The sequence below is a fragment of the Calypte anna genome, chromosome 7 (assembly GCF_003957555.1).
Source record: "Calypte anna isolate BGI_N300 chromosome 7, bCalAnn1_v1.p, whole genome shotgun sequence".
Classification (NCBI taxonomy): Eukaryota; Metazoa; Chordata; class Aves; order Apodiformes; family Trochilidae; genus Calypte; species Calypte anna.
The window spans coordinates 22707342-22779430 of NC_044253.1; the positions used below are offsets into that span (position 1 = coordinate 22707342).

At 37.3% G+C, this 72089-nt stretch overlaps 1 protein-coding gene across 2 annotated transcripts; it reads right to left on the reverse strand.

Annotated features, from left to right (window-relative positions):
* Positions 1–7941: 7941 nt before the first annotated feature.
* Positions 7942–46667, reverse strand: LNPK (lunapark, ER junction formation factor). 2 transcript variants are annotated; one of them, XM_030454600.1, is made up of 13 exons: positions 46582–46667; positions 42741–42816; positions 41460–41501; positions 40292–40479; positions 37024–37082; positions 33836–33876; positions 27887–27967; positions 27747–27798; positions 22370–22585; positions 17392–17497; positions 16673–16743; positions 15260–15430; positions 7942–8893 (listed from the first exon to the last, which is right to left on the reverse strand). In XM_030454600.1, the coding sequence occupies exons 2-13, from the start codon at positions 42765–42767 to the stop codon at positions 8697–8699; spliced, it is 1251 nt and encodes a 416-aa protein (XP_030310460.1). In that variant the 5' UTR covers positions 42768–42816; positions 46582–46667; the 3' UTR covers positions 7942–8696. The 2 variants fall into 2 exon arrangements, with proteins under 2 accessions (XP_030310460.1, XP_030310459.1); XM_030454599.1 differs by having other exon boundaries at positions 41460–41504.
* Positions 46668–72089: the final 25422 nt, after the last annotated feature.

The window sequence follows — 72089 nt, forward strand, 5'->3', positions numbered from 1 at the left end:
TTTGTCATGAAAGTCTTTACTTCATACATTTTTACATAGAGCAGTGTGTATGTGCAGCAAATGAGCAATCTCCACAGCCAGGAGTTTGAAAGAGAAAGCTCCTCTAGAGAGAACACTCACTCCTCTGCTCAAGGCAGATTTGGGAGAGGCTGGCTCCATTCAGTCCCCATCCCACACCAGTAACCTGGGTCATCTGCCTCCCAGTCCAGCCAAACACTGTGGGGAACCAGGTCTTCAGATTTTCAACAGCTTAAAGAAAACTGTAACAAAAAATGTTTTCATCCCAATACAAAACAAAATAAGCATTTTCCCAGCTCCTGAATTAAAGTTCAGTGCCAGCTCCAGCACAACAACACTGCTCAGTGCCCAGCTGCTGAGGAAGCATATATTTTAGAAGAACAAGAAGTTCTCCAAGTTATTCCTTCGAGTTTTGGTTGTGACAGACAGCACTGATAGAAAGTCACCACTCAACGGTTACTCAATTGCTTGCTCAGAATGACATAGTAATTTTATTCTGATTTTAAGTCCACAGAACAGAAGCTGCAACTGCTGTCAGTCCTCCTGGGGCTTTATGCTCTTTGGCAAGGAGTATTGATTTGTATTTTTATTGCACCTACCAGGTAGTGGTTGTGCACTATCATTACCCAAATAATTTAGAACAACAGGTGAGAAAGAAGGCATGGAAACTAAACCAGGTTTTTCTCTGTCTGCTCAGATGAAATATTGTTGGAGCAGCTGAAACAGCCTTTTAACTCAATTCATGGGGCAGGTCCAAGATGTTCTCATATGTTCTGCAAGGCACTTAAAAACATGTAAATTTGCACTACCAGCATGCATGTAGCCAGTTCTTAGAAGCATTATCAAAGGAGCACCACGAAAACAGTGACACATTAACTGTTTGCAGAATTCGGCCTCAGCCATAAATCAGAATATGAAACTTTACATCACAACAAAAAGGGTTCAAAAAACTCAGAAAAAAATCTTGTAAAAGAAGCCAATGGCACAAGACTCCTTTCTACCACTGAACCAACGTTAATTTAAAAGCCAAAGTTCACTTGAAAACATTCACCTGTAATTCAGAAAACTCCCCAAAGATTAATTTGTACATTTATCCTATCTGCAAAATATATTTAACTTAGAGGCATCCTTTTTTTCCTGAAATAATTGCTTACAAGATGAGAACTAAAACACAATCTCAAGTGTAGTAAAGGTAATTGCTGCACTTACTGCTCATGTCATGTTGATGTATTACTATGTATCAAAGGTCACAGTTCTGTACTCATACATTATCAAATTTGAAAGAGCAATATTCGATTCCGACCAACCTTTAAACTGCCCAGAATGTGTGTGAAAATGGATGTTGGGCCAACCTGAGTTTTTAAAAAAATGAACCCAAGTTTCGGAAGCTGAGGGGTCAATCAAGCCAGACTGACAGGGTTAGGTGTCACTTCTGTGTCTAATACTCCCTTAGATTATCAATGAGGGGCAGTACACTGATCACAAGCTAAAGCAGCTGTACTAATGAAAATGAAGCAGTCTGAAAAAATTAGGTAATGCAGGGCTGTGACACAGGGCAGTACCGTATGGACAATAATGCAGGAATAAAGACATAAATCACCATTTAGATACAATAAAACCTGTTAATACCCACACTGAAACGTGTGTGCCCGCAGAATTGCAAGCCAAAATCAGAAACCTCAAAACACCACAGACCCCTCTGAAGTTGCCACACCATTTTCCATACCAAGCTTGGCAGGTTTTCCACGCCTCCACTTGAGTGTGCACAGCGAATGTGGCAGCCATATGCCAGCCTGACCCCTGAGGGTGGGGAGCTGCCCGCTCACACGGGGAGCCAGGACTTCTCACGATTGTTTGCAGCACAGATAAATGGGTCTTATCAGAATCTACTCAACCTTGAACAACTTTCTATTCCTACATATGCCAGCCCAGCTCAGGGGCGGGGGCTGCACTGAAGAAGCTGGAGCACCTTCATCCTTGTTTTAGTAACATATGAGGTCCTTTACAAAAAATAAAAATCTATGAAATCCAAATTGATTGAGTGCAGCCAGTAGAGAGGGAACAGAATTATGACCTTAAAATGATACATCACCACTACGCAAAGAGCAACCCAAATCATATCACAGTCATCATGATAATCCAGATCAGATGAGTATTCAATAGCTTTTTTTTAGAATCAGGTTTTCCTCAAGAAGTTAGTTACACATCAAAGCCAGCATGCATTTCATACTCTAAAATTTGCTTCAATTGGTAAAATGCTAAATATCAAAAGGGGAGCACAGGTTTAAATATTTTCTCAATTACAAGCAGAAAAGCTAAGACAGACATTTCATGTAGTCTACCAGATCCTAAGAATTCACACTAATTAATGTCTTTCCCATTGATTTTAATGGAACTTCAACAGCAGGTGATGTAACTACTGGTCAAGGCCACATCTAGGATTTAAATGATACTTCTGATTAAAGATACTATTTATAGTACATAAGCACACATGCCCTTTACTAATGCAACAACAAGAATTTACAACAATAAGAATTTAAACTGTAAATATACATATATCCTGTTTAAATACAAGTTCAAATATACAAAAAATACAAGTTGAAACATTCCTTAAGTAGCACCAACTTTCACATTTCTTCTAAAACATTATATAAAACAATTTTTTTTAAATGAATTTTCCTGGTGAAATGTTTTTCTCTGTGTGCTGAACAAGTAAAAATTAAGTCTCATCAACTGAGTAGAACTCCTTGAAGCGATGCAAGGTATTAGAGGGCAGACCATTTCAGGAGAGTTGGAAGGTCTTTGTTGCTTGAGTTTTCTACAAATTCAGCATCTCTATTTTCATTTAGGCAGCAAAATGGAGAGAGAAAGAGAGAAAAAATTATTATTGCAATATGTTACAAATTTAGAGGTTAATTTGAAATTACAAACTGCACACCCAAAACTGCCAGATCTTCAGTATCTGCACCCCTTGTTTTCTCCTATATCTGATTATTTCAGGATTTTGCTACATGTATTTATTTCTCTCTGGCAGTTGCAATCTCCCTTTTGTAAATTATTTTTGTCACACAAGGAAAGGAGAATAGATGATCCCACAGTGGTAGAGGCTTATGAAGCCCTCCAGAAAAACATTGCTTATTGTTTACTGAGAACTGTAGCAGCACGGTCCTAGCTAGGTATAGAGGCAGTCATGAAGTAGGTTTATTCCCCCAGTGACTACAGTGAGAAATAAGTAGTATTACAAGAATCAGTCAGGACCCTCCTTTCCATGCAAAAATGAAGTAATGATCAAATTGATTTTATGCAACCTTGAAAGGGTTATATTATGATTCAGTGCTTTACATTTTTCACTGTTGCCAAGTTAGCTAATCTTTCAAGAATCTTAGAAAAATGTTTGCTTTAATCTCAAAACCCCACGGTTTGGGAGCAAATTATTGTATAATCAATACATTTCATTTTAAAACCCTTCTCTCTATTCTGCCCATCATACACCTCTCTAGGTCTTATTCTTGCAGAGAAAAGATTGAATGTGACCTGACAGGACCCGAGAGGTTCACAAATCAAAAGCAATCGTGAAGACAAGTCAAATTCCTTGAGACTCTCAATCTTAAGGGACAACTCAATTTTTTTTTTTAATGCTGGAGAGTAGCCATTCCTATTCTTAACTCCTATTATAACGTATTCTATTTGTTGTGTACACAAACCCATGGTAAAGACCAAATGCTAAGAAATTGCCACCTACTCAGGGTGTCTCTTCCAAAAAGCCAGAATCCAGAGCATAAAGGACACTCCATTTCAAACTATCAGTTCCCATCTCAAAACTTTTTGCAGGTTTACAGATTGTCCTCTGACAAAAGCTTTGGAGCCTTATTAGTCACCAAAACCTTGAATGGAAAAGCCTTATGCCAATCAGCCCCCTAGGAATACTAGCATTAGAAAAGTCAGCTGCATCTCCTCACCCTTCACAAATTTGAGATCCATGACCTCTGCCTAAAGACCACAGAGAGGACAGGAGCACTGCCACAGCTCAGGAATTCACAGTTTCACTAACATTTGCTTTTCACTGGATAAAAACTTTCTGACAAAAGCCAAAAATCTCACCTGTGAATTCTCACACAGATCCTGTTAGTTAGAACATTCTTAGGCAGAAACAGGAAAGGTGAACACCATTACAAATAACCCACTGGCCCTGGAGCAAACTCCTAATGTCCTCTTATTCTCAAAATCTATTTTAAACTTAGTCCCTCCTACAAGGCTATTTGTCCAAACTTCTAGGCTGAGCTTACTCATGGAAAACTTACTTTCCTACTACTACTTATCAATTTGATGTATTTTTAGCCTTTTTTGAAATTATTTTGGATTAGGGATATATCCTCTATACCATCTCCTATACAGTACAAACATGTATGTGAAACTTCAGAGGCTGACTAAAACCAGAAATCTGGACAGGTTTGCATTTATCAATTCAAGAAAATAATTGACAAATGAGATCTGAGGCACTAACTTTCAACTATGTGACTGGACATGAAAGAACATCTTTGCAATATACAGTAAAAAAACAATCCATAAGACATGTAAGGAAATGAGGGCTCACAGAAATGGTCAAACTATTATTTACCAAAGATGCAAAATGAATATTCAAGGTTGTTCTAGTGAAATATTCAGGAGAGACCATTCCTTACCCCATGGACAGTCTTTCTCATTGTGGAAAACACAGCACAATCTCACTCCAGACACAACTTATTTAGAACTTTCTTTACATCCCGTACTCTTACACTGTATCTGTTCAGCCTTTATAAAGATTAAGACTTTTAAAATTTTTTAAAGCAGACTTAACTACTGATTAATGAACAGTTTTCCTGCTTATTCATCATCCTCACAGATACATAGTGCACAATTATTGCTAAATTCAGAACCATGCACCAGTTAAGAGTTTCTGCTCTTCCTGTGTGAAGACCTAACAGCGTTCTTGAGACAAACCCTTTCATGTCACACTTCCACTACAGGATCTGTTTTTGTGAAAATGTCCAAGGGTACTCTAGTGCATTCTCCTCTAAATTATTGGAATTTTAAGTAATATTCCCTCATTGCTGTTTTGCAGGCTTATTAAAAATTAAATTTGACCGACTGATCTAGATCACTGTCATCTTTCATGGTGGATTTCACTGAACCCAGCTAAGTCCTTCCTAATATACAAACTATACTTGAATAAAAGATATCTGCAATTGCTCACATTTCAGAATCAATAAAAACATGGCAACAAGCTTGTCAAGTATTACTTTACTTTACCCCCTCAATTTTGCTTTTCATCCAGGCCACAGGAAGAAAGGGAGCTTACAACTAAGAACCGAGATTTTTCACAGGATTAGGTATTTAAGTACTTTTGAAAAACTAATGATCAAGTACATACTAGGAAAAGAGAAGAACACAAAACATGGAACCACAGCATTTCTTATATTTTTCACTTTTTCCGTCCCGTCTTTTGAGAGTCAATCTGCAACAAGATTAAATATCCCTGACAACTGATGAATGGTTTTGCTCAACACAGTCGTACTTCCAAGTTTTTTGCTGTTACAAAGACATGACCAAGCGTGGCTATTACTGCTCACTGGCAGGTATTTTTGGATTTGGATTCAATTCCTTTTGGACAGGTGTCTTTTACTACTGCCACACTTGCAGTATACAGAAGCCAGGAAGAAACTGCTGCAGAAACAGAATCCTCTTCTTATGTTCGTGTCAGGATTGGGGCACACATACTTGGCAAGAGCAACACTTGAATGCTCGCTGTCAACTGAGGAAAGTGCAGAATCTATTACACTCACATGTAACTCCTTGAGTCTGAATTTACTTACAGATTATCTAATGCTCTACTACCATTTACTACAACTGCTTTAAAACCCTGAAAAATTAGAAAGTTACAACTAAATCTCTCTACCAAAATACCAGGCCATCCTTAACACCTTTTTCAGGCCTTCTGAAGCAATTAATGGGAACAACTACTTGGACACTTTTTTTTTTTTTTAGTATGAAAGGCTTTCAGAAAAACTCCTGTACTGAAAACTCACTTATTCTTCCCCTCCTCAGAAATTCTGTGTAGTTTTAGGTCCCACAAAGCTGTTTTCACATTTCAACAAGTATTTGTTTTCACATCAGGTTGGTTGTCTCTACTTCATCCTTCAGGGACATATTAAACAAAGTATCAATCATTCCTGTGGCAAGTTGCTAATGTCACATTTAAGAAACCTGGGATAAATAAAGCTTTCCCATCCTCCCACCCCACAGCAGATACTGAATTTCCTTTTTCAAAAAAATCAGTTTGCCAACTTGAGACATCAATTTCCTTCACAAAAGCAAGACATCTGAAAATAGAAATCTTCCAGGCTAATGAAAATTTTCAGCATATAGCTCCAACATCAACAGATTATTTTCTCAGTCACATTCAATACATATTACGTGCATTACAGCTCATTGATGCTTCTCATGGGAAGGAGCTAAAATTGCTCTACCAAAAGCCTTATGCTTAAGGTAAAAAATTTTAAAAGGAAATACTTACATGGGCTTAGGGTAATCTTAACTTTTGAAGTTACAGTAATTCATGCACTGATACCCCATATGAGGGATCATAATGTTAAATTTCACTAGGTTTTAGTGCATTTTAAGTACATTCAGCTGCTCTGCTGAATTACTGAAGTATTCTGTGATATATTTTCCCTCCAAAGAAATCAGCCTTCAAACAGATAAATTAGTGAGGTACAAAATACAATGTATACAATTTAAAGATTAACATCAGAAAGTCTTACAAAGCAATGTGTAAGCTTTGTCATCTTCCACATAAAATTATTTCCATTTTAATGAAGTTCTGCGATATGAAATACTTTACTTAAAGAATGCTTTCCTCTATCACTTTGTACCCTGTACTTTGCTCATACCATAGAAGGGATTGTTTTCTTTGTATTCCCAACTTCAAGATGTTTACCTGGTTGTACTAATTGTTTACATAATAATAGCCAAACATCTACAAGTACTCCTTTAATCACATGCTTATATCCTGTCTATTGAGATTACTAATTAAAATATGAATTCCAGTTTAGCCAGTGAACCAGACAAAAACTTCCTCATTTATCTAAGTACAGACCAAACTGGATTCTGACTGATGTTAAGGGCTGAGCTTCTAAATTAACCCCAAAGAATCAGAAAACAAAGCAAGTATTTGGAAAATAAAATTAGTCATTGCTGTTCACAGAATAATTATGTCTTATATAAAGACAAGAATGCTAAGGTCACGTTTAGAGGCATGTTTTTCTTGTAGTGGGCTTTTGAGCTACTGAAATTTAGCTTTTTGTTGCCTTTACACTGTAAAACCTGTTCACTCTGGGACCAACACAATGGATAAAAATGTTTTTTTAATTTTCTCCTTTACATAGAGAGCTACACAGAACATCACCCATGAGAAACTTTTATCTGAACTGTTACTACATTAACCAAGTGATAAAGGGTCAGCATTTGTTTTTAAAATCTAGTTGATTTAGGTACCTCAATTTCATGTACCAAAACAATTCTAGTCCATGGTCACAAATGTTAAATTCAACAGGAAATGTGTAAGTGTCCTTAGTTTGAAAAGCAACACAACAGAAAAGTAGTTTCAGTAAACCAGCTGCAAATATACATTGTAACTTTAACACTAAAGAATATCAACAGACTTTAGGAACCCTTATGAAAGTTTTCTGGCAAATGCACCTGCACCTCCCCTATTGATCAGGGATCTATTTCTATGCTATCACAGCAGCCCTTGCTACACAGACAATCTCCTTTCAAGATGTCATATTCCCTTTGAACTTCCACAAAGAAGCTGTAGAATAGCTGCATGCAGCAGAACAGAAATTACCTTGAGTTTTAGGAATCACAAAGCAAGTATTGCTGCTAGAGGTCTTTATTTTCCTTTAACAAAATACACAAAGGCACAAAATTCACTTATACGTTGTCATTATTGTACAGGTATAAATAGTGCTTTGTATTCAAGTACAATCAAGTGCAGAGACTTTCTATATTTTATGTAAACACAAAACAGTTCCATATGTACGTGCCTCTGGTTCATCTGCAATGCAAATACCAAAGGAGATGCCATTTATCTGAGTGCCATTTAACTGAATTCTGTCAAAAAGTTAGACAATGAATACCACTACAACCACTATAATGACACTCCCATATGCTTAAGCCAAATGTCAGATGACACTTCAGCTTGTAAACATCTGCGTATCTAAAGTGTACTCAATTTAACAGGGAAGCATTAAAAAGTATCTAAGTTCAGTAGAGTAGGTTAACTGAACTTACTAGGTTCAGCTGCTGCCAGTAATTGCTCTTTATATCTACATGACAGCTAAAGAGATGTCAAACTATAGGTCACCCTTGGTGAAGCTTAGAATTTTACATTTTTAAATATGCAAACTGAACGATGGATACAACTGTTAAATTTCAACTAACTACACATTCCGTGTGTTAACTTAAACATGCTTAATTTAATAGCCATTTCTATACATAGCTTTGACATACTGTGGCAGTTGAGGCAGTTTAAGCTCAAGTGACATTTTTAAGGTGTACCATTAAAAAAAGCTCACCTGAATAGTAACAACAGGCATGAACAAAGCTAAAAACTAGCTACAGAAGGCACTTGAAGTACTTTATTCTGCTTTCCTTAAAGATTCTTCACTTTGTTCAGCTGAAACAGACCCTGAAATAGAGTCTTCAGCTGTTGAAATCTTCTCTGCTTCTTCTTTCTCAGCTTCTTCAGACAACTTATCATGTAGCTGCTCAGAACTTGGTGCTTTATCATCTGTCTCATTTGCATCAGGGATCTGGGCTGTGTCTTCTTCAGGTTCTGTGAAAAGAAAAAATTTAAAATAACTTCCAGAAATTAAGAGATAGCTAATAGTCGTAAAAAGCAAAGAAAGCAACAGTTTGCAATCACATAGGTTTTTGACTACTCATAGCATGAAGTTGTCAATTACTAAAAACTATTTTTCTATGAGGAGAGTCACAAGTAAAACCTGCAAAAAGAAAAGATAAAACTCCCCACAAAATACTATGGAAAAGAGTTCAGATCCATATGAAAATATGTACTATTTATATATGTCCACCCTCAACAGAATATTTCTAAGCTTGTTTATTAATGTGAGACAGTGTCAGAAAAAAGATACGAAGGTAAGTCAGCTTCCTTGTGTTTGGTAATGGAAGTTTTACCAAATGCACAGCTTTTTTTCTAGGAGTTCAGTTTGTATAGAGAACTTAGACATTCGATTTGGTGGAAACTATTTTAAACATAAGGAGACAGATAGTTAGAAAAAAAAAGTATTCTAATCTAGTTCTCAGCATCTGAGAACAGCAATTGAAAACTACTGCACATTCTCAATCTTTCCACAGGAACTGCAGGGAAGGTATACAGGAGTATTTCACTCTCAGTCTGAGATGATAGTTGCTTGATAACAGGCATATTCTGAAGATCAGTCAAAAATATTTATTGTAAGTGCTACCTCTAAAGAAGTAAATTCTAACTTCACAACAGGATTTCAGTAGCGTATGAGAAATAAGACAGTCACATGTTGACGTAAGCATAAGCACTGAAAAAAAGAACACTAAATGACACAAAAGTACTGTAGAATGATACTACTGATGGTGGTATATTTATTGACTAATATTAGTCAATACTATACAGCATATTATAATGCACACAGTTGTCTCAGGTTAGTGCAGTGGTGTTTTGGAAGACATGGTCCACTGGGGTGGCTCCTGTGAGAAGCTGCTGGAAGCTCCCCTGGTTCTGATTCTGCAGTCAGCTTTGTTAACAGTCATCTCCTCTGGCACAGGGTCCTCCACAGCTGCAGATCCACATCTGCCCCTCTCTGCAATCCTGCACAGGCTACTTCTACAGATCTGCCCATCAGTGACACTTCAGGGCCTAACAAATTGACATTTACCCCACTGTGGTCCTTCAGGGACTGCTCCACTGTGCTCCTCCACAGACTGCAGGGGAACAGCTGCCATCTCGCTACAGGCTGCAGGGAAAATCTCTGCTCTGCAGGTCCTTTTCTTTTAGTTTCATTTCCCTTTTCTTGAATATGTTACTTTCAGAGGCACATCCAGTTTCCTATACCTGCTCTGCCTTGGGCAGAAAACTTTAGAACCACAAATCTGGCTTCTTGGGTCAATACTGACAAGAGTAGCTGCCTGGTAAAACTCATCTAGTCACCAGGAACTTGAGAACCCTCTTCCCACACACAGCTCCATCTAGCTAATTCCAGGCTCCACTTCAGACTGCTCAGTCCAGCCCAGTTTCTCCATTTCTTCTCTGACTTGACTTTCCATCTTAGCAAGTCTGCTGACAACTTACCTCCTGCTTCAGCTTCCTTCCCTTGTTTCTCCATCACAGGCTGCTCGATGCTTGCCTCGGTTGTTGTTCCAAAATTTCTCTGGAGCCATCTGTCAGATGGTCAATCATCCTATTTTTGCCCAAGCAAATTTATGCTCCCACTTTCTTTCCAGACCATCCTACTCTCCCTTCCTGCTCTTCAATTTCCATCTTGATCCCACCCCAGCTTGTGCTCAATCTTTATCTCCCAACTGTCAGTTTTCTTTGTTTCATCTCTGCATTTCTTCTTCAGCCTCAAATTCTATGAATAAGTTTGTGCCTTTGCCTGCTACAGTCCCTCCACACTTGAGTGACATTCCTTCTTTACTGCTGCTGTTAAGGGTTGAGTCAAATAAAGGATGTGAGGAAGAGACAGCTCCATGCTCTCTCAACTCATTTGCAGCAGCATAGCCCAACCACTACTTATTTACCTGCAGTCCACAACTGAGTGATGCTTAGCACTCTGCAGAAATGACATGTTCTTATTCTGATCAAGGTGGAAAGACTACTCATTCAATCTGATCAGGAGGATGCCAAACACCTACATGTCTGAGGACAGCCCTAAGGACAATCAGCCACTAGAGAGAAGCAAGCAAAAGTCTCTAATGAAAAGAAGAAAATCTTATTGAGTGCATGGTCTAGCTATCTATATTCAAAAGAACAGAAGAATGCTGCTGCATTTTTTATATTCTACTAACAGGTATGGAGACACTGCTTTTCTAAGAAAAAATTCTCAGGTATTATACGACTTTTCCCTTCACCTTGTTCTTAATTAGACTCGGTGAAACTCTTGAAAGTCTCCAGAATATGCAGTTAAAACAAACTTATATGGGAAAATTCAGTGTAATAATTAACACTGCCAAAGTTACAAGAACTTAAGAGAAGCTCCTTTAAACGAGTGATCACACTCTGTAAGTGGTAGCACTAACTCCAACTATAAAACATGACCAACCTTCATTAAATATATACACTGATTCCATTTTAAATATACTGATTAATGGAAAGCTTACCTAAAGTCAACTTGATCTCAATATGACATAAGTTATTCTAAGAACAGTAGCTAACAAAAGAAAGTTCTGACCATAAACTTTAAAAGCTGACAAAAGAAAATGAGTGTCCTTGATGATTAATACTTGACCCAGTTAAACTCCATGATTTAACTGGAGAATGCAGCTACACACACATGACCTCAACAGCAAACAGTCCTATGCTGGCCTGAGGCAAATTTAAGATCTTTATCAATACAACTTTAAAAAACTTGCTCCTGGATACAGCAGTTCCATCCCGCCCCCCTAAGACTCCCATTTAGTGCTTAGAAAGCCTATGTACTTGACCTTTTAAATAGTCAGCCACCTCTCCTCTTGTTGCAGAGAATATTTCAGTGTGGAACCAGAGAACTCACAATAATGAATCACTATTAAATTAAGTAGATGTATGTTTGTTAATCAGGTAATTACAAAAATAATTGCACTAAATATATAGATATACAAAATATTTTAATATATATAATAATATATATAATAATATTTTAATATATATAATATACAATTATATAACACAGCAAACTAATTTATCTACTTTACTTGTATATTCAAAGCCCTTGGGACAAGTTTTCTTTCCTACTGCAGCTCCCCATTAGAACAAACTTCTACACAGTGACGTGTGTCTGCAACACGTGTAAGGAACATGTGCTTTAGAGTAGTAATGAAGACCTCTGAACATGAGCACCAGATACACACCACAGAACACTGAAGCAGTCAATTTCTGTTTCAGCAGTCAAAACAGTGCTAAATGCTAAACCTCTTTGTTTCAACATTCAAAGCATTGCTAAATGGCAAACCTGACTCAAGAAGGCAGCATAACAGCACCAAATATTGGCAAGGTAAAATTAAGCAAGAGAATAAAAGTCATTCCTACTGGCTTTTTTTATATGATTCAAGCATTACTACATTTAAGAGGAGTACACAGAAGAACCAACTAGCTTTTTACAAAAACAAATTAAAGACTGAGCCATTTGAGAAAAAGGTAAGAAAACCAAATGAACTACTTTTGCTTTATTCTGGTCCTAAAATTTACCAGCTTGCTCTGCTGAAGAGGAAAAGCCTGACATTTGTGCCAGTAAAACATCAGATTAACAGCTGATGATTCCACATTTCCAGAGGATTAAAAAATCCAAGGTTCAGAGCCAACAACAATCCCAATAACCATTCTTCAGTTCTCTTATTCACAGGAGCTGCATGTAACCTGCTTGTCACCCCATGAGCAGACAACTGACAAGATGCAGCTCCACACTCTACGCATTAGTAAAAGCAGCTGAATGCTAAAAATAAGTATTTATTGCACTTCCATATGACATTAGCTTGCAACAGCTACGGCTTGAAAAGAGTTGCAGACAAGAGTTGAATCTCCCTGTGATGTCAGCATTATGGTGAAGTCAATTTTCTGATGCTAATGTTTGTCTACATCTGTAAGTGAAGACATTCTCTATTCTTCCTATGACAGCAGTTATATTACTGTAGTGAAAAAAAGCCTTCCCCAGAGCTATACCTCAATGATAGCTTCATGCCTTAAACTTATAATAAAGGTACATGTTAATTAATAAACCTCAACTGCCTGTAAGCAATTATGTTTCAAATTAGAGTTCTGATGGAAAAAGTGATTTACTGAAAATGTTTTTTTCTGATTCATAAGAGATTACTTTGTAGCAAGTCACAGGCAGTTAATACACAGTGACAAACAGGGTAGTACTGGCATCTTCTACATCAACAAGATATTTCTCAGATATTAGTTATATAAAATATTAACACAATATATTTCTGAGTGCTCACTAGTTATCAAAACAGATTGGTTTATATCACCTTGGAAATGAGTTATTCATAAAAGATCAAATATCTAAGCCTGATAAAAACAGAAGTCAGTTCTCATGCCTCTTCTGAAAAATTTCACCATATACTTCCTAGGAGGAAAAGAACTGGGGAATGAACTCCACAGAAGCTTCTTTTGCTATTGTTTTTAAAGAAAGCAGCACATTAATTCAAGACTACACACACACAAAAAAAAACAAACAAGAAAAGAAAAATAAATAAATAAAAAATAATGCACTGGTAATTTTTAGTGTGAAAGGGAAATTTCTAAAATCATATTTACAGCAATAAAACCATCCTATTTTTTATCCAGTAGTACTTAATAAAACTCTACTTTGAAAAAACCAACATTTTGCAGGATTTTCACTCCTACATCTCAAGTGCTTAGCAAAAACTTCACGCTAATTCTTAGGGTTTTACCTTTTTTACAACATCTATAAACTGAAAGAGCAGCTCAGACCCTTTAAAGACATAGTTTAATGACCGTTTTCTTCAATGATAATACCATCTTAATTAGCATCCCCCCCATCCTAAAACTTCCAAGAATCTACAATTAGGGATAATGCTGAGAACCCCTGTAGGCACACACATCCTAGAGCTGTGTATCCATCTTTTAAGGCTCCCCCATTTTACTCACTCAGAGGTAAATAAGCAGAATAACCTCAGCAACAGATTGTGTCTTTTCTATAAGAAAACTTTAAGGAAAACTTTTATTTTTAAAAGTAGCCAAGAAGCTACTAATCTGCTCTCCACTCCCTGAAAAGATGATTGTTTGAGGGTGAAGATGACACCTGCAATGTCTATGCTTCATGCATCTGATTTCAGTCTTACTTTCATTGTAGTAATAGCACTTCTACAGAAGTAAGAGAACACTTTGGCACAGCAAAAGAAATGTTTCCCTATAATGCACTCTCATCAGACCACACCCAGATAGGTCTGCAGTTAGCTACTACTTCCCTACTGGTCTCATGCAGACTTCTCATGACAGAAAGTAAAGACCAATGCTGCTTTGTACTCCCTGTTAAATATAATCAAGCAGAAACATTCTTCCTGTTACACTGGACAGTTTCGCACAGTTGGTGTGTTTCTAGAGTGAATGCTGGGGCTGCACAGTATCTGATAAGCTTTCCCCCATGATCCCTGTTTTAAACTAATGTAAAATCCCATTGAGTACAGAACAGCACATCTAACTGGATATTCTCTGGTTTTAAAGTATAATTTCTGGAGTCTTTAAACACTGCATCTTCCTGTTGGCTGTACACCAGACGCCTACTGTATCTGCAGACTATAAAATGTCTAAAAAGGAACAACGTTAAATTAAAATTGACAATTTGTCTTTGAACTCCCTGATTTTATACAAGGCTGTTTTACTAGATTTTCCTGCCCTGAGGAAAACAGCAAAAGGAACAAAGGCAGAAATTCCAACACACCTCAGTCAAATGACCTGCTGAACATAGTGTGTGTTAACCACTTCAGGACATACATCCTTCTTAAATATTTCTGTAACTTACAGTGCTATTTTCTATCTGTTTATCAGCAACATTAGAGTGAAATAATTTGTTATGTCATCATTTGCATGAGTATTGCCTACTACAAAGAAATTTTAGGGTCCAGGAAAGAAGACAATAATATCAACAAGCTAAGCTAGAAGTCGAAACAAGAACTGAAAAACAATTTAAACTGCACTTCCTGTGAAGTTAGAACAGACTAAGTTAGAAGGGACCAACAGTGACCATCTTGTCTCCAACCAATTCAGGGCTGATAAAAAGTTAAAGCACACTATCAGCAGCATCATCAAAATGCCTCTAACACTGACAGACTTGGGGCATCAACCACCTCTCTAGGAAAGCCGTTGCAGTGTTCGAGTTCTTCAGCTGCTCTTATTCTTATAAAAAACTCATCTAGACAGAGTACTACATCAGAGGGGAGGGATTTCACCTTAAAAAAGAACAGACTTCATGAGATTAACACATACCTTCTGTCTGCTGAGTCTCCTGAGGCTTTGTCTCTCCAGGTTCTAGAGGCTCAATTTCAGACTGCAACTCTGTAGATGGCTTTTTTTCAAAACTGAAGTCTGGAAGTCGTGGAGCTTGAGGTCTAGTTTTTCTTGCAGGATTCAGGAAAAAGCAGTAGGCACACCTAAATGCTACACAAAAGCATAACCATTAAGTAGACTCACTAATTAATTTCATATTTCATCTTTATCCTTACACTATATTCTGGCTATCCAAAGTACTAAAACCAGATAATAAGCAATTGCCAGCACCTCCACCATATTTACACAAGCTATTCCATACAGCTCCATTTTTAATTTCAGCATACATACACTTCTTAAAAAAACTGTCTGCTGTGCTTATGAGTACTGCTTACCACTGTGAAAGACTTGACAACAGTGAACAAAATAATGGAATTCAGCATCACAAGATGCTGCCATGTAGTGGTGTTCTACTCTTTCCAACAAAGGAATTCAGTTGGCAAGTAATTTTTTTTTCTTGATGCCAATTTCCTCACACTTTGATTAAGGGGATGCTAGGGATTCTGCAAGGTATGTCTTGTTCTGCTTTTTGAGGAGCATTCTGCTCCAGGAATGCTTAATTAAGAAAAGGCAGTTTTGTTCTGGAGAAGTACTGGATACCACTTAATAGCTAAATGAGTATTTACGCCCCAAGACAAGGGGGAAGTAGCAATTTCCTGCAGCTGAATTGTGAAGTCACTTGAACTGACACACAGACTAAATATCTTTGGTTCCAGAGGAAACATTCAGCTTATTCTTACAATGCTGTATATTTACTCATAAAATTAAGCAAAACAAAATTCAACAGAAGATTTATCTAAGATTCACTTATTTCTGAAGCATCAGGCTTATACTGGTAGCAGAAAAGAGGCAAAATAAAACATCTGTGTTCAATAAAGAGCTGTGTCTGTCTGAAGTTACTGTCAGCCATAAATTCACATATAGCCCCCTAGGGCTTGTTCCCACTCCTTTTCCGATACCTCCCCAGGATCTTCTTGCCAAAGCAAAATGTTGTTTAAGTTCTGGTAAAAGAGGCACAATTTCATGTCAGATAGTTTCTCCATATAAAAACCTTCTAAGAAGCATTCATAGCCAGTAGCAATTCTCAGGGATGTATTGGAAGAGGATTATTTCTACCAAATAGTTTTGTACATATAAAATCTTTGGCCCAGAGGTTGCTATAAAGTACTTTTTTAAGTCTTAAAATGAATCTTAAGGTACAGAGTAGTAAGTTACCATAAAACTGATCCTGCGTGACGTGGCATTTCAGTGTCAGTTAAGTACTTTAATGCAACTAAAATGAAGTATGATGGGCATTATCTATGAAACATAAGCTAGCTACTAGAGAACCTGTCACAGATTAGCAGCTCTTACCTATGTATTCAAACTCTTCCTTCAAAGCCATACCATTGTGAGAAAAACATTGCTGACATATAAGGGCATACCTAGAAAAGAAGAATATATAAATACATACCTTTAAGTTACAACACACTGAAGAGAGATGCATTTTACCTCGGATACTAATAGGTATTTACTTTTCAAAGGTAATCTCCACAGTTAAAGTTTTATGCATTAAAGCAAATTAAATCTGTGTGCTATTTTTTTTAAGTTGTTTTAAAAACAGCAAAATATTCTTTGCTACAATTTAAAACTGGTAATCCAACATATTCTTCATACCTCCATTACCAGAAAAGAACATCCAAGTTAATTTTATATTACATTATAATATAGTCAATATGAAAAATTACCATGGTTAAGATGAAAGTCCTGATATGTACGATTCTGAAGAAAATCTGAAAGCATTTATAATGGTAATAAAGCTGAAGTAATTTTTTGTTTGTTTTAGTTCATTCACCCATTTGAGTACAGATTTTTTTTTCTCTTTGTATCACATGGCTAATACCATCAAAAGTGGATGTTACTTTTGTCAAAATGTTACCATTTTGCCTTCAAAGAGATTCTAGGCAAAGCACTGAGAAAGGGCCATTAAATTACAGAAAATATGGACAAATTAATTTGCAATTTTTGACTTATCTGACTTTAGGAAGAAGCTTTCTGTCTCTTATGTGTTTAGGTACTTTCTAACATTTTACCTATTCTGAGGACCATCGCCAACCAAGTATTCAATAACTCTGTCCACAACTCCTCTTTCTCTAGGAAGAATAGGTCTTGCTAAAGGAGGACCTGGTGGATGAAGACCTAGAAAGACACAAACCTTGTCAAAACTGTTTTCAAAAACATAATTATATATAATCTGATATTTCATTGTGCATGCTAATGTAATAAAATAATTGCACCTACTTAATACACATGGCCATATCTCTTAGTCTGCTAGGAAAGCTCTGAGATTTTAAAAACTGCAAGTTGAAAGTTCCTTTTCTGCTCCTTTGGCTTATAAGCTTACTAAATCACTCTCCTTTTATATCTCAGATAAAGAATTAAATTTATAGTTTCTAAAGTACTTCAGGCATCAATAGTATTTAATGATTACTCAGAAATACAGTGTTTTTAAGCCAAGAAAAGTTTTTGGGTTTTCTTCATTCACTCTGAACTTCGCATATTCAACACTCAAAGTTTACACCAAATAAATGTGGTAAAATCAATTACAACAGTAGAACCAAAGATACTACCAAAGAAGTACTCCCTGGCTTCTGTGTAATTGCTATACCACATGAGCCTGCCCTCCATGTGCATTCAGTCTATACATTAAACTTGTTGTTTGGCATTTTGGAAGTCCAACATTAATGGAAAGTTGAATACTTTCATATTTGTGCTTAGTTAAAAGCCAGAAGACCACTATTTAGGTATCATTTTTCACATCCCATGTGTTTAACAAACTGCCACCAGTACAAACCTCCACTAAGAACAGGTAACAGTAATAGTTGGTACCACCTTTTTCACCTCTGTTTACATGTGGCAGTTAAAGCAGACCAGTGGTACAAATCTGTCTTGCCATTAAGTTTTAAAACATCAGGCCAATTGCACAAGATCACCACGAGCTGCCAGTTTTCCTTTATGTAGCTTTGGCTTCTTATGTCTACCTTTCTTTTCTGCCTTCAAACAGAAGATGCTAGGCATAATGAGGAAAACACAATTTGGTAAGAAGCTGTGCCTGAAGGATCTGGATATTACCATTCAAATAATTAGGTACTGAAGCTTCTTCCCACAGCCACAGTCCTGGACAAGAGATATTTTACACAAGCACAAGAGGTATTAAGTTACAGCACTTTCAGCAAGTGGGTATCAGCCAGATCTTTAATGCTAGATAATTAAGTGAACACTTGGGAGAAGGGGGCAGCGAGGGGCAAAACCTAAAATGTATCTCTGTAGGACCTTTATGAATAACCTTGACAGGCTACCAAGAAAAGATGTTTGAGTGAGAAAACAAGCCAGTCCTTTCAGAACCCAAATTAGGACAGACGTCAGCTTCAAGCCACTTCAAACCAAAATTATGAAACCTAACATAAAAATCAGTTCACCCAATGAAAAAATCACTGGTAACAATGCAGAAGTCCTATCCAAGGTCAAGATAGTAAAGAAGGTCAGACAGAAAAAACTCAGCTACTATCAGGTTTCACACTAAGATGAACATATTATAATCTGAAGACATGCAAAAACTAAATAGATTCTTAGAAGTAAATTCTTAGAAGTAAAACTCTGAAGGCACAAAATGTGACCAGTGTTTTCTCAGAGAAAACTTCTGGCTCATAGCTATTCTTGCTATATCCAGTAAAGCAAATACAGAAAAGGTATGGCTTAAAAGAAAGGTTTCTAGCAACCACAGACTCAGCCTTCAATTTGCTATGTTTCCAGTATTTTTCTTGGGAATATCTATTTCACAGAATCCCCCATAATGTGCGACAAACAAAGCAGCAGAAAGCTAAAGGGTAAGAAGCACTAAACCTATTTTCTGAAGATGCAAAAAGGATTTTTAAAAATCCAAATAATGTTCTAACAAGATAGTAAAGTTTGTGAGCAAGCCGAACTAATTCAGAAGAATATTTAACTGAAAGCTACCATGGAAAAAAGAGCAGTGGACTTCAAGCTTCTCAGAAGACAGCTTAGCTGGGGACAGCACCAGAACATGGAAAAAGGCAGAGCTTCCAACACAAATTACAATCTTTCATAACCTTATCAACAGAAGAGTAACATGCATCTCTTAAACAGAGTATACACAGGCAAAGATAATACAGCAAATCTTACTCCACCCACTATTACAAACACCAGACACGTTGTATGAATCAAGTATTTTCAGCAATACCCTTCTTGAAGTGCTACAGATAGAATGAAACTAATCTTGACATTAAGGTTGCAATAGTTCTAACAGCACAGCCTTTCAAAACAGCTCATCAATACTGGATAATTGACTGTCCTAATCTTTACAAGCACAATAAAATTTCATCAGAAAATACTGTAATTTACAACCCTTCAATAAGCACAATAAAACGTTTCATGATCAAGATGAATGTTTTTTAAATAACCCTCATTCCCAGATAACTGAATTCAAGGGATATCAGTCAGTGAATATATTCCTGAGTTATTCCTGTATTCTATCAATAAGCAGAAACCTAGACTAAGAAAACCCTCCTAACATTAAGGCAGAGCAGATTCATTGCAACATAATCTGGACCTAATGCTTCATTTTATAGATTCTGAAATAGCTGTCTTTCCTAAGGCTTCACAAAAATCTGAAAGGCCCAGTAATTCCATTAAGAGCAGTGAATGTACATTGACATAGAAGTGAAGATCTGGAGCACTGATACAAGCTGCAGTAATATTAGAACTCTAAGGTAATTTTATGAATATCTGGCTAACACTCAACATGTGTTTAGCCTGCATTCAAAGGACAAATTTTCCATATGATCTGTATATCGTAAATATACGAAATTTTTCTAGAAGTTAATAAATGAGGTAAAAATTAAATAGAGTTATGTAAAATGAAATATCACAACATGCTCCCAGAACAACTTCAAATACTCGCCTCCTAATAACTCAAACTACCCATCTCAGTTCTCATGCTGTTATGGACACCAGTAATTAATACATACATCAAAAGCGATCATTGTACAAAGACCGACCAGTCATTTCTGCAAAGCTTGGCAAACTCTCAACTACCTGCTGGTTATTAATTTTCAAACATATGGGAGCTCTGTGGAATACATGTTAAATTTATTCTTCTCTACAAAATATAGCATAACAAAAATTAATTATTAATCTTTGCTAAAGCAAGGCTATACATTTTTGCTACAAGCCATGCATGAACTCGGATGCAATGCTACTACTCTGATAAATACAGAATTTGCATACTTTTCACTACAGCTACATGACTGAGATTTTATGTGCCTGGAAGGTCTGGGGACATTGAGGAGAAAACAGGTCTTACACATTAACTGATAACTGCAGTGGCTTTCATTGCTATATGTTAAAATACTACATTTGGTCAAAATACCAATTATTAGTGGAAAAAATGTGTGTCTATGAACCATTATCACAACAACTACATTGAATATTTCAATGAACTATCTTGGCAACTGTCTTTTCAAACAAGTCCTTTTTTTTTTTCTTCTTCCTCTAAGCCATTTCTGTAGTAAATGCTGAATTTCATGCAGCTTATTCAACGTGCCTGAATCTTCCCCTACGTAAAAGAGTATTATATAACTGATATTAATATAGCCAGTTCCTTGAACAAGAAGAACACAATTTTAAACTCATAAAGGAGTTTTCAGTAAGCACATTTTAGTAAATGTGCTCTGTAACCAAGAAACAATTTTCTGGTGCAAGATGATGATTTCTGGTACTTAAAAATAATCCAGACTTACTAATAATTTGCCTTTACAGCTCATTTCAGGAATAAATAAATTCACTTGTTTCATAATACAAATAAACAATTACTACCAAAAAAATAAGGCTTAATGGACTCCGCAGAGAAGCAAGAGATCACAGCTTTCTTGTAGCTGATTCCACCACACTAAAACCAATACAGATTTTTAACATTCATCTGCCCAAGGTCTTCCATTAAAAGACTGGGTATCAATATATTATGTATAGTTCTACTTTTAGATTGTAACCCGGAAGTCAGTAAGCAAGGACATACGTTTATAAAATATTGGTAATAAGGTGAAAATCAGGAACACAAAGCAAAGAAAAATATTCTTCATCACTGAATAAAGAGGGAAGAACTACTCCACATTAAAGTGACGTTCAGAGGATCCTTGGCAAGTTGCACCCCTTCTATTTTCAAGACAGCATTTCACCTCATTTCTTGCCTTGTGATTCAACGTGCCAGAAAAAGCCTGGCACTAACCCATACACAGCTTCACCATCCATGAAGAGAATGAGAACAACTCTTCCCCCTACAAACCCTCAAGTTTTGCTCAGTCCCCTACGGAATTCAGTTCATATTCTGTTTAATAAAGTTCATCTCATCTGAACACCAAAGCAGAAATCAAGAGAAAACCATTTTCAGGATACCAAACCAAATTTTAAGGAGCACTCATTTCTACCAGATTGCAACCTGTTGCTAAACTTTTGACTCTTGTATCCAAATAACAATGCTATTTACAAGAATTCAGCTACAATATAGGCTACTCTTCTGGAGTATTTTACACTTTAATCTATGAGTATGGATTGCATGACTACACCTCCTAGAGTAAAAATTTAAATAAAGTGTCAAGATGCATGTTAAAAAATATGTGCAGGGTTTAGTGAGCAACATGAATGTATTCTGAAAGTGTTCTCCTCTGTATCTGATTTATATAAATGTAGAGCTCTTCTAAACTAAGAACATAAAAGGTATGCTATATTGTTGACTACAGAATGCTGCAAAGTTTTATTGCCATTTAAACAAAGAAGCCATAACAGTTAAATGAGCTTAGGCAATAGGTTTCAGCATCAAAAGGTGCCAGCTGTAAAGAGTTATGGCTAATTGAATATGGAACTCCTGCTTAATCAGATAACTGCTCTGCTATTTCCAAATGAAATGCCATTTCCATACTGTCTGAAAATGGCCTGTTTTATTGGTAACCAGAGAAAACAATATAAACTGTAAATAACATTAAGTGCTCTGTTTACCCATTCCAGGCACTGAAGTAGCAGGGGATGCAGGGCGTCTTGGTAACACATTTGACTGCAAGGGTGGCACAACAGCTTTTTCTGGAGGTCCACTCAGAGGTGATGCATCTCTCAGATTAGGAGATGCTGGAACCAGGGATTTTGGAGAGCCTTGTTTAGGAGTTGCAGGAGGCGGCGTAGAAGCGTTTCTTTGGGCTGTGGTCCTCTGCCGTATTTCTGACAAGAACATGCGCATACTGCATTTAGCATCCAGCATTATAAGCAAGAGATTAGTAAAAGTACATTAATATCGTTGATCTAATCAGCAAACTACAGAGTCAAACAGAACCAGAAAGGTCTACAAAGATCGCCTGCTGTCTGGCTGAGTATGTCATAGAAATAAACTCCACACAAGGGCAAGATTTTTCTAGAAGGAAATTAGCAGATACTTACCTTACAGTTCTACTCTCTAAGGCAGAATATTGGAGATATGAACAGAGAGATTCAAACTAGTTTACAGAGGGAACTGTTTTTACTCTATGGTTAAAACGTATTTCCAAGTGCTTAACTTTCCATGGGACTAAAAAACTTAGATAACTAAGAGTTATTTTTAAAAATTCAGACTGAATAAACTGTCACAAAGCAAGAACATTCTGCTGGAATGTGTCCTTACCTGTACTTCTTCACAATCCACTAGAAGAGTTAAATAGTAACTTAAATAGTAAGTGCTATTATGAGAAACACCGGGTTTCCTCACCTCTTACCAGAAGCCAGAGTACTTAATAACACCAATGGGAATATCATTCTGGTAATACATTAAGATTTGGATGCTCTATATTTAATGCAAACCTGAAGTTCCATTATAATCACACAAGTTCGTTCCAAACAAACCCACAAAAGTCCCCATGAACATCAGACACTACCATCTATTTCTCATGCCATCTATACCTAATCACCTCTAGGGAGCCTCTGAAATGCACTATTGCAACAGACCAAATTGAAACATAAACCTCTCTTTAGAGCTGCAGACATTAATACAGCTAACAAGTGACTTTAGTCTCTAAAAGGTACATTCCCAAGAATGCCCACACCTAAGGCTATACTAGTGCCCAGGACTAACATTAGTTCCAAACACTTGAATTTAGTGGAATTTAACATCAGACTTGTATTTTAAATTCATCTCCTAAGTTTCAAGATTAGAGGTGTTTTAACTGGTGGCTTTGTCCAAGGCAGTTTACAGGTCCACTGGAAACTGTCCACAGAAGGATGGGTGTGCTCAAGTCTGTCCCCAGAAGCACAATACTGCCCTGTCACACTTCTGTCAGTGCTGGAGGAGGCAGGGAGCATCAGCTTACAAGAGCTAAGAAAGAGTTGCTGTCACCAGAGTATGAGGTCAAACATTAAAGTTCTGTTGAAAATTTGCCAACATCTGGTACCACGAAATTGCAACACACACAGGTTAAGTTCTTGCCTACTTATCTGCACATATAAATAGGAGTAATATATATCAGAGTAAAGAATAAAAGAGTCTTTGGTATCATCAGTTAGAAGACTACAAATGCACTAAGTCTTACTAAAAATCCACCTAGCTCAGTTTCCTACAGAGCAGAACAAATTATTGGTTTTCTCCTACCAAAACTTCATGATTGCGACTCCATTACTTCACACAACTTTATCACACAAGTTAAGACTGCTCAGCTGAGTATGAAGATTCTGTATTTTAACTTGGTTCTAGCAAATAAAGTTTGTCCTCTCACTATTTAACCTGTTCAGAACCTGGAAAACAGGATAAATTGGTGAGGTACTTGCAGAAATTCTTTTAAGGTTTCCTTGGTGACTTTTTTCCATTTTGAAAACTGCTCCTGTGAAGTTTTATTCTAATCAAGAATTCATGCATGATAAACCTCAACATCGACATTTCTATGAGTCGTAGTTTTAGTAGTAACCTTTCAAGTCTAACTACACTAGAATAATTTCATCATCCTCTCCATGCTATCTGATGAACAGGCATGAGTCATCTACAAACAACATATTGATTCTGCACCACGATTTATTTACCTATATGTTCAAGCTTGTGTTATAGTTACCACACATGTTCTAGTTTCAAAAATCAAGCTAAAGGTATATACAATTTCTTAGCTCTTCTCAGTTCCATGGATCTTTGAAAAATGAGTAATAAATATGAAGCCAAACTCCACTTGTTCAAAAATAATTTTAAATATCTATAAAATGTTTTAATTCACTCCTAAGATTTTATTCATGCTTTTTCATTACAAAGTCTGCTTTATTATGTTTAATATCAAAGATCATCACTGCCATAATTTCTATATATGGATGTTTCTTCTACCATTTTAAGGCAGTCTTCATGTAAGCTTAAGCATGTCAATTTGGGTTTCTTAACAGCTCTGAGTTGGTTTTGATAGGTCACAGATATATCCACAATTATTCTGAGCCCAAACTACACTATTTTTAAGCAATTTCCATGCTACCTGAAAAACCTTCGCCTGCTTTGCCTGTTTTCTTCTGAAAGATCATTTTTTGCAAGCCTCCTCTAAAAAGGCTTTCAATTGTTAACACGTTGTGACAACTATAATGTCTCTTTCCAGTATTTTTGCTTCTACAAAGACATAGAATCCAAGTACCTCAAAGTCAGTAGAGAGATGTGCTTCAGTAGTTTTAGTCTCACTACAGGTAACAACAGAAGACTCATTGCTAGATCCACATGATATCAGGTTATACACAAAGCACCTTTTTTCCCCCTCCAGTTTGAGTTCATTGACTTTCACTTTAGTCTTATTTCTTACTAAAGAGAACTTGCCAACACCACTGCTCCACAAGTAAAAGAAGGTACCAGAACTTAAATTACAAATGTGTGATTGTACACATTGTTTACTGAGACCACACAAACCTGAATGCTCTCTGTTGCCTCTATCTCTGATACCACCCCCAAAATCTATAAACACATTGTCAGGAACACTAGAGAAAATACAGCCCTCTCTAAACATTTTAGTATCGCATATGGACTCTCTTGCCCATGAACTCCTCCAATTCCTTTTGAACCTGCTGTCCACCTCCACTATATTTACCTTAATATCCCTCAGCAGTAACCAGGTATGATCTACATACCAATCAAACTGCCCTATGTTGAAATGCAATGTGTTAATTACGAGCCTCTTGCAAAGTTCCAGAATTCTGTAACTCAAGTTGTACAAGTTAGATAAGCAGCATGTCCACTGGGTCTCAATGCTAACACAATATACAGCTACTGCTGATGCACTTTTAATGAAATTTTGCAGTTTTCCAAGGTTTTTGTTTCCTGAATGATTTTTTGGGCAACTGCAAACCAACTGCATGAATACAGATAAATAAGTTTACAATTATTATTTTAAACTAGACTATTATTCTCCAAGGTTTTGGAGTTCAAATTCTTCAGTTACTTGTGCTAAATACAGACACATAAGCAGACACAGTACCTAACAGGGCTACTACTCCCAAGTGATGATTCAGTATGCTCTCCTGAAGAATGTAAGATATTGCCAGGGGTGAGACAGATCTATCTTTCATGTTTACAAGCATAACTATTTTATTTCTCTCTTACTTCAAAACTCTTTGATTTTTCTAGAGAAGAATAAATAATTTTTAGAGAGCACAATGCAGTTCAAAATACAGTTCATATTACTTGTTGCTTTTAGTCTCAATAACCAACCAGTTATCAAGGAGATTGTTGGTAAATATTTATTCCACTGCCAATGCCTACTTTCCCTTGTTCTTCTTTTTTCACATGGCCTAAGTACTGATGCTCATTAACTACCCCTCAAAACAGTTCTGTATACAAAAAATTCCATTCCTTCTTTATTTCCAGGTGCTTTCTTATGCCTAACCTAAGATGCATCTGAATCATCTGTTAAAACCTCAGTTATTTAAGTGTACGAAAAAACCCACAAAAGCTACGAAATAGCTAAATACATATGTACACTAGGGCACTACCAGCTGTTAGTGTGAGAACCAACCATTACATAATGCTGATTAAATCTTTGAACTTCTTAGCATGAAGCACATTTCCACTTCAACTGGCATGTCAAAAACAAACCAACATAACTCCTATCAGCTGCCTCATACACAACACTATCTCATGACATATTGGTCATTATTTATTCTCTTTCAGAAAGGCTCAATTAATGACCTCAAGATAATGAGTTCTGCTACCTGGCTAGATTGTGCTCAAAGTGAGAAAAGAAGATCAAGTAAGCTTTAACATTAACCTATGAACATATTTTATTATTACAAATCACCATAATTCTACCTCATACTGCATACACCAAATTACAACACAAACACAATAAGGTATCATCTAGCTACAGCAAGTCATATACCCCATAGTACAAAAGCTAATATTTGTTTTGGGCAGATATTTAGTGTGAACAGCAATAAGATAGTAATTTTTTGATAGCTAAAAACTGAAATTATTTCTGCACCTACCAAGAACAGTTTAATTAGAAAATAAGTCTCCACAATTTCACAAATTAAAGCCAAACACATCACATCCCTCCTGAACCCTACATGTTTCAAGTTGGTTATAACAGCAAACCAGTACTCATATTTTTGAGACATCTTTGTAAGCATCTTCAGTATTATAACAAAAAGTGGCTCTTACACTGTGTTAATACTAGTATTTTCAGGTAAACTGCAGCTTATTATACTCAACATTAAGAAAAACTGAACAGTTTTTTCTTGGCATAAATATTTTTTTCATTTATAGTCCACATTTTTAATGAAAACATTCTACAGGGGAAAGATCTTTTCAGTTTTGGAACCTGTGTGTGCAATATAGGAAGCAAGGCTTCCCTGAAATGCATGCAAGTTTTTTTTATTTCTTTTATTATTTTATTCAATAGCACCTTTAAATGAAACATAATAAACTACCATTTTTGCCCATTCTTTGCATCTAGAAAATACTAGATTTCTGCACTCTGTGGAATCTCCACAGAGATTCTCCATCCACCAAGCAGCAGTTTGTAGTGTAGAGTGTAGTAAGCACTACACTCAGAAAAGTCTAACTAGCCAAAAATACAATCAGAATTGAACTTTACATAAGATTTGAAAGCACCATAGCATTCTAGAAAAATTGCAAGTATGGCACAAGAAGTTAATTTTCTCCCTGTTTTAGTATCAAGCAGCATTAAGCATCCTGGTGTCTAGAAAAGCATCAGCCATTAGTAACAGATCCTTTGTCTGAAAAATACAGAACAGTAATGGGCATAGTGCAATAAACAGTCTATTAACCCTAAATAAAGGTCAATTGATCTACAAATTTTATCAGAGAGAGACTTACAGAGTGGAAATTGCTATGAAAGACAAGTATCTATGCTAAAGAGCAGCTGTTTTACAGGGCTATTACCTTGTCCAGGTCTTGGGGTTGCAGATGTTCCAGCAGATGGCAATTCAGCCTCCTGCCAATTAACGATAAATAATATTATCTGAATGTTCAGCTCCATATTACCTTTCATATTAAATTAGTATCAATACTAAGATTCTTACCTTTGAAGTCGGTTTTGGATCAAACCTTTCAAGGATTAATTTAGCAGTTTTGTAGGTTTCCTTCTCCATCACTTCCTCAAGCTGGAAACAAAAGGTTCCACACATCAATACAGAAATCTTTAAAGTATTTTCCCCCATATTCTTTCATTTACAAGCAACTTAATGTTACCAAAAGGTGAATTTCAGTCCAATGAGCCAGTAGCGTGTTCAGATACCTGCAGATTTGCCATATTCAATGGAAATGAAATTCTGCTTTCAAAAATAGTTTCTAAACTCTAATGGGATACTTGTATTTAACAGCTTTATTGCAAGGAAACACCAAATATTGCTAATTGTTTACATATAATGAGGAGAATAATTACATGCACCAACTTCAATAATGGAATGTGCAAAAATCTATCAGCCATCATTATTGGAAGTTATTAGACATGACAAGCGAATGACAGGCAATTCCTTAGATTTATTTCCTCATAGCACTTAATGCTATTAATTTAAGGAAGGTCGTTAGCCAAGTGCTTTACAGAATAAAGTCTCTGTGCCAATTAACTGCTGTCAGCATCGATTTTAGATTATTTATTAGCAGAAGCAATTAGCTTGCTGCAAATGCTGTGAAAACTCACTAACTAGAGAACAGCCGTGGAATTTGCTCAAATGATTTTAAAGGCTGGATCTCCATCTTTACAGCAATCCAAACTGCTTTTCAAAAAAACAGAGCATGTTAAGAATTTAAATAAAAAAATTTGCCAAGAACTATGCACACTTTAGGGAATATAATTAAAGCACTTCATTATTACAACGTTTTATTTACAATGCATTCAAGTGGCTTTATAGCTAATACACAGGCTTAATTAAAAAAGTAATCACTAGTAAAGTATAATCTAGTGGTTAGCAGCCAATATCAGAAGCAGCTTAACTTTAAAACAGAAATAGTTGAAGTTATGACAAATAGCTAATAAGTATAGAAATTATAATGGATTTTACAGTATCCTAAGCAGATCTTTTCTCCTAGATATGCTGACTAATGACCACGGTCAGCTAAAAGTGGGGGGGCTTCTTAAGTGTACTGTTGGCATAAACTGCAAAGCTAAAAAGGTCAGTGGTCAAAAAATTAAGTTCTCTCAAACTCATTTATCACTGCTAAAATAACAAATGGTGCACATTAACATGACTTTTACACCATTATTTAGCTAGTGAGAAATTGAAGTTTCAGTCATCCTGTGTATACAGACTGTGTAGGAATTTTACTCTTAGACCTCAGAATTACAAATAGAGCTCAGAAGCTAAATTAAATTCACTCAATTTAAAGGATACACAGTATCCATTAACAGCTCATTCCTACACACACTACCATAAGTTTAAGGCAAGGAATACTACCTAGGCTGTTAATTAAGGACTGCTGAAACAAAAGAGTGAAGAGGGAAGTAAAAATCAATTTCCTTAATTTGTATTTCACCAGGACTTTGGAGTTAACCCCCTAACTTGGTAACAATGCCACACAGTGCACTAAGATCAAAATTAAGGGTCTAATAGGAAAAATAAAGCATTTATTGCTTACAAAAGCAAAAACCTAACACAGCCCCTAGGGAAGACCTCTGCAAAGTGGGGAAGTTTTAACAGTCAGTGTCAATACCTGGCCCTCAAATAAAAAAAAAACCTAAGTCACTTGATATTAAGCAATGTATAACACATGCAATTGTCTTCATAGCCACGTAAGAAAAAGAGGAATCATCTTCCACAGAACAAAGTGACCTTTAGGAAGACAAAAAACTGAACGCTCCACCATCACTTGACACTTTCCTTATCTAACAGACTTCTTGCTAAAGCAGCACTGATAAGGATGGAAGTTATTTGTGGATATGTAAGTTATGCAAAAACAGTAACATTATTTTGAAATGGACAGATTCAGTTATCACAAGGTTCAGGTGTGCAAGTTACTAGATAATTCAGCAAGCTACCCTTCACATTTTGAAATTAACATACAGCTTTATCATTCTAGTAACGCTGAAACTGAACAAGAAGTATGTTTCACAACTAACTTTAAATTTCTTGAAAATGTGTAAAATTTAAGATTTTTATTGACATACTTATAGTTGCTGTGGTTTCACTTGTAGGTTACATGTTTCTCAAATCAATTGCAATTTGGCTGACAAAACCAAATAAGGAATCAAACAGGTGAAAACTTACTCATTAAGCAAAGTAGTACAATCACTACCAGCAAATAAAGGCCTGTGTAAAATTTAAATATTATCTGTTTGCACAGCAGAAGCAACTGGCTTGTGCACTGTCACAGCAAGGTCCTTTACAAATGCAAATCAACATACTGACTTCTGGATTATTCACCATCCTCAAGCTTAATCCTGGAAAGGTGAATTCAGTGCTGAGTGCCCACTAGCACAACAAATCGCTCTCCTCCTCCTGCTCCTTTTCCATAATACGCTCTCCTCTGAGATCCAAAACTTTTCTCCCAGTAACATTTTGTACTTCCTGACAAGGGCTAATTCACAGTCTATTATTATCAAGCTTAAATGCCAAGTAATCATAAGAGAAATTTCTATGCAAGTTACTACCAGCCTAGTCATGTATTTTTCAAGTTTGTTACATTAAATTAAGCACATATTAATAAAGAGACATGGTAAGGTACCACACTCTCTCCTTTGAATAATTGTGTAGATGGACTCTTTTCTAACTGACATCAGTTGCCTATAGTGAAAAGTACAAATAATGTATTTTAAGCTTCTTGTAAAGGTGATTTAGCAACTTAAAGTCTGAGGCATTGGCATGGTACAACCACTTACCTGTCATTCTACCAAGTGAGTTTTTAAATGGTATTACTTGGTATGTCATATCTAAAATTGGAGCTATTTCTTTATGTCCACACAAAGCCACAAGACTAACTTAAGTCTATCATGTAAGTTACACAAGTAAACATAGCAAGTTTCCTTAAATTAGGAAATAAATCATTTAAACCACAAGAAGAAAAAATAATCTTAATAGATCCATGCAAACAATAAACCAACACAAGTAACTGTTTTATGTAACACTGCATGAAAGAAGTACCTTATTTGACCATTCATCAGTAAATATGGGTTTTAACCATATTTTGAGCTTCCAATTGCACTTTGGCATTCAGCATATATTGGGTAGACAAGATTGGGCTTATACAACAATCAACTATAGTCGGAGTTCTTCTCACATACTGAAGGTTATGAAAATATCTACAGTTTTCTATGACTGGAGGGCTGAGGGTATAAAGTTCATAAAACAATAGTTATGTTAAATAACAGAATCTATATGCTGATTATTTTCTTTTCAACATTAACATAGCTCCATGGCAGCCTGGAAATCAGACTTGTCTATTTTTTCTTGGAAAATTAACAGATGTAACTCTTAGATGAAATGGCTAGGAAATCTTTCCAAGTCTTACTATAACAGAATAGCTGAGAAAATTTCATCAAAGTTTAATTCTAACATTACCTATGTAATTACTATTTTCACAACTCTGTCCTCAGCCTAAAAATACTCCCATCTTTAAGACTGCTGTTCCAGGTAAAGACACAGTTAATTCCCACTTGTAGCAGCTTAATACATGTCCTGTGCCCTTGCTTTAATATGGCCAGCCCTATGAACTTGCTTATACTCAGGTTAAAGGGCTAACGTTCTTATTAAGTGAGAACTCTTAAGACCAAAATGAGAGTTATACAGTCACAAAGACAACCAGAGTATCCCTTACGACCAAGGAGGGAAAAAAGTTGTACCTTGAAGTAGTGCCTTAATGATAGCTAATGAAATTAATCTATAAACAAACACTAAATATTCAGCATTTACTGGGAAAAGAAGCAGTGTAGAGTCAGTTCTGTAGAAAATAAGATCTACATAAACCTTGAGTCAAAGTACAGGATAGACAGTATTAATGGGCTTTTCCAGGTATCTATGTTTGTCAGGTATTCTACCCACATAAATATCCATGTGATTATGCCTCTAAAGACTGAAGCCTTTTGAACAGAACTGAAGATCTCTACTGAGCAGCTCATTGCACAGCCACAAGGACACTGTATCTAGTAGATGAGCTTACTTTGCTATACCTATGCTTCAGCATGTATATAATGTCAGTAGGGAAAAGGTGGACAACATGCCTGTAAAAGAAAAGCAGTGTAATTTTTGTCAAAAAAACAGTTGTTTGCAATGTAAGATTCCCCCAGCAATCAGGTAGCTGAGCTGCAATGAAGTGAAAAACCATAGCTGTTGTAGCAAGCTGACAGTGCCCAGACAACAATTTGCACTACAAACATAAAATGCATAATTTGCTTATCCCAGATACTTTAAGGATCATGATGTAAATATCTTAGTTCCTTATCCTATCTGCAAACTCAATAGCAAATCAGAACCCAACAGGGAAAACTATCCTCCTCCCCCCACTATTTTATTGGGTAAAGATTGTTTGTTTTACTAAAAAGTAGGTGTTGCTACAGTTATTCACAGCAACAGATATTCCTAAAGAAGTTAATCCAAAACAAAGTAAAAGCTGAATATTATCAAAATCAAATATTTGCAGCATGCAACTTTGAGTGTTTGTATGTATAATAAAAATTATATTCTGCCTCATTAGGCCCATCCACCTTCAGCTCATTGGAACATGCCATGTTTCATGTATGATGACCTAATTTTAATGCTTAACTGTATACCTTAAAATTATGATGAACTTCCTGAGCCAAACTTCTGAGTAAAAAAATACCAACACTGTGATGATTCAAGAGGTTGTAATACATCTTCACTTTCTGGTTCTTTGCTAGGAACCAGGCACCCAAAAGATCAAGAGGTAATCATGAACTTTTTGTTCCCCTCAGACTGAGAAACAGCTGAGTTACAAGTTACTGGTCTTCCTAGAACTCTTTTACTAATCCTATTTAGACATTTGGCTGTAGTCATTAAAGCTTCATATGCATATATGCTAATGGCAATTAGTATTTCCAGATTTAAACTCTCCACATTTACAGTATAATTTCAGTATTGTTCACAAAGTATTCATGCAGTTGTTTGATTTTTAACTACTACCTGCTCTTCTACAATATTTTGCTTTGATTTTTTGCAAACACAAAATCCACATTTACATCTTGTTTCAGCAGCATCAATTCCCAAAGTAAAAAACAGTCCACTTGATAAAACAGCTTCTTCCTGACTAATCTTTTATTCGATGCCTTCTCTTTGTGGGAGTACTTCTTGCACACAAAAATTCAGCATTACTAGTTCTCCAAGAAAAAATATTTTTTCTTTAGTCATGAAAAGCTAAATTTAAGTGAAATGAAGGCTCTGAAGTTGTTCTGCTCTCCATTGTGCTTTTTCTGTTCCAAAAACTTTCCCTTCAAAGCTCCTGAATTACCATGTAAATTGGAGAGATTGACTCATTCCAGTTAAGCAGTTTTCATAAAACAAAATTTAAAACATTGTTGTCATACTATTTTCTTCTCAGAAAATGTAAGCCTCCCAACCCCTTCTATCATCTCTACAACTAAAGGTCATTTCTATTTCATAGATTCCTAATGTAGTGATAGGGTATTAAAGATACAGTTGTACCTTATGCTCTCTAATCAGTGCAACATCTTACACTTTTTATAATCCTAAAGTAAAAGTAGTAGTAAGCAATGAGTAGATTAAAGCACACATTTTTGTTTTCCAACAAAAGGCAATCACTTTGCACAGATTTAGCAAGACCAAAGCAGTAGGTTTAAGTTAAACTACAAGCAATTTATTTTCATATGCAAGCAGTCCTTTTTGTAATTCTGGGGTAAGGAAAACATTGTGTGGTACTAGACAACGTATGGTAACATAGGCATGGTAACAGTTTCACAGCCCTCCCTCTGCTCTTCATCTGTACATCACAACCAAGCTCAACTTAGAGAGATGCAAAAACACTTTAGTGGACTGTACCAACTAGTTTTAAGTTTTACTTACTATTTTTTTCTTTTGAGACTTTAAATCTTCCAGAGCATCATCTAAAAGAAGAACAGCATACATTAGCTCTCAAATACAAATAAGAGAATTTCAGCACACTCTAGACACCCTGTGCAATTAGGAGAATCGAGCACTATCAACCCTGCAACTTTAGTAAGCTTTGCATACACTAAGGTTTTTAAGTAAAAAAAAGAATTTTGAGTCCTGAAACTGCTTATAAATTATATCTCACTGTTATTACCTTACTGTTATCATTACAAAAAAAAATTTATGTACTATTCCCTCATTAAGCAAACCAATTCTAGCCAGTGCCCTGCTTTGACCCATATTAAAACTGGTACAACAATGGACCAAACACACTTTATCTCATGAGTCAGAAAAAAAACCTGAGGTATTAATATATCTATTTGAGCACCAGATTTGGCTTCAGTATTTTACGTAAGCTTCTTAACACATACTAGTTTAAAATGCCAGGCCAGTCCTGAGCTTCAAATCTCAATCTCTTTCACCCTTTCAATGCTTTCAGACTACAGCAAAACCCCCAGTTTTGTAACAAAAGCTACCAGAAGGTCATTTTATTACCCAGTGTTAAGAGACTTTCAACTAGTAGGCACAGCACCTAACCTTTCTATAAGGAAGGGAAAGAAGAAAGGTCAAATGTACATAGGATTTTCCTTTAGTGAATGCTTGCAGCTTGGCACTAACAGAAAATTCACTGTAATAAACTATAATGTTAATACAGAAGATAGTCACATAAATCAGTTTTCTACTACCTCCTTCACAACAAGAGTTTAACAAAAAACTTTGCAACTTTTGCCCCTTCTCAGCTCTACTGGATACAAACAGTTCATTTCCTGTAAAATACAGGGGGTTTTACCCATTTTTCAGATTTCAAAAAAAAGAAAAAGCTTCATAGAACTACAATAAGCAAAACCAATACCAATTCAACTAAACACACACTTTTTTGTATGTTTATTTTTATATATCTAAGTATTCTATACACACTTTTTAATGCTACTATAGAAACACTACTGCTACAAGAAATGAAGGTAATACATAATTACCTGAACTTTTCCAGAAGGTAGAAACCCATTTTGATAGAATAAACCACTTTATTAAACATACAAAGTACTAAAACCTGGCATGTACATATTTGAAAGCTCATGCAATGAAACTACAACAATCTCTTATTAGTTAAGACAAACAGGACCTGGAACAAGAACATATTTAGCATTGGGCTGGACCGCAGAAGACTGAATCCTAGGAGCTGTGCATCTTCAAATTAATAAGGCACTTCCCTCCATCAAATTTTACATGTATTATAACACAGCCTCCCATGCAAATTAACACCTTGAAACACTGCAATGCAGTATAGTACCATGAACACAAACAAAAAGCACAATATGGTCAGCTAACAGTTACATAAGAAACAAGCTGCTTTTGGTACAGAAATGCCAGAACATCTTCAAGTATAGCCTCCCACAAAGCAACACAATCAGCTGAAAGTATGGGCATTTGTTCCAATCACTTTACCTCCTGTGTTCAACAAGAAACCTCATGAAACACTTGAACCTCTCAAATCTGGCCAAATGGCAATAGCTGCAAATACTCCCAAGAAACTCATGTATCTCGTCTTAATTAAACCTACAGAAAAAAAAATCATACTAGAGAAGTCAACACCTGCAAGACACCTCTTATGTTCCACACAGACAGATCAGCCTAAATCTCTCATAACAGTTGCTTGACAAACCAGTCTAAAAACCTGAAATTCCATATCCCCTGTGTATCATCTTTCCTAGTGTCTCACCAGGAATTTTCCTCATTCACAGCACGGTTCCAAAAAACTCGTGTATGCTGGCTATGCAGCACAGAGCTTTCTAGTATTAAGTAATCATCTTCAGTGACTCAGTTTGTAATAGTAACTTATTCCAGAATAAAAGGCTAGCTTTGAGACACAGGCTTGCCAGTTTGCTTTCTCAGCTACATTTTAGCCTGCTCTAATGCTCTAGTTCTTGCACTTGACATTTTCTCTCTGGCTTCCAAATACTGGACTTGACATCTTTGAGGTAAAACATTTCATTTTTATCCAGCCTGTGGAACAATGCAGAAATAACTCCTTTTGGCATGTTCTAACACCAACTAAACCCCTTTATGCACAGGTTAAAGAAAAGCACTAGACTTGCTCATGTGCTACAAACTGCAGTAAACACATTTAAGCAAACTAGAAAAATATGCATATTTTCTCTAGCCATGAAATGCAAATATATATGCCTTAGAAATGAATCACACAGCACCACAGAATATATGGACAATTTTATTTCTACATAAAAATGTATGTCCTACACTTGCATATCAAACACAAACATTAACTTTAAGAAAAATTCCAAAAGTGATGTTTAACTCATAAACTGTCACAAATTAAATACATCATCTTGTTCTGCAAGTCTTAAAACATAGTGCAACATTGAGGTTTTCCTGTATTATTGCTCACATCACCATGAGATATTGTTACAAACTGGACTGCTTTCATAGGAAGTCTCAAACAAATTCTAACTACTACAGACAAGTGCCATAGGTGCAGTTTTTAAATTCTGGATTAGAATTAATCTGCGTGTTCTTCAGCAACCTCTTATATACATCTGAACACCACCACACTATTTTTGTGTTATGACTCCCAGTTTTCCTTAGCTCTCAAAACAGCACAAAAATGCTTGTTTATCCCTTTTCCACTCAGGAAAACATAAGCATGCTTTGGATAACTTGGAAGAGAAAAGCTATTTTTACAAATAGATTAAACACACCTGCCATAAATCTCTTCTCTTATATATAACAGATTGAGACTGCTGGAATACTTGCACGATGCAAGTATTAAGGAAACTACTACTACTGTTTATATTCCCTTTCCCTCACTCCTACACTGCATTTTACTCCATTACACTTTGAAGCATGCAAAAACAGGAGCATGTTACCACTATTTTGTAAGCAAAGTGAACAATTAAGCAGTGTCCTTCCTGTTCTTTCAAGAACTGTGGTAGACACAACAGTTTAGCTAATGCTACCCATTTCAGCAGTAGCCAAAAGGTTATTCTTTTCCTGGAATCCAAATTATCCAAAGTATTTACATTTTCATAGCAAGCATATTTCCCACCAAGTTCCATATTTTAAAAAAAGACAAAAAAAATACTTACTATTCCTTTCTGTCCTTTTCGAAAAGAAAAAAATGAGCAGTGTTCTTATACACCAGATTCTTTAAAACAGAAAGAATTAAATTAAAATACATTACAGCAACCATTTCCAAGGTACTTTAGCAAACAGAAGACTTACTAGATGATATTTAACTTCACAAACATAAACAGCAAACTTCTAACAATATATATAAAGAAAACTAAAATTTAAGTTAGTTTCTCCTTAGCAAAGAATCAGTATTGATCTAAATAAAATCCTCCCATCTTTTATAATTTAACCAAGTAGGTTAACAAAGGTAGAAATGCTAAGTAAGCAGCAGCAAGCAACATCATTGCTTGCTAAAACGTTCAGATGGAACTTTTTAAAATCAAGGTATGTGCAGCTAGCTGAAAATTACTTGGCCATCACTACTTATCTGACAGACTTATGATGCAAGTTACCCAGAAAACCAAGCTTACCAGCTAAAGCCCAAAATTAAGACCCAGGAGATACGTGAGAAGAACTCAATACCAATGAAAACCATGAGGTAACAGCTACTGTACAAGTGACCTGACTGCTGGCAATTGTATCTGAACTGGTATCCTCTCACTTTCCAAAGGGTTTCAGGTGACTGAGCTCAAACAACAGAGCAGTTCATCTGTGCTCAAGATAAAGTTAAACTGATCTATGACAATTTTACATTTGAAAGGTCTCTCTGCAGTCATCAGGACTTCATTTGTTTTAAAGCTTAGAACTGCTTATAATAATTAAGTTGATACTTTTCCTGGTAAGTTATTCAGCCTGAGCCAGGAGACAGATCTCGTACTTCCAAGCATCTTATCCAAGACCTTCCCAGTTCCAAGGACACTATTATAAAACCTAGAGCAGCAACGTGTAATTTTTTTAAAAAAATTATTAAAGGCCAGATGGGTTCTCTGAATAACTGCTAGCATTAGGGAGCAGGCAAAAGGCTGTAAGATTCTAAATACAGTTTCAACTTAATTCATAAGAACATCTTTTGCATTTATATAAAGGCTGCCCAGTTCAAAATGGTTTTAACACCACAACCTGAGCTGGGTAGGACAACTGGAATGCAAAAGTAACCCATCCCAGGTCAAAGAAACAGAGAACAAATTTTAACCCAATTCAATGTTCAAAGCTATACTGTAGTAACTACTCTAAAAACAAGGATGGCTTTGCCCATTTATACAATGAAAGATGTGTCTCTTCATAAAGTATCAAAAGAACTGTCTTACAGGGTTTGAACTGCCCTAAAGACTACGCTACACAGGCAAAAGTATTATTTCTTTTTTACTGTATGCTTAATAAAGAGAATTCCACTTAAGGCTGTATTCTATACTAACAGATACAGAGTAGAATTTAATTTTTAAAAAAAAATCCTCTCTAAACAACTGGAGGCAAAACTTTACTAGCAGACCATTTCTATAAAATAAAAAAAAATTCTCTGAAAATCAGAACATGAAACAGAATCCAATTCAAATGAAAATAATTTAAAGAGCATCCTTCTAACTATTACCATATTTCGTCAACTCTTCAGATATTTCAAAATATATTTAAAATTAATGGTGTTGTATATTCCTAGAACTTAAACTCACTTCACCAGCATCAGTAACTTACTGAGACCCTACGGGAATGACCTAAGGCAGAAATAAGTTGGTGACTGACTGGAAGCCAGAAAAGGCAGACATATTCCAGTCTGATTAGGGCTGGAAAATCTCTAGAGCTATTACTGTGTGGCACCAAGCGTTCAGCATGGAGTCACCTCTTGACCGGGAACAAAGACAAGCTGGCAGTTCCTTGCCATTCATATCTGCCAAAAAAAGCTGAAGGGGAATAGCTTAAGAGAAAAATCAGATAAACAGCTGAAAGTCATAAGAGAACAACAGTCTAATGCCAAATGTTAGTGAGCTAATAGCTAAGTTCAGAAATTTATAGAAAACCACCTTCCAAAAAACAAAAATCAGCAAACAAGAATTAGAGTACAAATAGAAGAAGAATAATCCAACATGAAAATTCATACCACAGGCCCAGAAGCCATCACCTTCAGCAATAAAAGTTTTCATTTCTACATTAACTCTAACATATATCAGTGAAAGGAGGCTGGCAATACTCCCTCTTCTACAAGCCTTCACAGGCAAGCCTCTCATGATACCAACAGTTTCAAATCTCCGTCCTTAAGAAGAAAATCAATTCTCACTGTTGCCAAAGGTTAATTTGAGCTTAACTTTCTATATTAATCCCCTCCAGTCAACATATCACTGCCCATGTATCTTCTCCACAGGATTCCATAGTAGCAGCATAGCAGCACACAGTATGAATTACAAAAAGCATCTTCCAGTATTTTTTTTTACCATGCTATGTTATGCTGACTCACGCTAATCAAACTTTCAAAGCCTTAAGTATTTACACTGGAATTTGCCTTTTGAGTCTAAAGCCAGATTACTGGCAAGTCACAATTTCATACAAAGATGCTGTACAAATATTGACAGTATTTATGCCATTCATTTCAACAAATCAGTAAATGCACTAAGGGAAGGGGAGGCAGGCAAGCTGCTGCTTGGTGAGGTGGGTGACTGTTTTGTTATTTTTAGAAAGTAATTGTCTTAAAAAAACAAAAGCCACTTGTGAGGATTAGCAGCCAGTCAGCTCAATGAAACAAAAAAGTTGACAATACTTCCTCCTACTCACATCCAACCATGTCAGGGTATATCTGGTTCAATAAAGTAGTCAATTTTCCAGGAAAACAGCTAATCGTGCAAAACTACTCCTCAGTGTATGTGAGCTGAAGACCTCTTATGTTTCTCATGTTAATAATCACCTAATATGTACAAGTAAGTTTCTCCCTTTATTTTTTCATTTTCCCCAATTTTACATGCTGCATTTTACATACAGGCAACATGTGTATCTTGGGTCACTTTCATGCAGTAATGTTACTTTTACAAATAGGAGCCCAATATAATATCTTTGTTTATAGTACATTATTCTGTAGCTATTCTGATATAGGTCTCTCTATAGCCTTAATATAATTTTGATAAGCCAAGTAACTTTAGATGGCAACATCTTCTGATGGCAAGACTTAGTTCTACACTAAATCCAGACCCATGAGAGGCATTTCCCTCAGTGTCTGCCTAACTGTTTTAAAAGAAAAAATTCAGCAAGTTATGACAACTCAAGGAATGTCAAAAGCAAACCCAAACCCCTGCTGAGATGTATTTTCCATCTCCTTTTATCAGAGACAGCAGTTAAAGAAAAAAAAATATATTTACTTACATCAACGGAAATGTAAAAAATGGAAGCGTCATAATCAACCTTGATGTCCATTCATCAGGAAGACACCACAAATATACAATTAAGCAAGTGATAAGGTAAAGAAGCGAAGAGTAGAGAAGCAGCCTTCCAACCCATAGTTTTTGTAGCCTCTGATTTTTTTCTCTAAATTCTTCTAATGTCTGTATTTCCTGTGAATAAATAGGGTTCAATCTTATTAATGAAATTAGTTAGTGGTTTCACTAAGCTGCCTGCATTTGCTAAAATTAACCACATCAATTTGATATTTGATTAGAAAAGTCAAGCAGCTTTTAGATAAATTACAATATTTGCCCCAATGAAAACTTTCACAGCATAAATATATCACACTACTAAGGGCCAGTTCCACTGTATTAGTAGTAACACACTGCTATTGGGAAGAAATATCACAAATCAGCACTTTTTCCTACTTGCAATGTGTTAGCATACTTGAGATAAGTGGAAAATGCTACTATCTTATGAACAGCAGTCTCTATCAACACTAAATCACCACCAACCATACTGCGCATCCTTGAACTTTCATCAGGCACCTGTGGAATTTCAAACACTTCTAATACTTCTCTACTAACACAGGAAATTGCTAAAACCTGTCATTTCACATGTTTTCATTACAGTTATTTTCCTCACATTAAGAATGAAATTCTGAAGATCTGAATTTTGCTTTTGGCATATTAGTAAGGGATGAAGGAATGCTCTGCTATGTTACCATTTTGACTGCATTTCAAGGGACAACAGGAGTACTCACACTTGCATTAAACAAAAACAAAAAATATCAAGAGCATATTTCAAAACCGTTAATTTCCCCATAGAGTACAGACATCTGTCACAAATTCTGGGTAAAAATCACAATTGATTACTGAACTGTCTGTTCAGTTATTCTGTCCCAACTTTCCTTACTACTGCTATTACAGTTACAACTCTTACACTTAAAACCATACATTGAAGCTTTTCTAATGGGTCTGATGAATGGAACTTCATGTTAGTAACATTATATGGGAGTTTAACCATTAGTTATAACTAAACTGTGTAATCAAGACAACTTCACAACCATGCCCATTTCAGGCTCCCTTAATAAAGATTTAAACTGTAGGTTTTTGCTATTATATCAGAACACTAAAGAACAAATACATACCTTATCAATTTTTTCTAATACTTCTACAGTGGAAGGCTTTGCCTGCTTACAAGAAAAAGAACAAAGATGCTAATTACACCAAAAAAAAAGGTAAATATTTGGAGGATTACTGTACATTAACAGTTTTCTAACAAAAAGCCATATATAATAGATTACTCTATGTTACACAAAGGTAAGAAGTTTTCCAACTTTAGTATTGACAAATAGAAGGGACTGCAATAAATCACTATTTTACAACTGGTATTACTACTAAGTGAAAGCTCTACTACTCCACACAAGATGAAAACCTGTACTGCCTGTACAGCAATGATGGATGTGTGGAATGGGAAGTAAAACAAAGAGAAAATTAATGAGTGGAAGGAATAAGCAAAACAAAGATAATGTATACAGGAGGCCCTAACCTGAGAAATTAAGCTTTCTATTACTATTTATTCCACATAAAGACACATGATCTAAATAAAGTATAAGCAACTCCAAATAAATTTATCATCTCCAGTAAAACTCCCCCTTAAGAGCAACTTGAAATCTATCTTCCAGGAAATTTTCTTTCTGAGAAGGTTAAGGCCACTATCTTCCCACACCCTTTTGGCCACAAATTAAATAACTACAGTCTACACTGCATCACCATGAAATTAACTTTCTTTCTATTACCAGAAATTGACATTTCACCTAAACCTTTGGCTTTACAAGAGTTCTGTATGCTCTGAAATCAATTGACAAGATGTGAAGGCAAATGTAGACTCAAAGAACTCAAACCAGCCAGGACAGTACTCCAAAACCTCATGCCTCTTCCTCAAACTCAATAAACTATTCCATAACATACAAGCCAATAAAAACAGTTAGGAAGAAAGACTTGCATAGGTATAAGCAGCCACCAAAATATTTGTTAACACAGACACAGAACAATATTCTCAATGTACCCATTTTGACCTAAAATAGCCACCAATGTTCCAAGACACTGATGCTGTACCAGCTATCTCAGTGAAGCATCACAGACCTATTCAGATTTACAGAAACAGTCAAAATAGCATTTGTCTAAGCTAACCAAACCACTGCCAGACCTGGTACTGCAAAGGAAACAAGGGACAGCTGCACAGTTTCACAGTCTGTGGTAGGTAATATTTTTGGTCATTATGTTTCACTACCAAACTTTTAAGTGACATATTAATGGGAAAAGTTTACCACTAACATTCAACCATTATTAAGAGGCAGTAGATAGGCATTAAGAAAAGTCCTGTGTATTCCCATCTTCTAGATTAAAGATTAAAGGATTTTACTTACCCTCCATCTTGAGATTAATCCACCCATCTTCTCTTGTGGACAAATGCTGGCAGAGTCAATCTACAAGATTCCAGATCTAGAAGTAAAACATCAAGCACTTAAGAGCCATCTAACAGCAAAGTCCTAGATTCATTAATTTATTCCAGTATCTAAACGAATCATAACATTGCATAAAGCCACTGCCTAGTTATGTAACTGTATTTTATTCTACAGTCCAGTCTTCTGTTTCACAGGCTATCTTGTTAGCCTTGATACAGCCTAACTTACTTTTACATTGGAAATATTGACACAAAAACAGAGGCACAAAATAATCCCTTAAGAAAGCCACCAATATCCCCCACCAGAAAACCAATTTTAAAAACCAATTATTAAGCAGGATTATTTAGGAAACTTATTTCCAACTAATTCCTCTGCTGCTCATAAGAATGCTCAGTGTCCCTTCTCAGCTGTCACTCCAGGCACCAACATTAATATCCTCCTATTCATAAATAAGTTCACCTCCAATAAATTTATTTCCTTTTCATGCTCTCATCAATGAGAATGCATTGCACAGCACTACTGTTCTTCCCCTGCATGATCAGTTTTAAGTGCAAATGATCAGTTTCAAAGAGATTTCACATGCCCTAGGAAAGTGGTACACTGGTAGGTTTTCCCTGCACACAACATACAGTGCAGTCACCATCACTTTAAATGGCCCTAAAGCAATTCCAAAAGTGCAGAAGTACCCAAACTGAAACCTGGAACCCATGAACAGCACTTATTTGATGATCTGGGTCTCAGTTCCCAAAATAAAAGCATAGCATCTTTCCATCAGCAGATAGTTTGAATCAATTGACTTTCAACCTTAAGATAGCAGAACTTCTCTCCAGTCACTGAAGTTACAAGCCTCCACCCAGTGAATGAAGTGATCAGTGTGTAACAACCCCAACAATAAACTAATGTACAAATGCTTTTTGCTCTGGAATGAAACAGGAAGACTAATTAAACCAAAGCACTGTTTCATTTAGGCAGAAATGTGACTATCTTGTTCATTAACTTAATTTTGCCCAAAAATCAAAAGATAAAGAAACCTACTTTCAATCTAAATGTGTTCCCAAAGCGTCTGAGACTGACAGAACAAATTAACATGGTATAGAGTACACATTGCTCACTATCATGAATGCTACTGTAGTATGGTAACCTCTTCACCTTTTTAGGGAATCCAAAACTATAGGCCCTATGGTTTTAAGATAAGGAAATCCATACTTGAAACGCCACCAAAATTAAGCTAGAACTGATGGACAATTAGCTCTGTTGCTGCTAAATTGCTAGCACAAAGGAGCAAACTACAGAAAAAGCACAATTAACCCTAGACTCTTGAGCAAATTCTCAAAATAATCAGTACTACAGCAACTCGTCTGAATAAAACAGCAATATTTTTATTTTCAAACATTCAATATTACTGTTCCCTAAAACTGAGTTTTACACAGTTGTCATTTTGCTGTAACTGGCAAGTTTCTGTATGACATACATTGCAATAGATCTGAGCAGACGGTTTTTCCACAAATTTTTCTCCAGAGATACTATGTACCTTTTTTGCAAAGCAACAGGAAAGCTACTGTAAAACAGCCCACCAAAAAGTTTGTAAACTTAGCATAAGATTCCCAAATCTAGTTTGCTTCCCCAGCATTGCCACTGCTGTAAGGAGCAACATTAGCTCTCAGTTCTGGACATCCAGAGACACAGCTATGCTCCTGCAAACTTTTTGTGTGCTGTTTTCCTTCAGGCCATGGTTTGAGAACCTCTGCAGCAGAAATGCTAGAGGAGCTTTTAGGCATGGGTTATCCATAAGCCACTGGTGGCACCAGCCTTTGTCAATAAGATTCACAGTGCTATGTCTACAGATCTTTTTCAAAGTATCAGGCAAGTAGCTGGAAGGGAAACAGGTTTGACAAGTATCACTATACATAATTTTACATGAACGATGATACTGCCAGGCTTTACACATACTGCTCTCTAATACTACCAAAACCCTTTCCCAGAGTGGTATTAAGGGATTAGGGCCACCAGGCTCATATTTACAGTTTAGACACCAAATCCTAGTTAGAAAATTAAGAAATTGTCCATGGAGTGCCTCAAATATTTTCCTTACCCCCTTCCTTCTCTGCTTTTTGACCTGACAACACAAATTGCTTCAAAGTCTCCTCATGCCTCTGCACACACCTACCACTGATACCCTGCTGTTCAAGGTAACACACCTCCTGCCACAAGTCTTCCTCCTTCCCTTGCTCCAATCATGAAATTACTGCACAGCACCTTTCCCTTCTGAAGACTGCATTTCTCTAGCACAGAGCTGTCCTTTCCATTCAGTAAGCACTGCTGCCCTTGGTCTTATTTCCACAAACATTACCATTGATTAATATACAAGCAAGCTGCAACATTTGCTAGCCCTAGGCTTAAAATGGACAACAAAGATGTAAAAAAACACTTAATGTAGAAGCTTAAGAAAATGTTATTACCAGTTTTATTATTCAACTCTCAAAAAAACACTAATTTCCTGATAGCATCTCCTCCAGCCCAAAAATATGAAATTTACTTAGTAAAAAGCAAAGCAGAAGCACCACAGAGCAATTAAAGTTTCTTTTGAAAGAGTGATGAAGCATGCACAATTACAGATGTCATCCACCAACCTACTCATCTTGATGGGAAAAAATAGTTTGATGATCTCACTACACTTTAATCAAGTCAGTCTCAGATTTCTTCAAGCTTGTTGTTGATGCTTTAAAAGATTAAAAGATCTCAAAAGAGAACAAAGTCTCCAAAATAAATTTTAATAACTGACATGCTGGAATTCAAGACTGAGTAACATCAAGTCAAGACATATTAAAAGAAAAGGAAGTCAGAAACTTGAAATCATGGCTTTGCATACAGTCATAGAGACCTTTCCCCTGAAGGAAGAGGGGATGCTATTTAATTGAGGTATTTTGTAAACTTCGTGACTTGATTTTATGTAAATACTTTCAGACATTTACCATTACAAAGAACACAATTTTCAAACTGAATCTCCAGTCCTGATCGTTGCTTCCACCCAAAAGAATTCATATTGTCTCACAATTTACAGACCTCAGAAACTTTCACAGTGGCAGTTACAAGTTTCTCCAGCTGTGAGGGTCATGGGCAAAAGAAGAGAGAATAAAGCAGGAGCACTACCCATCACCTACTGGTAGCCTGTCCTGGCACCTCTCACTTCACACAGGACAGGGGGTTTGGTTCATTTTTAACTTCATTATTCCCAGCTGCTTCTGCCTGGAAGCGCTCCGGAGGCCCCGTCCTTTGTTAAGCCCTGACTGGACAGGCGGTTTGGTGCCCACACGGGGACTGAAGCGATGGAGCAAGGAGTGGGTGGGTCAGGCGCTTTTTTTGAAGCCTGGAAGCGCGGCAGCCAGCGGCCCAGGGAGCGGGCCCGAGGGCCGGCGGCAGGCGGTCGGCGGCGGCTCCCGGCACCGCCTTTCCGGCCGCCTCAACCCTACGGCTCCGCAGCTCCCGGGCCCGTGGGCACGGTCTCCGCCGCCCCCTCCCTTTCCCTCCCCCCGGTGGCTTCCTCTTGTGCGACCGCGTCCCGGCTCACCGCAACCCCGCTCCCCAGCAGCCGCACGGCTGCCCGCCGCGAAGCCGGGTAGGGCGGAGACACCGCTCGCCTCCCCCAGCTCCGCTCCGGCCCCCGTAGACGCAGGGCCGAGCGCGGTCACGGGCAGCGCCAGGACCCCCTCTCCCGCCTCCCCGCCCACGGCGCAGCCGGTCCCTACGTCGCAGTCTCTCCGGGCCGGCCAGGCCAACCCGTTTCTCCCCCGCCATCACGTACCTGCCGCAGCCCGGGCCGCGCATCCCGCCGCCGCCGCCCGCCGAAGGAGAGAGCGGGCCACCGGACGGCGTTCCCATCAGCCCCCGCGCGGGCCCGGCAGCCAATCAGCACCTGGGTGCCAGGGGCGCCCTGGAACGGGGCGGGGCGGAGCGGCTGCGTGAGGCGGGCGGGATGCGAGGGGGGGGGCAGACTCTTGCTGAGGGCCCGGAGCGGTAGAGGCTGCGCGGAGCCCTGGGGGATGTTCCCAGCTGAGCCGCCCCTGGTGGGTGTCGGAATTTTGGGGTATAATCGCAGGCAGCAAACAAGCACCGCGCAGCCGCTCGCTGTCTTGCCTTCCGATGGGATGAAGGAGAGAATTGGAGGGGTAGAGTGAGGACACTCGTAGGCTGAGATAAAAACAGTTTATTGATTAACGTGAAATCATAATGTAACAATAAATGAAATAATGGTAATAATAGTAATAACAATAACACGCAGATGAGTGATGCACAAAGCAATTGCTCACCACCCACCAAGGCCCAGCGAGCAGTCCCGGAGGAGGTCTGGAAATCCCAATCCCGTAAGAGATGGGCAGTGGCTTTCCAGACCCCTCTTACCTGGGCACTGACCCTGATGTTTCCGGATACAGAACACTACATTGGCCGACTTGGATCTGCTGCTCTGCTTCGCTCCCTTCCAGGTTCTCTCTCACACACACACACACACACACACACACTAGCAAAACACAGGTCCTTGACACCATAGTAAGCATTAAAAACAGTGTGTTACCAACATTCTCCTCATACCACACCTCGTACCAAAGCAGCACTATCCTAGATGCTAAAGAAAACCAGTTCCATCCCAGCCAAAAGCGGGACAAACAGGCAGCCACTGCCATCCTGCCACCTCCACTGGCCAGACTGGGGAGGCCAAGCTCATCCTCCTGCAGCTCGCTCTCATACTTGTTTGTGGGGGGAAAAAGACTGTTTTGGTACTAAAAGCTAGGAACATGAAGGTCACGCTGCCATGTGAAGGTTTGGAGCAGCTTCCCGACAAGCTTTTGTTCAGCCTCTGCCAAATCAGCAGGTGCTGACAAAGAGACACGGGGCTGGATGTGTTTTCTCTGCAGCAGGCACTGAAGTCACCTCAGGGTCACAGGAGAAGGCTGCTCCCACCATCCCCTGGATTCCAGCAGGCAACTGTTGAACTTCTTTTGAGACAAGCTGCACTCTAGATTTCTTTAATTTGCATTGCTATAATAAAAGTGTCCTCCCTGCTGGCGCTCTGCTTTATCAGTTTTCTTACCTGGTGTCCTCTCTTGGCTGACACCCATTATCACTTTTCCCTGCCCAGAAGACTGAGGAACCAAGAATAGCTGCTCTGCTTGAAGTGTCTTTCTCACAAGTCTTCAGTGCCCTGCTCAGAAGTTTTACCTCTGCAACAACACCAGTGGGAGCATGTGCACAAATGCAGAAGAAAGTCTTTTGGAGTGCCCTGAAGTAGAATAATTTTGCAGAACCTTTATGCCTTCAGCTGACCCCGCACTGTTAAACTTGGTGTATTTAACAATGCATCATAACATGGCCTATAAATGTTGAGGTTTTTCCAGTTGTGGGTTGGTCATGGCTGGTAGGTAAACAACCACACAACAGCCTCTTGCTCACTCCCTCTTAGCAGGATGGAAGAGACAATAGGATGTGTAAAAATAAGAATATTTGTGGGTTGGGTTAAAAGAGAGTTTAGTAAGTGAAAGAAAAAAAAATTGATGCAAAGGGAATAACACTCCACCTTCCACAAGCAGACCTGTAAAAAGCCAGACTCTGAGAAACTATCTACCCTGGAAGGCAACCCCACCACCATGCTCTTGTTTGGCTAACTCAATTTTATGGCTGAGAATTGTTATATATTATGGAATACCACTTTGGCCTATCCAGGTGCACTTTCTGGACTGTTTGTCCTCCTAGTTTGCTGCCCACCCCCAGTCTACTCACTAATATAATAACTAACAGTATAATTCAGCTTCAGTAAAAAAAAATATATATAAATTATATAAATTATTTTTATATAAATATATAAATTATATAAAATAAATATAGATTTATATTAATCAATATAGGAATATCTTATTTTTTACCTATAGAGGAAAATACGCATGTAATTAATAACTTTCTCATGTGGGAATATCTGGAGTAGTAAGTTACCTCAAACCTGCACTTCACTTTTAACTGACATGACTGATTGCTATGACTCCTGACTAATTTCTTGTCTTGTTTTGTTGCAAGTGTCAGTTAGCACTGAGACCAGGAAAAGATCCAGAGAAAATTTTTCAGATTGCAGAGGGCTGGCAGAGCCCTTTTAAAGAGAACTAGAAGGAAGTGAGGCCTGAAGCCATGAGGCCAATATAAATTGGAAGCTGCAAGAAATGCATAAAAATGGATTAATCAGATAAATTATTCTGAATAACATTTAATGGCATTCTAATCATTTCAGAGCATACAAAAAGGTGACTCTCCCCAGATGGGATGGCTTCAATGCCACATTTTGGCATGATGTGCTTTAGAAATGCAGTTTGCAATACCAGCTCTGAGGAAGATGTAGCCTTGATTTAATTTTTGTATGATATAGTATATGGTTCTTGTGATCCAATATACTATATACTATACAATGTTGTGGTCCAACTGTAATATTTGCAGTGTCAGATGCCTGTATGCTTACAGCTGACTTTTCTTCCCTGAGTTTTTTTATATTTTAGTATAAAGGGCATTTCAATGCTTTCATGAAGTCCTTTTCACGTGATTCCTCCTGATAATTTATTACCTCAAGTAATAAATTTTGACCATCAGGTCAAAAGATACCACTTCAAGCGAATGACTCATATAAAAAACATTTAACTGTTGCATATGATCATCAGAAAAAGCCAATGTTAACTTTTCCTTTCCATTAATTATTCTTGTGATTGAGATTTTGCTTTTCATTAATAATTACTATTATTACTAATTACTAATACTTATTGCTATTGCCATTGCTATCACTGTCACTGTTGCTGTTACTATTATTATTGCTGTATTACTATTACTTATTATTCTTACATTACAATCATTATTATTATTACTACTGGTATTTATATTATGTGGAAAAAATATCAACACTTAAAAGCTTGAAATAAAAATCTTAAGTCTCTTAAACCTCCTGGTTGATACCCTATGGTGTGAACTTTTCCATACTTGAAAGATCCTCAAGTTTTTAGCAGGAATGGCAGTCTCATCTTCATTTGAATACTATTAACCTTCTACAGTATGTTTAGGAATCTGGTTAAACTTTGGATAATTTTTGTGGCACATCGAATCAGAAAAGTGATTTCTCATAAAACACTGTAATGCATGTATTTATTCTATCATTAAGTCTCATGAACAAACAGAAGAACCCTAGTGTGAAATTGTCATGAGAAGCAGAAAGATGGTTTTGCCTCTCTTTCAGATAAGTTATGCTTCAAATCATATATGAAGTTTTAGAAGCAGTTATTATACACATATATGTACATTACCTTCCATCATGGGCATGACTTCAAGCTTCTGACTCTTTAATGGTTATAATTAATAATATACAGCTATAATTAGAAAAAATACTGTATAGACAATAACTCAATGTTCTGTAAAAAAACATACTAAATCAATTTTCCCTAGTCTCCAAATGAAAGCATGATTATTCTCACTGAAACTATTTGAGCTGCACTAAAACTGAAGTCGGATATATTATTTTTGCTTCCTGGAGCAGTTTGCTCTTTAAACAAATTAAAGTTCTGATTCAACAGGACTCCTCCTCTTTAATAAACACATAAGTACATCCTTAAATTTTATTAACATCTATTTCCTTGAAGCTAAATAAAATAAAGAATGCTTTCCAATAGCCTTTTTAATATGTTTGTGCCTACTGGGCAAAGTGGGAACTAACACAACAAAATGAGGGCCAAATTATGAAGTAATTTGGATGAAACTCCTGTTGACCTTAAAAGGATTTTTACTTGATTAAGAATAATGGAATTTGGAACCAAGTAAATGTGATTCAAGGGGTGAATGAGAATGTTCTTCCTTACTGCAGCAAGATTCCCTTCCAGGGCACAGCACGTGTGTGCAGAGCACAGACAAGTGTGGGAATGATATCCCATTTTTATTCAACCTGACTGCATTTTAGTGCTTTCTTGTTAGTCAAGCTGGAAGAAACAGGCAATGAGAAGGAAAGATCTAATTAGTACATATATTTTGCTTTTGATAATGGCTCAAAATGGTAGATAGAATGCTATGTTAAATGCATTTCATACATCCTCCTGATGGTTACAAGCACTTATTTTAATGAAGTATTAAATCTACATGTAAAATTGTTTTCAGCAATGTACCTAGAACTGGATCTGCTAATGAGCTTTGTTCTGGTTGGAAACCAAACAGAACCGTGGAGTCCCAGAATGCCAGAAATAGGACAATAAATATTTTTGGCACAGTTTCAAAGGTGCATAATGCCAGACATAGACATGTAAAAATAATGGCAAACTCTACAAAGATTATAAAAGAAATAAAGTCACAGTTCGTAATTCATATAATCATGTTAAATATCAGGCTTATAAACGAATTCATATAATAAAATCCATGTGTAGAAGTATCTGTGATTTCATTCAGTTAAAGATGACAAATACTGGAGTTCCTCTTGAAAGCAAAACTGCATCTTTCCAAGCTGAAGGACAATAAGTAGTTGGTTTGTGTTCATGTTTAATGGTATAAACTCCGTTACTCTTCTCACACCTGTGATTTTTCATAGAACTTTTTCAAAGAATGAGAAATTTGAAAGTGTTCAGGTTTTCAGAGTGCATTTCAGCTACTGAGTGTCCTTTACAACAACTATTACTGCTTCAAGTTTAGGTCACTTAAGATCTGAATTTACGGTCCCTTCACAGGCAAAACACAAGAGGTTATTTTCTTCTAGTATATCATAATAATAAGTGGCTGAAACAGAGCTTGAATAAATTGTATTAGAAAGATGTAAACAAATATTCCTTCTCTTAAAATAAAGCTATTTCATTAAATCCATAAAGAAGATAGACAAAAAGCAGAACTTATACTGTAATCACTCCAGTGATTTCAAATGATAGAATTCAAAGGCATTCCAAGACTGCTGTGGCTACATAGAAGTGCTTAGATAATGTTAATGTGTCTTGACTTCTAAAAACACACTTGGGAACTGGCATTTTTGAGCAATGAGTTGGGGTTTTGTTGCACATATCTGGGGTGCTTTCCGTGTTTCAGCCATAAACTAATCTATAATTAACCCATAATGAACGTGTGAAAAGCAGGGCCAATGCTAAAGCTGTAATGAGTCAAAGGCAATGTGCAGATGAGACATGGAAGAAGAGAAAAATCCGAAATAGAACTTCAGTTCTTTAGGCAAAATAAACCAGAATAAAATGCAATAGGAAAGGCTCATTTTACAGCACAAGCAACACACCAAATTGAGTTCTGTTGAGAAAAAAAGGAAATTACCAGGAAATAGAAATAGCATATAGTGAAGTCTAGGAGTTTTGCTTTAGGGCAAAATATATTTTTTTTGTTAGGTCTGAATTATTTTATTAAGTAATACATGTTTATCAATTCTAGGCCCTTCTTCCATGCCAGAAAAGCAGAACACCCTACTACAATAGATTTTATGCTTATGGGTGCTTTTAATTTTTTATGGAGATTAGTTATTTTACACATTCATTTAATTATCTTCAGTTTAAGACAGGTAAATGCTAATCTCAAACATCTAACCTAACGTACAATGAAAACTTACTTATTTTGCTAACTGCCTCTAGCAATTTTTTCTTCAAAACATCAGAGCCTCTCTACATTCTTGCAAAAGATCTAACAGCCCAGTGCACAGAGAAGATCTGTGAAAAATAACAATATGTGGCATATTGCCAATAAGCCAGTACTATCTTATTGATGGCTTATCTGCTTTTTGTTTCTTTCCCTATATTTAAGATGTAAACTTTTGGGTGCTGTCTCTGTTTTATGGCTGAATGGCCTGTGGCTAATAAATTAGGTCCTGGGTTTCCTGGAATCTTCCACAGTGCAACTACTTATCTCCTCTTCTGTACTGTACTAAATTGCACCTATCTGATCACTGACAAATCATAAGCTTTTCTATTTGACTTGTTTGTTTACTGTTTGATTTACTAAGCAAACTTTCAGAAATGTTTTGTGGGTTCAGGTGAGGTACTGAAATGGATCTGATGTTCAGAAAGTACTATCTGTCTAACTTTTCATGATGAAGGCTGTTTGAAATGTCTTGAGCTTGGCTCACATCTTTTTTAAATTTAAAGAGCAGAAGTATCTATCCCTATTTGTTAAGTATTTTTTTTAATCTTGACCTAAATCTTCCTATTTACTCTATTTTTTAATAACTTCTGATGTATGCGAATAATTTTCCTTTTTTTTGTTGTAATATAAGTAAAAATTAACAGTAAAAATAAATCATTCCATTATTGCTGAGAAAAGTGCAGGCACCACACAGATTTCCAACAATCCATAAATGCATTCCTACAAACTTGTTTATTGGATAAGTCTGGCCATAAATTGGCCAGGACACAGAACTTTATATGAAAAGAGCAGAACATTGAACACAACCATTGTTAGTCCACAGTATTATATTTAAAGTAAAATAACCACAAGCCCCTAAACATGTATCCCAAAATTCACAATCTTTGTAATGAAAGGAAAAGACCACATCATATAACTGTCTTAGCCAGTCAATTCAGCATTTAACTTGTTTATTTTTCAGTTAAACAAAATCCAAATATCTCTAGGGAAGACAATGCTAATAACAAACATAACCACATAAGCTTTGTATATGAAATTCAATTTTAGCTTTAGTAGAGCTTGTCAAATTGGAAATTGTAGTAAAAAGCCAATAAACCTTAATCAAATTCTATCACACAGAGATTGGGCATTTTGTTTTTACTCATTTTGCTCCAGAATTTCTGGTCTTATCCTGAGTCCTGAAATATTTGCACATCCCTTTGATATAGTTCTGAGCTTTGAGGTAATTTACTGTACTTTTTAATAAGGAAATTCCATCATCCTGCTTAATGAGCACATTTGAGAAAATTAATAATATTTGCCTTTTGGTGTTTTGGTGATGTTAAGAATTTTCTTGAGTATCTGATTCCCTACTAGTAGAATTGCTGTGGATTTCCCTAAGAGGAGAAACAGCCAGCTCAGGAAATAGCCACCTACAGTCTGCTGATTTTAAAGCTCTCCTGAAGACACTTTTTTAGCATTGCTTTCAAAAATGTGTGTATTGATATCTAGTTGTTAAATAAATTTGTATATGTCTGAAATAATTATTTACTTCTTTGCACTGCACTTAGCTGGTTTTATTCTACTTTTGTTCTTTAGCACATTCTTTTCTTAATTTAGAAATTACATATTCTCTATTCTTTGAGAGTTGCATGAAATTAGATCAACTTCATCAAAGTGGGATATTTTACCTGCATGCTTCCCCAAAACTTTACCTGGGTTCTACACAGTGTAGGGGCCCACAGATAATGTAGGACTGAGACCTGATTCCCTCTGATACTTCTGTGACACAAATCTCCTTTGTTACATGACTATTTTAATCTGTTCTTGCTACTCTTGCCCTTCACAATTTTTGCAGACTAGAAGAGTTGAAAGTCAGGATGGGGATTTTTATTTAATATTGCTGCAGTAGTAGCTGAGCTGTGGCTGGTCCAGTGAATTGTTGTGTTCATCTAACTTTATAACACTTATACCTTCAGAAGTCTCAGCTTGTGTTGGGTGTCATCGTGAAGAAATCCCACAGATTGTTACTTCTAAGGTTGACTGTGTAGAGCATTGAAGGAAGGAAGATAGAACTGAAAATGTTAAGCATGTTCAAAATGGTAGATTCATCTGCTCTGAAGTCTTTCCTGGGCATTCAAACATTTTCTCATTATCTCATTGCTTTACTAAAAAAATTGTCATACTTTTTCATACTCAATACAGACATTTTCACATTTTGAGCTAAATTCTGTCTTCAGATGAATACAACAAGGTCTTTGACCTCAGCAGAATTCTGGATGAGGCCATCTACATGCTCTGTGCTGCAAGGTGAAGCTTCTGTCTTGACTGAAATAATGGAAAAAGCCTTTGTAAGTTTCCAAAAAGGTCATGAAGGCAAGAGCTAGAATCACCCTCATTCTTTATCCCAGATCTCAAACAAGGGAGAGGGAACTTCACTCTTCCTCATAATTGTGGCAGCACTCATGGCACACATACAAAATACTTTCATTTGCAAAGCCATGAATCAACATTTTTCATCAACTCATATTGCATCTCCCAGAAAGTCATTTAACCTGACCAGGAAAACAGAGAACAGGATAGGAGGAACAGAGGATGGAACCCTTTACTGACCACCTCAAAACCACACTGGTGCCCTCACACCCATGACACTAAATCACCCACTTTGGGCCTGAGCTGGACTTACCTTGTTATGATCAAGTGCTACAAGGCAGATATTCACAGTACACAATCAAAACCACAAATCTCCTTTTTAGAAGTGTGTTCTGAGGGCACTGTATCTGATTTTTTTTAAAATCTTTGTCTCCGAAATGAGAATTCAATGATCCACCCAGCTGCATACAATTAAGAGCAGCAGCTCAGCATAATAGGGTGAGGAACTTTTAATGGGTGTTTATAGGTTGAAAACATCAACTCTCTTTTAAATGAGAGAAGCAGGAGAAGAAATTGTGCTAAAAGATAATTCAGAGTGCCCTTAGAAGGGGAAGAATCATTATCCTTGAAGCTTCAAAATGCCAAGCCTCCAGAAGACCTTTGCATTACAGTGTCACCAATAGGGAGAGTGGGAATCTACTTTTTAAAGTCTTACACTGAGAGGAAAAAAAAAAAAAGTTGCATTAGCATTTTTTAGCTGCTTAGAAGGTTAAAAACATTCCAGCAAAAGGCCTTAGATTGAGGTATGTGAGGCAAAACCAAATATTTCTCCATCAAATGGCTACACTAAAATAAAGGGAAATACTTAGTGGCCTTACGGTGGGAATATAGGGAATAGTATTTTTTATATTTTTAACAGGAAATACTGTTTAGGCATTTTATATAGAGGGTTCTGCATTTGTGAAGGGATAATTTGCTCTAAAATATGTGGGCAGCCAGCCTAAATTCTCTAATTGAGTAGTTTGCTCATAACCCCAGGCCATTAGGTGAATGTAAACTATTACTGACTTAGTAAGAAAATAGTCCCATTAGGATTTTTGTATTTGTATGTGGTTGTGGATTAGTGTGACTGTTTCCAAAATGATGGACTAATGAAAAGGTCTTTTTTCCAAGTTTGCAAATACCCTCTTTGAAATACACAAACTCAAATTAAGCTGAAGAGTTCTTTTTTTCTATCAAAAATTATCAGATCAAGGCTTAAGTATTAGTTCTAATGTGATTTATCTGGGATAAATCACAGGTAAATTTGCAATCTTTAAAAAATAAATATTCCTGCAGAAATATCTAATTCCTTTTTTCTGCATATTTCTTAAACTCTCTTTAATTTTAAGTGCCAGCTATTAGTGCAATAAGAAATGTCCTCTGTCCTAGGAGAAAATGATGTTTTTAGAAGTGTAAGGATTTAGCCTTCATGTCTTGTACCTGTTCTTCAGTTACTAATGTTAAGATGCCACACAGGCTGCTTCTGGACTCCTCTTCCTATAAGGAAAGAGACAAACTTACAAGCAACTTCATCTTTGCTGCTAGTATTAAATATTGTACTTTTTACTGCATTACTTTCCTTCTTATACACCAAATCCTCCAAGGGCATTCCCACGTCCTCAGCTTTTCTGTCCCATAGTGTCTGCACAGAAACTGGAAACTTGGGAATTCAAGAGAAGTATTGTCCCAGGTCTCAGTTCTGTGGTCTGGATCCACTTGATTCACAACTACAGCCACAGACAATTGGAAGGAAGGGGGAAAGTAAATCCAACCCCACTCCTAACATGTATAGAGGTGCAGTGCACCTGTGCTGGGGGCACTGGAGCATGTCCATTGCAGATGGGGGCTTTAGAGAATTCAGCTACCAAGCCCTTACACATTGCCACTCAAGTTGTGTGAAATAAGAGGCTTATTTGTTGGAAAAAATGAAAAAAAAAGCACCTCCCTAACTTACGGACAAATCCTCATCTAATCTTAATTTGTTCATCCAACGAGAAGCTTTAAGATTGCTGGTTTGGTTTGAGTTTGGAGAAAACAGCATATTTTTCATTATTGTAATAGCTTAACTTCTGGTGCTGAGATACTCAAACATCAGTCAATGGGAGATACACAAGCATTTAATGTGAAGAGTTTAAGTCCGATTATCAGGGACAATTGACAACGTGGCCTTCTAGGAAGTGTTGGAAAACTCAGCTATGTGGAATACTACTTGCAGTACATAAAATGAAGACTAAAACTCATATGCAGACAGTGTGATGGCTGTAACCATGCAAATTCAGATGTTCTCCTGGAGTTGTTAATTGATTTTCAATTGTTCATTTGTGTTTCCCTTTCTGCCATCAGGTTTCCATCAAGTTTAGCCTTTAAAATCATTTCAGGCTCCAGCTTTTGCCACAGACCAATAGAGCTGTTGCTGTGGGTTGCCTCTCCAGAGGAATTAGAAAGCAGCCCTGAATATGGAATTCAAACTGAATATTGAAACCTGAACATAAAAAATAAATTACAATTTTACTAACTTTACCAAACACTGTTGCATTTCCTGCTGTACAAAGAGGCCATGATGGTAAATGTTCTTTGTGAAAAGACTGCAGTCTGAGATCCTCCTAGAGAGCATTCACACCTTTACCAGAAGAAAACGGAGACTATGAGCACTCAGCATTTTGCTGGTGATGGTACTACTGAGTTCCTCAGCCCCTGGTTCTTCGCACCCATCCAACCAACCCAGAAAAACAAGCTCTACGGTGATACAGAAACATCTCCATTTCTATATGGTTGATGCAAATGTCTCTCATACTCAGTTTTGCTGCCATTGCCTTTCCTATGCTCCACTTTGCCATACACAGCCCGGCCATCTCTAAAGGCAGAAGACACTGCAGCCTTGAAAGTACAGGGCAGGAGGGGATTTTGAAGATATTCCAGTAATTGGGCAAATTCTCCTTGGCAGCATTCACATATTCTCTTCTGTTTGGTCTCTTGACTGTCCTAATGGGTATGTTTGCAAAACAAGGAATTTGTAATAGGTGCAGCAATGTACCTGCAGTCAGTGTATGCGTGAGTCTCAGGTTTCATGCTCAGAAAAAGACTAAGTGACATTAATTGCTCAAGAAGTCTGAATCAAATGGTTGCAATCAAGCAGCCCTGGAAAGTAAATATTACAAAGTAAAATACAATAGAGGCATTGGAGAATAAATTTTGCCAAGATAATAAATGGATATTTATTACCTTCAGAAGTTTTATGAAGGTACTCCAAATGCTGAATACTTCTTAAATCAAACCACTTCTCACTGTGGAAAGATGGAGCTGATGTCTGAAATCAAAATCTAATTTGCTCCATAGAATTTCTCAATCAAGAGATTGCTGTGAACAAGCTAAAACCAAAATAAGGGTTAACTGTTAATAATTTCTCAGTCCAGGGAGCATTTGGCAAAGCAATTAAATGAAAGCAGTGAAGATTCAGGAACAATACATTTTTTAATTATTCTTCCATTTTATTTCTATGGAACTCCAAATTATTTTTCCTGTGTTCAGCTTTTCCATACCTCACTGGGAATGAGTTCATCTTCTGTGCCAGTGGAGAAGCTCCTGGAGCAAAGCTGGTTTGCTGGTTCTGAATAGGTGTACAGGACCATGCCCCATGGTGCATTCTGCCTTTTAGTGACTGTGAACTGCATTTTAAGATGTGTCCCATCTGCTGCTGTCCATCTGCGATTTTGTTCCACTCTTAATATCTTCTTAGACCTTTTGACTTTATATCTTAATGTCTTTGTAGCTTTAAAATGTTCTTTGGGATTATGTTTGGCCAATGATTAATTCACAAGAGACTTGATTTTAAAAGTACAGGCTGGACATAAACCTTACCTACTATGTGGCCATATCATGGAAACAGGAACTGTTTCTAGCTTAAAGCCAGGGAAGAAAGCCCCAGGATCAAAGCCAGACTTTGTAGACATATTTAATTATGTATTACTGGTAAGCAATAAAAGCTTACAATATGGGCGCTATTCACAAAAAGGACATTGTTTTGTCATGTTCTTCTTGTAAATTCCTTACGTATGACTCAAAAGTGTCATTTTACATGAGATTCATAAAGACAAATGTCAGTTCTGCATGGGTGTACAAATGTGTTACAGAGTTTAATCAGAAGCAAATGTGTATGTTGAAATCTTATGTGTCATTAAGAGCATTTTTGCCCATAAATTGGAACTCCTATTATGGTCAACAGTCTGAGATCTAATGCAATAAAGCACCATTAGGCCTTCTGCATTTCCTGAAAAAGTATACCAAATCATTTCAAAATGCAGTTATTAACTACAATGTTCTCTAAGGGAACTGTTATCTCAGGGAAGTACATTGGGAAGAGTGTCTATACTTTGCACTCATAATTCCATTTCAAGAACTGTCAGAGAAAAAGTCTTGAATGACATTTGCCACTAGAGACCACCCTAAGAGAGTTCAGGTTTAGTCTTTATAAGAAAAATAAAGTGAAAGTAGCTGGTGGGTCAGAAACTTCTGCTGAAAGAATTAGGAAGTATGTTGCTGGGGAAAGAGTTACAGGCCAACAAAATGAGGATAGGAAGGCATGAAGCACTGACAACATGCTGTATAGTAATTTTGGTAGCTATCTTCGTGAGGAATCAAGGCATCACAGCTGTGCTGGAAATATTAATAGAAAGCTTGCTTTTAAATTCTGCCTTATGGCAGTAGTAAATGCAAATAAACCAGAATCTTTACAAATATGTGCAGTAACACTAATGGCAAAGATCAATTTATGGGAAACAGAGATCCTGCAATAATATTTCACGTGGCAGATTTAATCTAAGCTATTGTGCCTTATAATCATACATCAGCTAATTTCAGTTAGCAAATAAACTCCCATAAACCAGAATTTACTCTTAAAGGGCTATATGTGAGTAAATAATAATTAGATTAAGATTACCAGGAAAAAAGTCAGCACCTGAAAGACAAAGGGACCCAAGGCTTCTCTAGATTTTTTATGGATAGTTAAAAAATCTAAAAACATCTCACAGGCAGCCAGAAAGCAAACTGATAACGTACATTCAGAAACAAAAGGCAAGTACACATCACTGCTGTTTTGTAAAATACACTGCTGGGTTTGGATGTGGGCTCCACATGTATCATTGCCATATGTTGACTCTGCAAATTAAACCAAGAGAAGCTCATTTGCAATGAAAGAGAGAACTGGAAAAGATCAGCTAGCTTTAAAAGGTTTTTAATACTAATGAACCACATTAGATTCTTGGAAAGCAAAAAAGATTCAGAGCTGGATTCTTAATTCTGATATACATCTTGGTTTATCCCACTATAAAATCTTCTATTGCAAAACTGGGTGAAGGTCAGATTTTTTTGTTTCTACTTTTGTTCATCTGTCTTTCTATTCCTTTTCTATTGCCCAAAAGCTGGAATTGTTCAGAACCTCACAGACAGCCCAGGCAGTCCTTTGACAGCACAACCAGTGCTTTGCTTTTCAACCAGGGAGTCAGGAACTCATGTCAGGGCATCTCAGGCACCTGCTGTTTCCATACAGCTGAACAAGGAAAGGTCTTCAGGGGCTGCTTTTGGAAAAGGGGGAGATGATGCAGAAAACCTGAGAATTACTACCTCAATATTAAGGTAAAAGCATTCTAACAAGCAAAATTCAAAATATCAGATGTATACCTTAAGTTTTTAAGACCGTGCCAAGGCAAAAGCTGATGTCCTGTGGTCTGGCTTCAGCCAGCAAGGCAGTTTGGTTTGGCCTCCATAAGTCCAAGCTAACAAAAGTCCAGTCTGTGTTTGGGGGCAAGGGGCAGAAACAAACAAGGTTTCTTGGTCCCTTTCAGCATGGCATTGGTGTCTCCTTCGTCAGATTCTCATTTGACTAACAGTGGCTACTGAAAATGCATAAAGCGGCCACCCTTTGAATGATGGGTTGTATTTTAATATAGATTTTAGGAAATGCAACTTCTAATTGGAATGTTGGATTATCATATGGGCTTATCATCTGCCTTCTCAACAGCCAGATTTTATAGACAAGAAATTATGAAATGATGGCAGGATATACACATACCATAGCGAAGGGAGGAGAGGTATCCTGTGAAACAGTACCAAAACAAACCCCTTGTGTCCTTGTGACTGTTGAGAAATACTAGCTGCTTACCTTAAATGTTTCAAATAGAACACTGTGTGATTTAATACAGTTTGCTGAGCTTACTTAGCATGAGTCAGACTGCAAGCTGTAAACCTTCACATGGCGTTAACTTTCTTGGTAATTCTCCTAGTAGCTGGTACAGTGCTGTGTTTTGTCTTCAGTGTTAGAAGAAGGTTGATAGCACACTGATGTTTTTGTTGTTGCTAAGTTTTTCCTCAGTCTGGGACTTCTCAGTGTCCCTTGTTCTGCCAGCACAGTGCACAAGAAGAACAAACCAGAAGATAAGGAGGATGCAACTGTGTAGCAGAAGCTGCAGTTCCAGAAGATAAGAACAGCTAATGACCAGCCCACCTGGAGACAGAGAAAGAAGGTGTTAAAAGACCCCAGAGCAAAAATCACCATTGGACTAAAAAGCACATAAAGATCACATGAGAGGCAGGTGCATAAATCATGAGGATACCATTGCCTGGGGATTTCTTTGTTCAGGGCCCCTCTCTGGAGGCACACAGCTCAAGTTGACCCTCCTCTGTGCCTTTCAATTGAACTATTTATTTTTATGTTATTTTTAATTTTTATTTGTTTTTATAAAATCTGCTATCTAAGACTCTGCTGTGGAAAAGCCAGCCTCAAGTCTGGGGGATGAGGAAGTGTGTCTGAGAGTAGGAGTATGTGTGCATGGAGTAGAAAGGGGCACACCTCAGCTCATCTGAGTCACCAGCTGGGATGGGGTTCCAGTCCGAGCAATGAAAGACACAGGTGGTGTGTGTGTGTGTGTGTGTGTGTGTGTGTGTGTGTGTGTGTGTGCAGAGCCCTGAACTGAGTGCTTGGGCAGCAGCTTCTCCCTTCACAGTTATAATATCAAGTCTGATACTGAAACAGAGTCTGGCTTAGCTTTACATACTATGGGAATGACAAACCTGAACAATAAAATTCCAGACAGACAAAGCAATACCTAGGTCAAATAAAGGAAAAATAGTTTCATTTTCTTAAAAGGTCCTATACTACTAGACATTTAAAATATTACTTCTTAAGACATCCTTCTACAAAAGAAACAAAAAAAGCAAATGAAGGCTCATGCAGCAACTATAAACCAAAGCATTTTGCACCACCTGATAGCCTAGAGCCAAAAACATGTTCGACACTCTTCAGTGAGTATAGAGTAGTATTTCAATCCACAAAATACTTTTCATTAACCCATTTTTCATTTATATCTGATGTATCTAAGGCTACAAAGAAAGTCTTGTTGGAGAGTGATGCATTTGTAGCCCTGCAGAGCACCTGCACACCATCCTCCAAGCAGGTTGGACCTTTTATTAGAACCTTACCATGCCAAGCACTGGAGACTTTGTGCTGCTCTCTCCAACACCATTCTCTTCAAAACCTGTTCTGACTGAACTGACTCTTCTGCTTGTCCCAGGCCTGAGGATATGCTGACTGGAAACCCCGAGAACACAATGTGTGCAAGAGTGACCAAGCTATGCAGCACCAGCAAGAAACACACCAGTTTTATTGCACAGCTATAATGGCTTCCCTGTGTATATCTTCTGGGCATCATTAATTTCTCTCATTTACTATACAGGTAATTCCATGAACTCTCAGCTAGGGTACTCAGTATCACCCCAAACAGTAAACAGGAGAAGTTTAAAATACACAAAAGAGACAGGTGGGGGAGCAATTATAGATGTATACTACCAATGTGAGAACCTGGTGGAAGAAACTGTAAACTCATTTCCAACATGCTTTACTATTAGTTTAATAGTCAGAAGAAAAAAAGCTTTATTATTTAGCAAAGTTTAATAGCAAGTTTATATTAAAGCCCTGTTTAAATAATAAAAATTTTTCTTCCGGTTGTTAAAGCTCTATGAAAGATGACTGAGAAAAGGTTTCATGGTCTTATGTTGGTCTCCCACCTGCCAGTGTCACAGATGACTTTACTTTCTGGCAAGATGGCAACTATTAGCACTCAACTGAAAAATACCAATGAATCCCATAACATGCAATAGTTTGTACCACGGACAAAATACTTATTATTTCATTAATTATGTAAATGTTGGCCTAGGTGTATCGATTTTGAGACCCCTTCTAGCTTACTTTGAACCCTGAGATGAGTGACTTGACTAGCAAAATGTGATAGTTTCTTTTTCAAGGAGCGTTTTATGCAGGGAGGAACATGCTATCCTAGCATTATCATAATATATCCCCTTTGTTTGTGAAGAAAAATATTTGACTTAAGCAGAGTAAGTGATTTCAATAAAGGATCAAGAGAGAAAAGCCACAGCAACTCTGGATAATCCCTAGAAGCATCTCCTCCTGCCTGCCTACCAGTATAAATCACAGATTATGCCTCTGTCAGCAAGGAGTACAAACAAGCAGTGCTGGGAACTGACAGCTCCATCCTACACATCACAGGGGCTTTCTACTTCTGCTAGTTCTAGGTCGGTCCCATGAGCTGAATGACCATTTGTGGCTGGTGTTCAGGAAGGTAATCTGGGATATTCTCTGCAGAAGAATACTAAACTACAACTCTGTGGTAGACATACCCACACGGATTAATCAAATTAATTTTCTTCTCCATCAAATGAATCTCCACACATGTCCACCACCTCACGTAGAAACCTGGGTTTTAAATGACTGTCAGGCTGTAGCCCTCTGACCACCAGGATGAACTTCTTCACCTCTATGAATGGCTCTGGTCAGGCAATCAGCCCACTACACAGAGAAAGAGTAGTGCCATCTTATATCCCAAATCCCGGTTTACACACCCACAATCTTAGCTCCTATGTTTTCATCTGAGACCTAGGCCATACTGAAACATTTCTTTCCATGCTGATATATTACTGCCTACTCCATCTCAGATGTAATGAAACGAAACAGGGACTTGATTTCATTTCCATTCACAGTACTGAGAAAATCAGCACTCGAACACACCAGTCCCAGTAGCTCTGTTCTGCATCCACACTGAAATATGTGATGAAAATATGGACCAATGGTGACAAAAAACTAGCCAAAAACTCATAGAAACTCCATACTTTGGGAAACTGAATTAATTGATCTGTCTAGGTTGTCAGACAAGACACAACTCAGTTACCTTATTTACAGTAGCTCAATGGGAAACAATAAACTCTACTGCAAAATACTTCTGACAGAGGAACACCAAGCAAGCTCTTAAAACACAGGCAGTTTCAAGGGTATGTAAAAAATGCAGTCAAATGGAGGCACTCTTTATCTAGCTTTGAATCATTAGGCTTGGATGTTGCTGGGCAGGATAGCAGGGTGCTCAGCATGGAGTAACATCCAACTCCACCAATAGATGGTGTATTTACCCAGGTTTTTTTGGTGGGTCTTGTAATTCGTACAGGACACCAAACTGTTAAAGATACACACCTAGGTTGCTTAAAGGTCATTAGAGTGTCACCATACGAGCTCTAGACAGGACAGTATAGATACTGTAATATGCCTTGATTCAGAAGGAGAGCGAGGAGTGGGAACATGCTGTTTGTGTTTGCATTCATGACAGGTAGCTCAAATGAGTTGCTCTGATTGTCTACCAAGAGATACACTGAAACGTGTTGTCTCAGGGCTGGTTATATTAAGACTGTGAAGTGCTATAATCAGAGGATTTGCTAATGGGCTGGTGTTACTTTGTCCCTGACAGACTTCTGTAGGTCAAGAGCTGATGCTGCTGGCAAGTCAAGTATGGATCAATTATTTTTTTTCTATAAGGAATAGCTACAGCCAGGGTATGACCTCAGTTGGTTGCAGTAGCCACCTGCTTTTCTGGTGAGTCCTTGTTTCCTTGTTTAATTACATATAGAAGGGCAGCTGTACTAAATTCAGAAAAAACCCCATAGTTTCATTTGTCTTGTTAGTGTGGCTAATGAGGGTGTTAGTATGTTAAGAGGGGGTGCAAGAAGAGGAATAGACTTTGAGACCAAAGGCAGTATCTGATCCAAGCAAAGCAAAGTACAAAGTGCCTTGCATAGTTCATTTATTGCACATTCCTGCAGTACTGCAGTTGATATTATTCCAGATGCTTCACCTAACAATGCCTGTCAGGCAGTGGTTATATAATTCATAAAATTTACCTGTAGCATCTCAGAAATTGTACTTGCTGGCAACATGCTTGATTTTGATCCCAGGTCTGAGCTGGAAGCAGTGGGGCATCCAGCAGAACAACAAGCAAGATGTCATCTACCTTAATGTTGCACAGAGATGCCCTGGCAAATCCTACTTGCATCACTTATCCAGTGGATGGTCACAACTTCCTAACTTTTTTCTTCTGTAGTATCATCTCTGCCTGGGTTTGAAAGCAACGTTCTCAGGTAGCTGGTGCACATTTATCAAACCAAATTCAAGTAACAATCTTCTCCTGCTTTAACTGATCAGTATTTTAAACTTGTGGTAGAAGGCATTTTTTCTGATGGGTTCAGCAATGGAATAGAAATTTTCATGGAAGCTCTTTCACTAGATGGGTCTAGTCCCTGCCTCCAGACTGAAAAAAAAAATCAAAAAGAAGATAATTTATAGAGGTTCTTTTAGAAAACAGAAATAACAATTGAAATCCCTGGGGAAACCTCAAAATGTGTGATAACTTTTATGTGAGACCCAAATGACTACACAAATGTGATATTTCTGAGAGATAGAGAGAAAATTATCATTATCAGTAGCCAATTTCATGCATTTAGCATTCAGATGAAATACAAGAACCATAACACAGAAAAGCTTTCTGCTGAGGTTTGCACACCACTTTGCAAAAGAGTATCATTGTGTTTTTCAGTAGTTTCACACCCGGCTGATAGTTTAGCTGAGCGAAAGGGTATCCCTATGCCTAGTTGCCTATAGGACAGGAAAGATTTTTACCTGGAAAACTACCAAATAGGACATTGTCCAGAAGTCTGTCAGGAGAAAACTACAATGGGAGGATACAGAAGATAGGGATAAACTTTCCCCCCCAAAAATGGCTCCCAAATAGTCAAGATCTTACCAAACCCGAGCTATGGAAACTATATATGTGACCATCTATTAGGGCAGGACATCCAACATTCAAGCATTCATAAAATATCTTGGAAAACTTAAATGGAATTTTTCATTTACAAACTAATTACACAGGCCTATCTGCATAGTGATTCATAATATTCTTCAAAATATAAATAATAACTTGTAAATGAATATATGAACTGAGATTAAGTTAACAAAAGCTAAATACAATTTTAGGTAAAAATTATCTTTATTATAGTTAAACAAATATTTAATTTCAGAATATGATGCAGAAAATGCTTTTACAAGACACGAGACCACACTGTGACATGTTCCAGTATATGGCATACCACCAACCAGGTTAAAAAACCATCTAACTGCAGTTTTATCGTGTGAATTGTGCTGCCTAGATTGTAACATGCACACATAAATTGTTGTGAATTCCAGCTTTTTAATAAGAAGCATGGTGTATATGTGAATGTCAAGATAGGTTTGTATATGGCCTTTGCACAGCAATGGAGTTTCTTTATAGAGAGGCACTACATACTATACAGTCATGTTCCTGTGCTCCTGAAGAATAGACAGACTTAAATACTAGATAAAAACCTGAGGAAGAGAAATAGATATGACAAAGTGCTGTAACCCTCAAAGCAAGATGTAGCAATACATACAGGTCAAGTAGATACTAGAGCTCAGCTACATTATTTGTGATTGCAACAATCATAAATAGGATAGGAGAAATGGTGAAACATATATATCTGTCTTACTGATGTGGCATAAAACTGACATCTTGCCAGTTTTCTGACATTAAAGATTTTGCTGCTAAGTCTGTGTAGGTTGGGGTTTGGTTTTTTCCAGAGAGAAAAGGCTATTTTTCATGGCGCAAAATGGTAAATTTCATGAAGTAACACTGTATTTCATAAACAGATATTCTAAGAGACATTGTCAGCCAAATAATGCTTTATAAGGCGCTAGGAATGATTGAGTGCATGTCTGGAAAGCAACTTTTATTTTTTAAGCTTACTAAAATGTTACTATTCTCAGTATGCAGTTGAATGGCTGCAAATGTGAGTCAGAAATCCTTTGTCCTCCTTCTTCCTTCTCATTCCCATTGCTGACTGGATTAGTATCCTTCCGATGGTTTAGGACTCTCCTGTGAGATATAGACCATGAAGGTCAGCAGGGACAGGAAGGAAAAGAAGAAATAGGAACTTCATTCCTTGATGTAATTTATATTGTTTTCTATCTATGACATGAAATCCCTTCAAACCAAACCATTTTCTTCATTCTCACCCTTTCTCTTAAATTTATCTCACACAAATTCTTAAGATACATGTATTCCCATATAAATGTTTAGATAATGGGTCATAGGCAACTCCATAAAGGCAATATAATTGAACACACAGATGTATAATTGGAACAGATACCAAAATGCAAGATGCCATTCACTTGCCCACTTTGCAGTCTGAAGCTGATAATAAGGAGATCAGTAATATTCTCCTCACTATGTCTAGGAAATGCTAAACTGGCAGAAATGTGAATTTCATGTTTTTTACAGGATTTTTTTACCTGACCAACTCATGAGGTTCATGAAAGTGTTATAGTTTTTCCAATGGCAGTTGCTCAAACCCCAAGAGCTGGACAAGCCTCAAAAGCTGGAATGACAGCTCTGATGTGTACCAGTTTCTGTTTTTCTGCATAAAATGAACTACAGATTATGTTCAAAATAGTTGTGTGGTGTGGCTGGGGGATTGATCAACACTGAAGCATAGCCAAAATTAAACCTGGAAGACAGTGAGACTAATGCAATGTGCCTGTCAATCCATGTGAAGGCTTTGCCACAGAATTCAGTTGGTCTTTTGACCATAATTCCTTCTCTTATACAGATGATCTTTGGGACCTTCAGGCTTCCTTCTGAAAATGTCTTGTTTCTTCCCAAGTGATAATCACACTTTATTCCAGAGTTTACATTCCCCTGGTTTGGGCAGTTAGACAAGTTTAATGGAACATAAAAAGCAAACCCTCTGACCAAAACCCAGGGAAACCAATCCTGTTAGCATTCACAATATCCCAACACCCACCAAAGAGGTGGACAAAGAAAAAGTCACCAGAGGTGGGATTGCTCTATGTCATGCAAGAGCTGAGACCCCGAGCACTCCTTTTGGTACAATGTGAGTTGTAGCAGCTTATATATTCCTTGAACACCTTATCAGAACTACAAACATGTAACTACAGATCTCTAGGCAGCTCTCCCCAAGTCTAATAGTTTATGTCATGAGCAGTGCAGACTTTATTTTATATAAAATACCTCATGTCGCTTTTAAATCCGTTGCCTGCTAAGACCTGCTTCTGTCAGATTCCTAATGAAAAACCTGGAATGACAATGAGTAAGGCTGCAGCAAACTGAACTGATTTCTTGTTGTTTGCTTATTTGTTTGTCTTAAGAAGAATGCCCAGATTTCTCAGAACTGTGAATTCCATATCTAACAAGCCTGTGAAAGAGTTATGCTACTTCCATCTTCCTTTTTTTTTCCCTGACCTGGGTGGCTCATCCACAGATTGTATCGTATCTTTGAGCACAGACAGATTTCTGGTAAGTAGCTAAAAGTGACTAGCAAAAAAGCAACTTGACTTCTCCATTCAAACGCACTATTAAATCATATAATCCAGTTACAGGTATGTAGGTTTGATACAAATCCCAGAGATTTCACCAAATTTTACATCAGGCTCACAATGACCTTTTGGGACAATTGAAAAGTCTAAGGTTTGATGGTCAGCATCAAGAGTGAGAGTCTACATCTGCACTGAGGGAAGGGGTTGAGCAAAACTTAACACAAACTGAAGGTATCAAGGTTGGAAACATCAAGAGGGGGATCTGCATCCTTTGATCTGACAACGGAACTTTGATGTTCTTTTCTTGTCAGTAAATAGCAATATGTATGCCAGCCCCAGATGGAATTATGTATGCCACTCCTCTTTGCTTCCTAACCTGAGGGGTCCACCCAGAATGTTTCCAGGTACTGAGGCATCATGATGAGAGGTTTCAGGGGAAAGAACTGATCATTTACTGATTTTTAATCTGAGTAAGCGGATGCAAACAGCTACTTCAAAAGGAAGGATTCAGACCTTGGGAACGAACAGTTTTAGGGTGATTTATTCAGACTTATCTCACCTTGCTCCAGCAGCTGTGATTGCACTATGATGCAGTTGTGCAGATAAAATCCCAATCTCTGTTGCTGCGTGTATGGCTGAACTCATCCAGGACAGATACAAGTTCCTCTGAAAGTAAATCAGGGCTGTACAGTGAAAGTCTGATACTGGTGAAACACCAGCCATTTGCTGGAGAAGTTAAATGATGCTAGAAAAGCTTTGTGCAGCAAGGGAAGGAATGATGTTACAGGACAGATAATGCTGCCTATACTAAAATAATTCATCTTCTGCCTTGCTACAGAACTGCCATACAAAGCTAAGCACAACATTTAATCCAGCTTTTAATAATTTGTTATATGGTAAGGATTTCATATCACATTCTATATTATGTTTTGCAAAACCAAGAACAAATAATACTTCTATCTATATCAAAATTATCAGCTGAGTATCCTCCATAGGACATACAAAATTAATGCAGATTTCATGTGTCTCTAATCTTTGGCATCCCAGTTGTAAAAGTGAGTTAAATCCTCACTTTATAGAGTAATTCTGAGAGTTAATTTGTTAATGGAAGTGCGGAGAACCATAGACAATCTGTCCAGAAAATTACCAAATCTGTATCTAACCTTGAGTCAGCCCTACTTGGGCAAGATAACCACACAGGCTTAGTTAGCTGATCCAATCAGTGAGTGAACACCAGGACTCTGCCTGGGTGGGACAGGTCTACAGCATACATAGTTACTTTGTAGTGCAAATCTCAGTTTTGGTGTTTCCTAACTTTCTGCATTTTTTGGAACCTCCTTTCATGTGTAGTGCACTACAAAGTTGAAAGAATTGCCAGCTCTCGTTGTCTGGTTGCTGCTTCAGTTTTGCTGATTTGATGCCAAGATATTTTTTTAGTGTTTACTCAATAAAGTAAACGTGATCAGAAATGTCTGCCAACTATTTAAAGATCTCAGTGTGTTAAAGAGCATTTCAGAACTGCTTCTAATATGCTTTAAAATCTGAAAGTACTGAAGTAGATAAAATCCTTGACAGAGAATTAAGAAGATTGTCTGAAGGACTACAGTCTCTGATAGTAGGAGAAATTAATTCCAGACTTCTTCTCCACCTGTGTTAGTATTTTGTATGGAAAAATAAACTGCCTGCAAAAATGTATAGAGAAGCAGGAAATCTGGAGTCTAAAATATGGCAATATACACAAACCCTTGCTTTATAATTGTGCGGACTGTAGACCATCTGTCTAGCAGTTAAATACATTCCCATTTAAATGAGTATGTACATTTAATGGACGAAGTATTAAGATCACTGAGGGGTGAGGTTTTATATTTGCAGTGCTCAAATGCCAGAGTGGAACCACTTGGACATTCTCAATATTATATACCTTTAAAATAACTAAGAAAAATTACTGCTTACCTGCTGCATACCAAAAACTGGCCCCCTTTAAGCAAATCATTATAAACTGGAATAGATTGAATTGAATTGAAAGCCTGATGGTCTCATGGCCTCCATTCCAGAAGTATATATAAATCAGGCTACAGCTCAGCTACTGCTGTTGGGAACTCTTTAAATATACAGAAAGTGAAAAATATGAGAGGAATGGCTTAATGACTTTACTTGGAGTATTCATTGTCATTTCAATCATCTTTTAAATAAGACAGGACTTAGTAGATCTTTCCTAAACACCTTAACTAATAAGTTGTCAGTGTTTAAAAAACAATTACTATACAAAATGGAAATTAGCTGATATCAAGCCATATGGCTAATATAATTGATTTGTTCAGAATTTCTTAAATTATGAAAAACAAAGCCAGAACAGCAGCATAATATAATTTACAAATTTAACTAGAGGTGATACGTTCTATTTAGTTCGACAACAAATAACATCTTCCCAGTGTTTTAAATTAAGTATAATGGGGGAGGGAAGGACCACGTAGGGTCCTAAATAGACCTGATCCCGAAAAACAGATTTCTGAAAGAGTCGGGGCAGCAAAGTAATTGGCTGTGGACCAGAGGGAGTGATGGTAATGGGGGATAGGAGAGACCTGTGTTTGGAGAAGCGGGCTTGGTGCCTCCCGGGGGTCGGGACCGGGGCCAGCCCCCCACCAGGGAAGCTGACCTTCAGGCCGGGTCCCTCCGGTCCCCTCGGGTGTCAGCTCGGCCCCCCCCCGTCCCGTCCCCCCCGAAAGCAGGCGACCTCTGAGCGGGAGCAGAAAGGCTTCGGATCTGCTTTCTGGACGCTTTTTTAACTGTTTCTGAAACTTTGATTCGATCCCTAATTTTTAAGACTTATTCACTGTCAAATAGAGCCGATATTTCTCCTTCTGGTTAACTCGCCCTCAGCAAAACAGACAGAAGCCATAATAAATCTGCACTGAAAAATGTATTTGTTTGAGTTGCTCTACTCTGAAGTTTTTCAGAGCCTTCCTTAGTTGCCTCGAGGATGCGTTTTGTCCTCTGCCTGATTACTGCTGCGTGGGGGGTTCTCGATACGGGCTGAGAACGGCAATTTTCAGTCTGGGCTAGCAAAAGAATGGAAGTTTAGGGAAGAGAAAACTTCATTTTTCTGACAAGATCAGTAGGCTGAAAAAGCTGATTGTGGAGAAGGAGTCCTGCCAGGTGGGTGATGTGTTCACGGCAAATGGGGGGTGGCTTTACTCCTTTCAGAAACCCACGAGGACGCCAGAAATGCCTTTGCTCTATAGCAAATACCCTGAAACGATTTCATCGTTAGAATCGGGTTTCTTTGCTTGATTGTTTTCTCCTACAAAACTGCTGTGGTCCTGATGACCACATCACGCTGTAGGATAAAGTATTCAGCTTCTGAATGCTGAAGTTGAATTGAATTAGGTAAACGCCTCATTTGCGTGGTCTGGAAGCTATAGACATGGCTTAACTGATCACTTCGCTCCTCTGAATTCCTCTCCCATCGCTAATAAGTGGAAGTCTCATTAAGGTGCCCTGAACGGAGTTTTAATAATGTGTTAATAATCCCCAGCCATTGGTTAGAAAAG

Bases quoted from the DNA above. Each gene is read 5' to 3' on its own strand.
- LNPK (XM_030454599.1), bottom strand. From the start codon at position 42,767: ATGGGTGGATTAATCTCAAGATGGAGG. The intron at 41,505-42,740 runs GTAAGTAAAATC...TTTTCTTGTAAG, and splicing joins GATTAATCTCAAGATGGAGG to CAGGCAAAGCCTTCCACTGT. The intron at 16,744-17,391 runs GTAAAATGTTAG...CTTCTTTTCTAG, and splicing joins GGCGATGGTCCTCAGAATAG to GTATGCCCTTATATGTCAGC.